Here is a 56,456-nt window from a genome sequence, read left to right on the forward strand (position 1 = left end):
TTGACCCATGCAGAAATGGTTTTCAAGTCTGCTGTATAACAAACCTACATCAATATGACGAGGTTAGAGGATCACTGTGGTTAAAGTGGTAACAACTTGTCACCATTCTAGCTTCTAATTGAGGATGCCTCTTTACCCAATGTCCTTTGTCAAGGACATTTTTTTCATTCTCTGGGCTTTTTTGGTTTGTTTTGTTACAATGACAATGTGTGTAGGCATCACATTCACTGTGAAATTATCTTTTGACTGAATGAAAAACATTCTGCCTTTATTCAAGTTTAACACGTCTTGAATGTTTTATTCTAGGATTTAGTATTTCTCAGTAATGTCTGCTCGGCTCGGATGTTGCACCTAGCCCTGGTATGTTTTTATTGGAGCCAAATTTATCAGTGACGTGATCAGAGACCTGCGATTGGCTGGCGACCAGTTCAGGGTGTACCCCGCCTCTCCCCCAGAGTCAGCTGGGATAGGCTCCAGCACACCCGTGATATTAGTGAGGATAAGCGGTACAGAAAATGGATGGATGGATGATTAGAGACCTGCTGCCAACGGGGCCAGTTGCCCTCTCCATGTTATGAAATCAGAATGCAGAGTTTAATTGCTAAAAGCGGACAAAAGTGCCTCGATGTTGGCAACAGGTTGCACAATGTAGCGACCAATATGACAAATTTGTGGGAGCTCCTTTTAAAAAGGAATAATCCCCATTCTTTTAGACAGCTGACGCCCACCTGCTCGGCAGGATCAAAGTACTTGTGTGTGCACATTAGGAAAATACAGGCGACTCATTTGAGCTGCTCCAATTGCCAAAAGGACGCTTAGCCACACATTCCCCCTGTCAGAGGCAAACAATGATGGTTTTCTGGGCGGCGAAAAGCACAGCGTTTCCACAACATGCCTCATCTGTGGTGACCAATCACAATAGTCGTTACAATCCCAGGCCCCGAAGGTAGATAGGTGAGGGTTTATGTTGTCATTGGTGGATGCTTTACAATCGGGTGTAATACACAGCGCAGATCGTGTTTATTTTCACAAGGACCACCTCATTCCTTTGGTCTGACCCGGAGAGATGTGGCGTGTAATCATAACAACATTGATAGGGACGCGTTTCAACGTCTGCACAGCGGCAGACGTTACACATCCATCCAGCATGTGCTGTGTCAACAAGCACACTGTCATCCTGTGAAAAGTCTTCATTAGGAGTATGTGCATGCAATGACACACAGACAGTGCTACCAAGAGTCCTTTCTTTAATTGTGTCTTTGTATCTTTTTTTAATGGTCGCCTCTTTTATTTATTTATTTATTTATTTATTTATTTATTTTTTACAAGATCAGTGTAGTTTTGGAGACAGAAGGTTCAGCCAAAAGAAAACATAAGTGCCAAGTTCCCGAAGACAGGGAGTGGTAGCTGCTTCCTGTCTTATTTTATTTATTTCACTTAAAAAAGCAACTAGTCATGTGAAGTCTCAAATGTTGCAATCTATTGTAAGTCACCAGTTGATTATACTTGATTTTCTCACCATCCACACATTTGGAGGGCAAATTGCATTTTCTTGTTCTGCTTATTTTCCCAAAAGAGTTTTCAACAACTTGCTTTGCACACTTGCACTTAAAATGAACGCGGACAATCTTGGTGTGTTTACATCTTTGCATATCTTTACAATGTTTTTACATATGTTTTACCAATCGGTCACTGATGGTGTAGTGGAACACTCACATGACTTCCGTGTAGGCAGTCGAGGTTCAGGTCCCACTCAGTGACGGTGGGATGGTAAATGGTAATCAATACTGTATGACAAATGATTCCATGACTAAGATGTCATCCTCCATCCCCTTTCCAAGAAAAACCGAAGTTTCCAACTTCCACCGAGATATGTGCTTCAACATACACCCACGAGCCAACATCATTAGGTTCAAGTACACTGTTTGATTACAAAAGATACATTTTCATCTTTAAAAGATGATTTTGTCATATAGCTCCTGTAAGTGAACCGCTATGCAAAATGGATGAATCGAGTAGAAAAGACTTCACTTCACTTCTGAAAAAGGGGGAACGTGCAAACATGTTTTTTATTGATGCTGCTGTGTTGTTGCGGGGAAGAGAAGAGAGAAGAATAAAGCTGATGACAGGACACTTTCATGTTACTTATCGTGATGTCCTATATCACAAGCATCTAGATGTGCCAGACAAAGTACCACCAGGTCCCGTAGCTTTAAGCAGAGCTTCATCTGTTTCATCATATCTAGCTGCCTTTACTCCTCAGAGAAGATGAGAGGTTGGTGGTCTACACTGTTGTACAATGCTCTGAACCACAGATAAGTCATACTGGATTCAATGGGGGGCATCTGCGTTGTGTAAAAAAAAAAAAAAAAAAAAAAAAACACATACACACAAATATGGAGCAGGAGAAGAAGAAGAGAGAGAACATCTCTGATAAACTACACACACACACAGTCTCACGCAGCACTTCTCAAGAGGAGATAGAGCACTTATCTCTCAAATGCTCTGAAGCTTCAAGATGAAACGTCAGGATGGAGGCAACATGAATGAAGAGGACAATCTGCAAATCCCAAATGGGACATCCTATGGAAAATAATTTTTTTTATTGCTTTAATAACAATGTCTCTGGCATGCCCGCTCACAGATCAAATGTGATATTAAACAAGCATGTAAAGCTTCTATCTCCATAGTTCATATTTCCATTCTTTACTCCAACTGTTAAAGAGGAACTAAAACCCCAAAATTATGAAGCAAGACTATATTGTATGTGCTAGAACGTGTCAAAACATGATACTCGGATTAATATTGCATTCATTGAACAGGATAATTAAGGGAAGCGCTGTGTTTGGCAAAACCGTCATCAGCTGCAGAACTGTAGTGATGACGAAGAGTCAGTAGAGGGTTACTTCCAAACACAGCAATCAATTGGTTAAACACATTTGAGTAAGCTTGTTTTGTTAAAAAATGGATCACTGTAACGCTTCAGTAGGAACTGCAACTGTGTCAGCATCAACGGCAAGTGTGCAAATTTATTTTCGCCTACTAAACTGCCTTTGAAAAGTAGTCCCCCGACTCGCCTGCCAACCGGGCACTCGCCGCTCATGACGTCCGAGCGGTCAAGAATTTCATACAATATTAGTCATGGAAATTACTAACCACTTTGGAATTCAGGCAAAATTTCCTTTGTGTTTTACACATTAAAATATTCCATTTCCAGGACAGGAGCAACAGGATATGCCGTTTTGTGGGTGTGGGCAAACCTGGCAGCAGTGATGCTCATTGTTGGACCCTCTTGGAAAAAATGGATATCATTGTAACTTTACACATAAAATTATTTGCCCAAAACTACTAGGAAGATGTGAATTCCACATCCTGGCTACCGATAAATGAAATATTAATTGAGAAGAAAATAAAATAATAAGGCACGGACCTGGAACCGACTGGTTAGCACATCTGCCTCCCAGTTCTGGGGACCAGGGTTCAAATCCCGGCCCCGCCTGTGTGGAGTATGCATATCCTCCCCGTGCCTGGGTGGGTTTTCTCCGGGCACTCCGGTTTCCATCCCGAAAACATGCGTGGTAGGTTGATTGAAGACTCTAAATAGGTGTGGATGTGAGTGTGGATGGTTGTTTGTTTCTATGTGGCCTGCGATTGGCTGGCGACCGGTTCAGGGTGTACCCCGCCACCCGCCCGAAGATTGCTGGGATAGGCTCCAGCAGCCCGCGACCCTAGTGAGAATAAGCGGTAAAAAAAAAAATGGATGGATAACATAATAAGAATCAGTGTAAACCCTAATCATTAATCCCTTAAAGACTGAATACAGGGGAAAAAAGTGGAATTCATCACAGGCTAATCCAACTTCTGTGAATTTCCCCAAGACACCTTGTAATACGGCTCACTAGTGTGTATGGCCTCCATGCAAATATATGCACTCGCACCAGTATGCTGGACATGCTGCTGACGAGACGATGGATGGTCTACTGAGGGATTTCCTTCCAGGTCCGCCACTAGCTGGTTTGACTGTCGCCTCATCCTAAGTGTAACTAGTTGTGAGCGAGGGGTACGCCGATTAGTCGACGACTCAACGAGTCCACTTTATAGTACAAGATGAGGCTGGCCAGCTCAGAAAAAAAAAACATGCTTCGTGCTCCCATTACATCGACATTCAGCGTAATGGTGAGTTGTATTTTGAATATTTTGTTTTTCATTGTTCTATGCTTTCGAAATACATACATACGTATGTCCTTATATGAAACTGGTCGTGGTTCAGAAAAGGTTGGGGTCATCTGTACTGTGCTCCAAAAAAAAAAAAGAATGATATCACTGATAAAATTGGATTGACGTCATCAATTAATTCGACTCAACCTTCATTACGTTAGGGTGGATTACAAAAATTATCTAGTTGTCCAACCTCTATTGTGTGCATGTTCCACATAAACAATAAAGAATGTGAAAACTCACCAACAGAGTCTCTCCTGTCCACATCTTCCTGACTTCAGTCGAGGGCTGTTCACTATAGCGAATATTTTTTGAATCGATTATTCGAGTGGTTAATCGAATAATCGGATACAAATTGATTTTACATTAAAGTTTATTGCAAACATTTTCCCAAATACTGTTGATTAACTGATGGTTATTGTTTGTTTGGTATTGTTTAAAGATTAAAGACAACCAAATAAACTCCAACTAAGCAATATCACACAAGAGCTGTACTCACCAAACCTTTTCAAAACGAGAGCTACTGTACTTTTAATACAAAGGGTTACTAGTTTGATATATACTTCTGAGGCTGCTTCAGGTTCAACTACATTACAGGTTATTCATACTCCGGCGTCAAATGACCATTATTTCTGTAATAGATTCAACTACCTCTTATTTTTTTCCATGAATTGATTATGATTCAGTAACTGATTTGGTCCATAACATCAGAAAATAGGGGGAAATGTTGATCATGGCTTTCCTAAGTAAAAGCAGATGTTTGCAAATGTCTCATTTTGATTACACACCAAAGTTAATCAGTCTGCTTTCATGAAGGACTACAGCAATCAGAGATTATTCACTGTTGAGAGGCTGAAATTTGTAAAAGTTTAAATTAAACATGGCCTTTAGACAATTAATCAATTATCAAAATCGTCAATTAATTTGATGATCGATTAATTGTCAATTAATGGATAAGTTGTTCCAATTCTACTTCAATCCTTGAGTAACAGACATACTATAGCTCAGTCTGGAACCTCAAGCAGGAACGGCAAACAACTGGATAAAAAACTTGCGTCAATTCGGGAAAGCGATTGCCAGCACCAACTGTTTTTTAAGCAGATTGGGGAGGAAAACTCACTCACACATTCCACACCACAGTATAATAAGTCATGATAATCTTTTAGCGAAAACGGACAATCAGGCCTGTGCTGATTGTGATCCCGAGGGAAGGGAAAAATTCGTAAATTGCTGGAGCCTATCCCAGCTGACTTTGAACGAGAGGCGAGCTACACCCTCGTATGGTCGACAGCCAATCACAGGGCACATACAGACAAACAACCATTCACACTCACATTCATACCTACAGACAATTTTGTGTCTTCAGGTAACCACAGATGCATCTTTTTTTAAATGTTGGAGCGGGAGCCCGGATTCGAACCCCCAACCTTCGAACTGTGAGACAAAGGTGCTAACCAACGGTCCACTGTGGTACCAAGTCATAATTATCGTGATATTCCTGATATGAAAGATTACATTCATTATAGTCAATCTCTTCTATTGAGCCAGCGGAGAAACCTGCTCATGGCACGTATGGATGCGCCATCTCAGGGGAGTTGCATTACCTGAGCAACTTGTGTGGGCGGCAGGTGAGTTCATTGGAGAAAGGAAAAACAGCAGGTGAAAATGATTCACAACCATCAACTGCAGGTTGATATCCCGGAGGCAAGACTGACTTGGAGAAACACTGTGATGATTATGCGTTTCCTTTATTTTATAAGCCATACATCCATCATCCTTTTGTCGAGACACAATGCGAAAGCACATATAAGCACAAAGTCAGCCGCTGAATCAAAGTCAGTTAGATTTATCTTCTTGGGGCTAAGCTATGCAGCGGACTGCAATCAGTCAACATTAACAGCTGACCAAAGTAGGGCTCGTACTAACACAACTGTTTATGTATCGTCCTCCCAGCTCAATAAATGTTGAAGGTATTTGGCAGTGACACTATGTAATTTCCTCTTTTACTGTAGCTCCTGTTCACCGCTTGTTCCTGCATGGATGCAGGTGTTGCGGTGGGAAACCCCAGCTAGCCAAGACTCAGGTCATCTGCAGAAGCGATGACAGGCTGCTGCTTTTGACACGGCAATTTAAAAAAAAAATTTGAAAAAAATGTATATCTATTTTTCCATTCTTGTAATGCCTGAGCTCGAATTCCACAAATAACTTCAATTGCAGGCTTGTCATTTTTAGCACATTCTCTGGGGGATGGGGTGGTATATGTTGAAGCATTGCACGTAAAAGTACCTGTCATCTTTGATCATGTTCCTCTGCACTGTTAAATATAGTCCTATTGTAATAGGAGCCACACAAGGACCAAAAAACACATTTTAAATGACACTAATTTTAGACTAGGTGTGAGCTGCATTATTCAAAAAGCGCACGTCTTGAGATGCTGCCACAACCACGGTCGCGATGGAATTCTTCCATGGCAGAGATAAGGACAGACTGCTCTATTTGTCAGGGCATGGGGCCCCTTAAGGCCCTGGAGAATCTGATGGCCGCACTCTCTTTTTTCTTGTGCACTCTGACATTTTCTCAGCAGTATGAGGTTACATGTGAGGAAAGGGACATCTACATCACTAAGCCTCCTTTTTCTGCAAACACACACTTGTTTCTGGTGACATCCGGGCAGACGTTCCCATCAGGCTGCCCTCAAAATTAAGTCGTTTCTAAATGAGAACGGACAGAAGCTGGTATTTTTAGATGACCTGTGAATCACTCACTATTTTTATCGGCCGCCTCTGATTGGTCTACTGACCTGTGGCCCATAGGTTCTGAGTGCATTTTGAAAGAGGGCAAAGAGCACAAAGTGTACTGAAGTACATGCAAACGTTTCAGGGTGAGCGCTTGCAACCTGCAGTGGCTGCAGGCTAGCAGGGTCACAGCCCACCCATTGGGGGAGGGTGGGCAGGGTCACAGAGGCTGAGGAGGAAGTACTTTCCAAAAATGAACAGCTCCAGAACCTTAACACTCTCTCACGGGACAGAGGGAACCGGGAAATCAATTGCTAAAGTGAAAGGATGAGTATCGCCACAAATTCAAATTGGCTCATTATTAATACCTTTAAAAGGTATATCTAATCAGCGTGGGAACGATTAGAATTGCTGAAAGCCAATGGCAATGCTCCCTCCGGAGGAAAATGTTATAGGATCTCTGAAAAGGCAGCCATTGTTCATCATCTCGGGCAAAAAAATGACTTGTAAAACAGAGCAGGAGAAAGACAAACCATTGGACCAACGTGATAGAAGCCGCTGATAGTGAAGAGCACTGATGCATGAGTCAAAAGCACCTTATGTCAAATGTCATCGTTCAAAAGCAAGCTATGTCCCATTTGACTCCCTCCTGCTTGGCTCAGGTTACTTCCTGTCTGCTCTGAGTGTGTGACAGTCAAGTTCTTTGATTTTAATTGGACTCTCAGTTTCTGTTCTTTAGAAATGTAATCCAGCATTAAAGAGATGTTGGGTGCTCTGATGTACAGTAAGTCACACATATTACCACTTAAATTCCGCAAATACGTTCACACTGTCATCATTAACTTTAGTGATGCTTTCAAGGACAGTGGTACCTTGATTTACGAGTGGCCCCAAATTTTTCAAGTTATGAGAAGCTTCAAATACGCCACTGCTCGAGTGAGGTGACAAAAAAAGAAAGACTCACAGTTGCCGATGCAGTCGTTTATTGTACAGTTCAAACAGTCAAACACACAAATAGAAAATGAGAAGACTCATCCTGAGGATCACAGACGAACTGACCATGTTCCTGACGTCACCAATTTGGCCACAACTCCTTCAAAGGCACAGGCGCAGTTGTTGCGACAGTGACCAACCACATCCAGGATCATCCCTGCACATTATGCATTTTCAACTGAACCAACCAAACAAACACGATTCAGATACTTTGGCCTTGGCAGAAGTCTGCGCATGCAGTGGATTTTTTTCCACAAATTGGGTTCAAATCTGCAGCAAAGAAATAGAAGCACTCTGCTGCCCAAATTTCCTTTTTGGATCGATTGCGAAAATACCAAATCCACAGCATATCTAAGGGAAATTTCTACATTTGTGAGCCTAATTAGGAAAATTCAAAAAAAAATTGTTAGGAATGACATTGGAACTAATTCCTCTACTGAATATTTCACTAATTGTATTCTTATATTATTATTCATCCATCCATCCATCCATCCATCCATCCATTTTCTGAGCCGCTTCTCCTCACTAGGGTCGCGGGTGTGCTGGAGCCTATCCCAGCTATCATCGGGCAGGAGGCGGGGTACACCCTGAACTGGTTGCCAGCCAATCGCAGGGCAATTATTATTCATTATTATTGTTGTTATTATTATTATTATTATTATTATTATGGGCAGCACGGTGACCTAGTGGTGTAGTGACCTAGATGGTCTACCCATGCTTCCATGTTTTTGTTGTTGTTGTTGTTGTTGCTTTGGGTACATTCTCAAGCATTTTAATTCATCCATCCATTTTCTACCGCAATGTGGGTGGCTGGAGCCAATGCCAGCTGTCCTTCCAGGTACAGTAGGGTCAGACTCTGTTTTTATTGCATAATGCAGTAGCCTATCCGGGTCGTTGTGAGGTCAAGGAGTAAACTTGTTGTTTTCCTTTTAATCGAATAGTCAGCTAACTGATTCTGGAGAGCAAACCCTTTTGATGAAGATGTGGAGGACCGTATATTTCAGCACAAATGGACAGAGGAATTCTTTGTGGAGACAGCAGGTTCTGCGGTGTGTCTAATATGCAATGATAACATTTCATCAATGAAATGGTCAAAATATAAAGAGGCACTTCGAAACATGCAAGCTCCACACAGGAAGGCCTGAGCCGAGATCCAAGTTTCACCTGTTGCCTCAATGTAAGTTAATCAGTGAAGAAACAATCAAGCATTCCTCATTGTGGAAAAGCAAAACAGTTAACAGATCCCAAAGTGTTAAACATCTCGAATATAATATGAACGTTTCTTTACAAATAATGTAATGACTCATATTGTATCCCTTTCCTTTTTTATCTGAAACAATCGCTATCAAAAGGCCATATTGATAACCCCCCGATTTGGCCATCACTTCATTACTGGATTTTAAATAGATCTACAATCCAAGCTGAGAGGCATACAAAGTGATTAATTCAGATTTGTACTGAGCCTCCCCGAGAAGATGTGTCCCTCTGACCACTCCTCAGGTCTGCTGTTGAGTTGTTGGCTCGGTGCTGAGATGTCTGCAGTGGCCCTTCTCCTGACTTCTCTCTGGACCATTACTGGCGGCCTGGAAGCATGTCCAGCTGCCCCATCATTCTGTCAGCGCCGCTGTCTCCCTCAGCCCCAGATTAAAAACGCCAAAGGGGCCGACGGGAAAAGTGGCTCACCCCTTCTTTCAGGACTTATGTCAAAAATGTTTCAGTCTGCAGGTAATTTGCTACAGTCTGGTATCCTTTCACTATTTACTTCAAAGTAGCCTGGCAAACAGAGAGAAATGAAAGGAAGGAAAAATGATATTTAGCTGTGCTTATTGACAGATCTACATTCTTGAGCATTGACACGTGATATGAGTGCGGTCCTCCTCTGCTGGTGCAAGGATGCTGACTGAGTCTCCAGCAGATCTTTAATATGACTTACTGAGTTAAAGAAGAAGAAGAAGAAGGAAAAGAAGAAGAAGAAAAGCTGTTTGTCCATGGCCAAAATGACTCCACTGCAAAAGAATGTGACGTCACGCCTGTTTAAATACACAACTGATAAAACCATTAAGTGCTCGTTTTATTGGTCATTTTGACAAATGTAATTGTAAGGGTCACATTTGACAGATGGTAGGCTATGCTTTTAATCATTCAATATTTATTGTCATTGGCAAGAAAGGTATTTTCAAGACAAAAGTATTAGACTGCAGTCTGTGCAGTTGTTCAGGTAAAGTAATTAAATCAAAAAAATTCTGGAAATTGGACACTTTTTTTTTAACTGGCAAAAAAAGGTCAGGTCTCTCTTCTGTGTAAAATAATCCTCTGCTTTTGGACTAGCTTCAAACTGTTTAAGAGCTGTGGAATGAGGAAGAGAAACCCCACCAGAACATTTTGCATTATTGAATGTAAATGTAATCATTGACGTCATAAAAACAACTCGAGCTGTTTGGGTTTTTTGTGAGATTACGGATTCATTTCATCCAATTGGTAGATTTTCAGTGAAAGTGATGTTCTTGGTGGGCTTTTGAAGAGTACAGGACTTGACTCATATCAGTAGAGGTGGCAAAAGTACTCACACTCTGAACTTATATGTACAGATACATGTGTAAAAAAAAAAAAAAAAAGACTGGTAAAAGTAGAAGCACACCTTAAACTGTATTTAAGTAAAATACAAATAAAAATCAATAAATCACTGGACACGCTATCAGAACGATATGATCCCAAAGCTTTGCTAACTTCGTGGAAGGATAAACACATTTAGCTAATGATAATCTGCAAAGGTTCAATCAAGGCAACTGGACGGATCTTGTTTGTTGAAGACTTTTTACCTTTAACGGCTTCTTCGGTTCTAAATTTTTAGGTGTGGATTCTTCCTATTTCTACCTCGATAGGTGTGTTTCTTTGGGGTGGTCAACAATCAGTTGCGTTTGTTGCCCGGTGTGGTTGGTGGAATGGCCATTTTTTGCATACTAATCCATCTCATCCAGGTCATTTCATTCAAAGGGCATTGAACTCGAACTGGACTGTTCTGTTTTTCTGTTGTCGTTGACATGTCTTGTTGCAAAACACCTCGTTAGGGCCACTCTTGTCATTAAATGAGGTGACCTTTGGAGGGAGAGAGAGAGGATTTCTCAAACCTCCCCCTCTGTTTGGAAATGGCTCTTGTAGTTTGACATAGATGGCTTCTTAAACCTCTGGCCTGGCGAAACTAAAATTGAACTGTTTGGCCATAATGAGCATCATTATGTTTGGAGAAAAATGAGGGAAGCCTGCAAGCCAGAGAATACCATCCCAACTTTGAAATACGAGGGTGGCAGCAACCTGTTGAGGGGTGTTTTTTCAACAGGAGGGACTGGTGCACTTCACAATAGCTGGCATCATGAGGAAAGAACATTATGTGGAAATACTGAAGCAACATCTCGAGTCATCAGCTAGGAAGTTAAAGCTTGGGCGCAAATGGTTCAATGACCCAAAGCAGACTGCAGACCTGGTTATAAAGTGTTTTAAGGATAACAAAGTCAATGTTTTGGAGTGGCCATCACAAAATCCTAATCTCAATCCTATTGAAAATGTATGGTCAGACTTGAAAAGGCATGTATGAGCAAGGGGGCCTACAAATTTGGCTCAATTACACCAGTTTTGTCAGGAGGAATAGAAAATGGATGCATGGATTAATTTTGGTAATGCTAACTGAACTAAAACAGGAACAATTACGTCTGATTTCATGTCTGACAATGAGGGGGGGGGGGGTCTATGTTTTTTAGTACAGTGTATGTATACATGGTTTTAGCTGTATCTGTTTGAAGTGTATAGGGAGTAAAGGCAAAACGTTGTCAGAAAGGTCAATACTCAAGCAAAGTACCGATACCCAAAGAATCTACTGAAGTGGGTACTTCTTTACTTCTCACCAGTGCAGATCAGTGTTTGCATTTGTACAATGCACAAGCCGATGGAATTCATACATCTTCAGTAGGCCGCATGACATCGCCACTGTTCCACCGCATCTCAAGTTTTCTCCCAATCAGGAATGCAGAGGCACATTCACGGCAAACAAAACGGTAATTAGAGGCAGTAACAGGATCAGCTCTAATCAGTATGTCAGGAGAAAATGCCAGGGAGTTTTCCTACCATTGTCAGGTCACTCCAAAGAGTGATCTCTTTCCCCTTTTCCCTATTAATTATGTGTGCCGTGCCTGCGGAAAGCATCCTTCACAGTGTGGGCAACCTTCTCCGCTTTCGTACGCTCCAAACATGTGATGAGGCGCAGCGGAGAGTCAAGCTGCTCAATGATGTGCAAGCCCTCTCATTTGGCTGACAAAGAACAATGGCCGCCTCATAACTAATGGGGCTCACACAGAGGAGATTCTTCTGCGCAAAGAGGGGGGGAAAATAATCATTATCCAATGTACATGTTCTGTCATGTGATTAATTCTCTTTTTTTTTCAAGTCACACCCTCTTGTCGACTGAAAGAACTATTTCATGTTTGTTCTAGAAACCTGATCATCATCAGATAAGAGTGTTAGGAGAATTCACATCGTGGTGGGAAATAAAAGGACAGAAGAATGATGATGTCTTATCACTGATGAAACTACAAAATACATATCCAGTTAAGCTGAAGTGAACACCACTTTTATTATTAATCTTACGATAAGAAGCTGTGACACAGTGTATAGTGGTTAACACATTTGTCTCACAATTCTGAGGTCGAGGGTTTGAATCCGGGCTCTGGCCTTACGAGTTTTTTCTTTGCTACTCCAGTTTGCTCCTACATTCCAAAACATGAATGGTAGGTTAATGAAAACTTTAATTTGTCCGGAGGTGTGAATGTGAGTGTGAATTGTTGTTTGTCTTCTGGTGTCCCGTGATTGGCTAGCGACCACTCCAGGCGACCACTCCTGCCCAAAGTCAGTTAGGATACCCTCCAAAATACTCGCGAACCGAGTGAGGATAAACTGTACAGAAAATGGATGGATGGATGGATGGATGGATGGATGGATGGATGGTAAGAAGCCAATGAAGGTTGAAGCTCAGCACCGCTACTGTGCAACTAAAATGTGTCAGTGCTGTCCTCTGCTGGCCCAAAGTGAAATGCCAAACAGTTTGGGCCAAGTTTTTCTTCACACATGGGGAGCGTCTAAATACAGTACATGTACAGTAGTAATTTCAGTAACCATGGTATTACATGAGGCTGTTGCTGCTGCTACTGATGATGATGATGATGATTTGGTTATCTGTCAATTCCATTTTACAAACACAAATATTTTGTCAGTAGTTACAAACTAGTCGAGCAATTTAAGGTGGTGAATTTTAGCGATTGTAAGAAATGTTTTTAATTACTGGCGCCAATCTCATTTGACTGCGGGCGAAATCTTTTGGCCGAGTTAATTTTGTCAAACAGGTTATATTAATCTATTTAAGTAATTTCTTGATTGAACAAGTCTGGAGGTAATCAGGTTTGGGTGTGGGCAGCGAAAATTAATTCAGCTTTCCAAAAAATGTGATTAGCCACAGTTAATTCATGACTTAATAGGAGGGTCCATTACTTTTTCCACACAGGGCCACCTAGCTTTGAATAGTTTTGTTCTCGCGAATAAATAAAATCACAATTTAAAAACGGTCTGTTTACTTGGGTTATATTTGTCTGATATTTACTTTTATGTGATGATCTTAAACATTAAAGTGATAAAACTTTGCAAAAATATAAGAATTTGAGAAGGGGGCCATTACTTTTCCATGAGACTGTATCTATTTATGAATGTGTATATTGGCAGCAAAACTGAAAAACTTAAGAGTCCAGTGTTTTTAAGGATTTGGGTTGTAGGCCAAAAATAACTTCAAAAATTTACCTCTCACATGTACAAAATAAATTCAAACACTCACCCATAAAAATTACAGGGGAGACTTATTGCATGTCAGAGCCAATCATCATATTTGCCTAAGTCATTTTTAACTTGCTGTCACAATAGATAATATCAATAAAACATTTTTATTTTATTTTTTTTAAAATATATATATATATATATACCAATGTCCTGGCTAAAAAAAAATGTGTGTTTGCGTAGAAGCTGATGTTAATCTGGAAAAGGTTGAATCGAGACGACTGTACTCTAGTTCGTTCGTTAAATTTGTTGTGTCTTTTCTTGTTTTATGAAAAGGTTTATTTAGACCTACATGATTTTCTATATGTAAACACAAACCAAGTCCAGACATCAGCTATGTTTAGGGCTCCACCAGTTACTTGAGTCGGCAAGAAGTGAATCGTCCTCTTTTGCCAAATGCAGAAGTTGGTTGTTTTTTGGCGAGTCCACAAGGTTTTTTGTCAGTGTGAAGTAAATTTGATTTTTGGCCCATAAAACACCTCATGAATTTTAGCGACCTTTTTAGAGTAAAACAGTTGTACATTTGCATATCTAGTTATTATTGTCAAAGTTGTTTCGCAATTTCATCGGACTGAACTTTAACCATAAGCGAGTCCTTTTAATATTTAATAGAAATACTCGTTTTGAAAACACGATAAAACCTGCTTGAGTATTGAACAATGTAACATTTTCAGAAGAGGGACACTGCAGCTTTCACATGATATCTGGAAGAGGTTTATTCACAGATAACGTATGTTATACCATTTTAATAAAAGAACAAAAACAAGTTCATCACAAGATTTATTTACAAGGGAATTACAAGACAGGTGCCATTTCATATATAGTTGTACAGTAGATTGTCCATTGCAAGCATGATAGATCGCCAGTCATCCATCACTAGAGGGCACCACACTTCAGAACCAGGGTCTCCACGTGAGTGAGGATGACCTCTGTGACTGTGTGGGGTGTGGAGGAGACCTCAGGGAGGTGACAGAGGGGTAGTGGAAGACGGTGGGACCTGCCTGGTGAGCCAGTGTGGGCGAGGAGGACGTCACGTGGGCAGGGAGCGTGGAGAAAGAGGTGTTGGCCGACGGAGGTGACAGGCTGGGCGGGAAGGAGAAGTGACAGGCGAACGAGGGGAAAGGAGGAGAGGAGGAAGCAAATGTGGAGAACCAGGGGGAGGTGGGAGGGGAGTGGAGCGGTGTGGAGCAAGCGTGAGGCTGAGGCGGTGAATGCGAGAAGAGCACAAAGTTGTGGGAGTCTTCATGACTCTCAGATGTGCAAATGGCCTCCGCCGACACCGCATCCGTGAGTCTCGCTAGGGACTTTATTAAAGATGGCGGCTGTCTGGCCTGCCGCCTCTCCGCGTGGTGCTTCAGTCCCTCCAGGAAGCCGGCTCGCTGCAGCGCCGGCATCTTGTGCATGTAGCTGGCCATTTGCGACACACACTGCTGAAAACCTGCACCCTCAAGGGTTAAGCGAGGAGGGCCGCTCGGATGGAGACTTACCACACCACTGAGAGCATCTGGTGGATACAGAGGGATTGGTGCCCTCATTAAGTGTTGCACAAGTTGACATGAACATGACTCACTAGATGATGAAGCGCATTATGTGACTAACCATTGCTTAGTTTCTTGCCATTTGTCCATTTGTGAAGATACTCCACAGTCAAGTCCAAAATTTCTGCTTTCTCAATTTTGGGATTCTGCAAACGCTGTTGGTGATAATGTTTTCAATACGATTCCCACCAATAAATGCTATCTGGGAGCATTTTATTTTAGCGTAAAGACAACTCACCGGATCAGCTGTATTAGTCAACAACAAGCTTCTGAGCTCTGCAAGGCTTTTGTTTATGCGATCTCTTCTCTTCTTTTCCACAGCCGGTTTGAGAATCTAAAAAGAGAAATCGACAGCACCACATGAGGATGTGGTGGAAGTTTCTCTTTACAAAAATGACCAAACGATGCAGCACATTATAAGCTTGCTGAAAGTCCTGATTAGCCACTACATAAGTCACCTCTACTGAACCGTTAGTACAATCTAATCAGGACCTGCCTGGACCTGCCTGAGGCATAAGCAAACTAAGCAGCTGTATCAGTCTTTACAAAGATGACACTGCACAATTTGGACTGACATTGTCTGATGTTCATGTGAAAATATTTTTATTATTGGGGTTATTGATTGCAGATAGCTGTTTCCAATATTTTTACGGTATCGGGTACCTAAAACATGGAGTTTTCACTTTTCAAACTGCTAGCAAGATTTGAATGTAGCCTTACTACACCCCCGCGTGATTCTGACCAAAGCCACACCCGTCACGAACATGAACATGCTCGAGACGTGCATGATTTCTCAAAAGATCATTTTAATAATATTCTACTGGCAGGTCATACAGACAGTTTTAATATATGACAAAAAAGTTTTTTTTGTTTTGTTTTGTTTTTTCCTTCATAGAGACACGCATCGCCACAATGATGAACTGATTTCATGCAGGTTATATAAGATCTCCTCTATTCTATTAAGATGGACCCACATGAGGAGGAGAAAATAGATTCTGAGGACCCACAGCTGAGCCCGAGAAAATTAGAAAACAACTTTTTTTTTCCCTTTAGGTTGACAACAATGTTGCCCTATTTGATTTTCATAGTCATGGGGGGGGGGGATAGTTTGAAAAACAAACAAACAGAAAAGAAAGAAAGATGATTGGCTTAAAATGTGACATGAAACAATCACTGTTTATGCTTGAAACAACTGAAAACAGAATGAAATGGGCTAAATTATCCAACAGTCAAAATGTGTATTTCTTCCAACCTGGCACTCCACTATATATTGTATATTAAAGAGTTATAGGAAACTTTCTGCAGTAAATCAGGTTCAAAGCTATAATGGAGCAAAATGATTACACGGAAATCTCACCCTTTTTCTGCTCTTGGTATCCTCCTCGAGCGTTTTTTCAAAGCTCCTGGTCATGTTGGGTCCCAACGTGAAAGCTGCTGCAGTGAAGAACATGGTGATGATGGTACGAGGGGTCCATAAATAAGCCCCTACAGGTCGCCTCTGATTGGCTACCACCTTTCCGTGACCACACCTCACACTTAATAGCATTAGTGGGACTTTTTCTTTTCTTTTCCTTCCCACAAATTCAAATATACACCTTTCAAATTGAGATCGCCTTGAGAAAACATTAAATAATATCGCACAATAATGCAAGCTTAATTCGGCTGTATAATACTAAGAAGAATAAGAAGAAAATTGAATATTTTGTTTGAATGTATGTCAATTAAATAGATTTACTTGTATTTATTTTGAAATAATTGCATGGAGATGTATTCAATTATTTATTCAATTATAACCCCCTAAAAAATGAAAACGAAAACTCGATAACATTGCCATTGAATGTAATTCAATTCAGATTTGAATGATTCATCTTATTCACCTTCCCATGCCCCCGAAGGAGTGCGAGTCTGGGAAAGGGCTTTCTCTCTCGTGGGAACAGAAATGAAGTGACAAACTGCTCAGCTTTTATGATGTGTGAGACTTCAGTAGCCTACTTTGCATGACGCGATGAACACGACCAAATGAGTGGACGTATGTGAATTTCCTTGGGTCCTGATGAAGTTTATGCATGCCTCTATATTTTTTTTTTTTTTGGGGGGGGGGGGGGGGGAGACACGCGCGTCCATAGACGTTAAGTTGATCGTGCTATTGCCATATTGTAAGGACGGTACGATATGGAGTTTGTTTCCATGGGAACAGAGGACGGGTGGGGCGGGGGGGGTTTGTCTGCTGATGAAGATGATATGAACGTGTGAGGATGATGATGACGATTACACCCGCGTGTCAAGTGTGCTGCTCGGGGTCAACTTCATACCTGGTGTTTGCACTTCACAAGCCAGACGGCCACTTGTTGCCTTCACTACACGTTCCCACACACACACACACACACACACACACACACACACACACACATGTCACTGCTTGAAACACTCCATGAGTCACAGTATTGGAAGTAAATGGTCCATTTGGTGCCCACAAAGTGCACTTTCCTTTAAAAAAAAAAAAAAAAAAAAAACTAATTAGTTCCATCACAGGCTCAAGCGAGCATATTATTGGTTTTATTTAAGGAGCGCGTTCACTTGGTTTCGACAACTACTCCCCTCAGACAGAATTATATTAAATCACGTTAATCACATAAGATTAGATTTGAATGACATTATATATGTCACAAGTACAAGGCAACGATAGATAGATAGATAGATAGATAGATAGATAGATAGATAGATAGATAGATAGATAGATAGATAGATAGATAGATAGATAGATAGATAGATAGATAGATAGATAGATAGATAGATAGATAGATAGATAGATAGATAGATAGATGGGTCGTCAGTTGGGTCGGTGCCATGGTAACCAGCCAGGTCTGCAGGCCTCCACTAATCGGCCCTCTTTGATTTCAAACGGAAGTATCAGTGCGTCTTAAAGGGCGCTTCATCTCCGCGGGATAGCAAGTGATCCGATCATCCCGGTGTTATCTCCACACTTGAGCCTATTATGCAGGATCAGGGCGCTCATAAATGCAGTGTGCACACTGAGACACGCGCGCGCGCGCGCGCGCGCAGACAAGCAAGACCTAAACGAAGTTAAAACTCCAACCAACACATGGTGATGGTACCTCCAACATGTGGACGTTGTCTGAACACGTGACACGTGTTGTGGGACACAAGTGTGCTCGTGCTACTGTTTACCAAGTACAACTTGCGAGGCAAAACAAACACCTGCAATGCGTTCGGGTGTGAAGTGAGCAATTTGGTCTGCAGCAAAAGTCTCTGTGTGTCTGCGTGGGTGTGTGGGTGAGTGGGAGTGCGTGCGTGTGTTTCCCTCTACGCTATCATGGACTGGTTTCACATGTTCACGTATTACACACACTACACAGTATATATCTAAACATTTATCATAATAATATGGATGTTATTTTCATCTCATTGTGAGATTTTCCATTTCCCAATGCGGGACAAGTAAACCCTTCATTTTGGGATATTCTGTCACTATCTTGTTTTCACACCATGAACCTTGTTGTATTTGGGTTATTTTATTTCATTTTGTTTTATTTCATTCCTCGCCTTTCCAATTGTAGGACCGATATGCGTCATCTGCGACATTGCACAGTTGCCGTGAATTGTTTTCACGTATTTTCTGCTTTGTCCTGGTTTTTCTCAATGCTGTATAGGTTAAATGTTGCAGGCTGCTGAGGTGTTTTTCTTTCATTGTCTTGATTTATTTCATTTAATTTGAACAACATTAGTCTATACTTTTATAGACAAACGACTTTTTACAGTTGCAGTTATTTTACATATGAATACAATTCCAGATGGTTTGCGTGTCACGCATGCGTCAAAGAGGATTAAATGTAAATGTGACTGGCCTTCGCTTCTGTTCTTAAATGCTTGTGGGCGCGGCAATACCTGCAGAAACGAGCTCGGTACTTGCAAACCAGGTGCAAAGCATCGGACTGTCTTCTGTTTCCATTTGTATTGACTGAACAATACACGCATACGAGCAGGAATGAAAGCGTTAACTTCACCACAGCCTCACAGGCACGGAATGAGAAGGGTAAAGTGCATGTGGATTTGGAACTAATTAATAGCAAAAAAATATATATATTTTTTTTTTAAATAAAAAACTAAAAAAGGTTGGTGATTCTAACGATGTACGATGACCTATTTCTTTTAAAAGGTGTCGAAACCTGTGATGGAGAAACGCAGACGGGAGCGGATCAACCGCAGTTTGGAGACCTTGAGAGTTTTAATGCTGGAGCAGACGCGCAATGAGGTAAACGTTTATAACAGGGTTGTAAACAATAAACGTGCAAATTGAACGAATGTACGATGATGCTTGTACGTAAATCGGAACGCGATGTAGTCCATCACTAAACTACAGTCTATTTCAGTCAAAATTTGTATGAAAAAACGCTTCTTTGTCGTGGCTCAAAACGTCATTTGTTGATAAGAAATCCCTAGGTAACCTGATGTGTACAGTATATAACAGTGGTTCCCAAACTTTTTACGCAATAAGTACCACCTTAAAACCATTTTAGAATAATAATAAATACTTGGCTCTCCAGGTACCACAGCAACACAATGCAGTAGTGTAGTAGGCCTAAGTGTTTCTCCAAAAAACGAGACCTTTTAATCCTCGAAAGCATATTTAATATTATTGGAAGCCCCTGAAACATTATGTAGTTTGAACATTACACGGCACTTAAATAAATGAAAAGAAAACAAACCTGTACTTAAATAAAGACTCAACTGAAATGTGTAGCGCATGGAAGTTACATAAATGATTATTATTTAAAAACAAAACAACAAAAAACGTTTATTAAAGGTGAAATGCAAATGTATTGAACTTAAAAGTTAAATACAACTGAATTGTACTTAGGCAGTGATTTTTTTTCCCCATGTATACCACTAAAGGGAGCCTGCGTACCATCAGTGGTACTCATGCCACAATTGCTTTGTATGATAATGTATATACCTGTAGTTATATGTGAGTCATAACACGCAAGTAGTCTTACAGTACACCAGGGGTCGGAATTAGGTCATAACTACAGTGAATATACAGTATGTATGAAAAATACTTCATAAATAAAATACACAAACAGAAATGACAGTACTGCCTTTGCACTATGATGTGCACTTTGTGGGCAAACTAATTAATTGCGCGCCTTTTGTTTCCTTGAAGCATTGTACGTCAGGACCAATGAGCCCTCGTACACGCAAATGGTTGTGACATTGACTGTTTGGTTCTCTTCCTCTTCCTTTTAGAAGTTAACAAACCCCAAAGTGGAGAAGGCCGAAATCCTTGAGAGCGTAGTGCAATTCTTGAAGTCGAACAAGAAGGAGGAGAAAGGTCAGCGTGGAAAAAAGTCGGTCTTGTCACCTAGGGAGCACGATCACGAGCACCGGGAAGGCATGAGGTCGTGTCTCCAGAGGATCAGACGTTTCATAGCCAGCGATGAACGGGCGTCTAACCAAGGGTCTCCGGAGGCCCCTTCAGTGAGTGCGTCCTCACACGTCCACACTCTGTATCCTCCGCATCTGAGCCACCATCAGCTCCGAGACAGCATCTCCCATCCTTACCCGAGCCAGGGGGCCGAGTATCAGTATTGTGACACCGGGAAACTGCTCTCCTCCCCCACAGCCTGCGCCCAGAGTCCGGACGCTGTGTGGAGGCCCTGGCCCCAGTGATGAACACTCTCGTTCAGTAGAGTGCTAGATTCTATTTTTGATACGTAGCATGCCAGTGGACGAGGGGTCACCAACCTTTTTGAAAATGAGGGCTACTTCTTGGGTACTGATTAATGCAAAGGGCTACCAGTTTAATACACCCTTCTGAAATAACACATTTGCTCATATATTACCTTTAATGATATGTTGTTATTAATAATTAATGATATTCAAATGTACTGATTTCTCATAATAATGATCAACAATGACTCAACAAGGTGGGAAATGGACAAATATCGTTATGCAACACTTTATTTCTATAAATCTCTATAGATGTTTTCAAATGATTACTATTATAACAATCTTAGGAAATCCCAATGTACCATCACTGGTGAGCTATTTTTAGAGCAATCCCACTGGCTACTCATGTGCTGACCCATGCGGTAGACTGTGTAAATATGAAATCACCTGTACAGTGTGGATGCTTTTGTATATCCTAGTTCTCAGTTGTTGTTTTTCTTTTCTTTTATTTGCATTATGGTCACTCAGCAAAACCATTTTTTATATTTTTTGATGCAAATATGGGAACTAGACACAATTTAGCAAAAAAGTATTGGCTTTCTTTTGAATTTTTTCTATTTTTCATTTTTTTTTTTTTTTTTTTTTTTTTTTTTTTCCCCCCCCCTTGGGGTGTCTCGATGCATCCGTAGTCAACTGGTCTATAAATGTGAAAAGGACATTGTAGTTCACACATACTTGGTGCACACTAGACATGTCCATTGACATGCTAATGTCGGGTTGGGTTGTTTTTCACATGTAACAGGACACATAAGAGCGGCCATTCACAAACTGTCCACCAATCCAGACTGCATCCAATCTACAAACTCTTCAACACAATTGGTTGACTCGTTTTGTTTGAAACCACAAGGCCAATTCTACTGCAAAGAGTGTCAACATGTTCATATTGTAAATCAAATAAAGTGACATGATGAACCCCAACTTAACACAAGTTTATGTGCAGAGTGCAATTCACATTATCGTGCCATAATAGTCCGGTGCATAACCGTTCCAGTCTGTTAATGGGTTAAGAAATACACCATGACTTCCAAAATTCAAAATATGAAAATAAATTCATATAAATATTGACAAACCATAGGATTTTGATGTGTATTTTTATGGGGTGTTTCTAGACCCCCTAGGGAGCCCAGGCAAGAAGGAACATGGGGGCCCGCCCAAAAAACAAAGACCAAGATGAATAAAGCAAAGATATCTTTTATTAAATAATTGACATGAACAAAGGCTGCTTAAAATAAACAAGCCTGCTAGTAGGGGGACACATAAGGGAGATTCCTGAATTTGCGAAATTGCCTGGGTTGCCTGCCCTGTTGCGGCGGGTCCTCGGTTAACGACAGAGTTCCATTGAAATGTTGACGAAGTACGGAACGAGCTGGAGTCTCCTACAGTAAGGGTGATGGGAATATCACTAACCGAAGCTAATGAGGCTAACTACTATGCTCATCCGCAACCATCTTATTTTTCTCCTCTTGGAATCGACTGTGTCACCTTTTTGGACAGATATTTCGCTGTTCGACAAAGCATGGGTGACAGCAGCAGGCGGAAAAGTAGTTGAAAGTCTCGATTAGCGATTAATCGACTTCAAGCTTTGAACGGCAATCGGGAGGAGTAAAGTCGACTAATCGGTTCAACAGGACTGTGTGGAAATCTACGCTATATAAATCATGATTAAAGTAAATATGTGTATGTAAAACACTTCTAAGGCCATAAATATAAAACAATCAAAAGAAAATCAATTATGGGATACTACAGGGGTAACTGAGTCCGTGAGTGCCTGAGCATTGTGCGCCGTTCGTAAACCCGAAACGTCGGATTTCGGTACCATCGGAACCCCTGTACGAGCAACTAATTGAACCTTACCAGGGGGTCATTTTATAAAGTTTGTGTTTTATACTGGATACACTTTTGCTATCAATTAATATATTCACATCTGTTTTGATTTTTATTTTCATTGATGTATTTGGGATTCTCAACTGGTGGGTCGGGAGCCAAAAGTGGATCGCGGAGCCATTTTGGGTGGGTAGCGGACAGGTCGTAAAAAGCATAATTCAGACAGTTAAAAGCGTTACAGTTTATTTGGTCTGCAGTACTCATTTCCTAAAACATAAGAAAAACTATTGATGTTGCACTTACCTAAAAAGAAGAGACTAGTGCCAAGATATAACATTTTGTACATACAGTTATGTCGATCCTCAGTTTATTAATAAGGTGTTCTGAAAGGCACTTTAAACATCTAAGCATATGCTTAAAGTTATGATATACATGTTTTCATAGGCTATTTTTTAACAATATGTTCTGTATTGTAAAAGTGAATGGCAATTTCGCAAAAAATGCGGGTCCCACGGTGACAACAGTTGAGAACCAATGCTTTATGCACCATTTCAATATATCTATATTTAGTTTTTAACTTATTGGATATATTTTATACTGTTTTGAAACCCACGAGTAACCAAATAGTACAGATAAGTAGCTCCTTGTCCTTTTAAGGCTAATTTTGAAAAGATTTTCAGACTATCGATGAAAGGACTGTCTTTATATTGAACAATTCAAGGACACTTGAAACTGGATGGAAATGGCACTACATGTGTTCACGGCCACTGTCGTTTTGTTTTCAAAGATGAAAGGATGGTGAGATCAACATTACAATGTGCACTTTAATGTGTCATCCATACTGACCATCCCAGGTAAGTGGAGGGTCTTCTCTCAGCGTTCGACGAGAATGGAAAGCACAAGGAGTTGCTGGGGGGGGGGGGAATAAATGCACCCACGAGCATCTCAATAAATTCTAGTATCTTCGAAAAGTTCATTTATTTAGTAATTCAATTCAACAACTGAAGGTCTATATTATACAGAGTCATCAAACACAAGGGAAAATACTTTTCAGAGGAGGAATTGCTACATAATTTCTTTTTTTGATTGTTTCCTTATAGTAATTTCTCGAGACGGATGCATTTGGGGTTTTCCTTAGCTGTCAATTTATAATCATCAAAACGCCACGAAGAAATCATTAAAGAGTTGGCTCTGTGAAAATGAGTTTCACATGTATTGAAATAAATAAATATTTAGTAGAAATAAAGCATATTTGTATGAATTATGGGTACACAGGTAATGCAATTGAAGATCAACGTTTAAATAAAAGATTTTTGATTGAAGTTAATGTGAAAACGCATGAAATAGCGTGATGTGTTTGTGTCGCAGGAAGGCTGCTAACTTGAAAAGCACAATTTCCTTGCAGTGTGCTTCTCTGAATGGAGGTGTTAGTCCCGCTGGGTTGATCGCATGGCCAGGATTCTTTTGCAGTTTACGGATTAAACCTCTCGCAGGAAAGGCGCATCAATGGTAAGAATGAGATTAGCCGTTCTTTGAGGGGCATCTGCCTCCCAAAAAAAACCAACAAAAAAAAACAGATTAAACATCATTTCTTGTCTGCGTAAGAACGCACAGGAGGATTAGTTGGCTCAGTTTGGGCGACGTCCGTTTAACAAGGGTATATCGTTAAAAACGAAAAAGATGCAATTGCTTTGTGGTTATTTGGCGCAGTTTAATCCGTTTACATTTAATCTAGCCTATAAAGTACAAATGATCCGCGCGTAATAATTTAAATCCTAAATGGCATATTGGTGAAGACGTCCGTGACATACGGTACTGTTATTTTTCAAAACATTCGGTCGGTGGCGTGTCAAATGGCAGCGTGGGATCGCTCACACCCACGCGCCAGACCGCGGAGGCTCGTGCGCACCAAGGGTCAACTTCACACTGCCGGCGTGACAACAAAACACCCCTCGTGCTTCGAGAACAATCCTCCCTTCCAGTTTACTGCGTGGCGTTATTGTGGCAGCTGCGCGTCTAAAACGTCACGTTCTCGCAGAAGAAAAGAAAGAAAGAAAAAGAAAAAAGGGTTTCTTCAATCACGTGACCCACTCTTTAGTTGTAAAAGAGCCGAATCACAGTGGATCCTGATACCAAAGTTGGTCTAAGTAAACAGAAGAACGGCTTCGCCAGACGAAATCTAAATATTTGGAATGGTCCGGCCACAACCCAAAACCTAAAAAGAAACACTTTTACAATTTGACATATTTGGAAGGCTTCTGCAATTAGCCCAATTTTGAAAGCGTGAACACCAATAACTTCTTATCCCAAAACTGATTGTCGTCATTAAAGCAAATGCGCTTTGACAAAACAACGATTTATTTTTATTTCAAACACAGACGTTTCCCTTTAGTCGATTAGAAGATGGTTCACATAAAGACAGAATAGGTCCTTAAACAGTAATAATAAATAAATTGGAGATCTGAAAATCTGGCATTTTAAACAGGGGTGAGTACTTTATCCAATCGGTCGCAATTGAACTCTTTGCACATCATCACAATATGGCACGCAGAGTTACTGGCATACTTAAGTTTGTCTTTTTACTATTTATAGCCCCCAAGTGATTTTCATGACTGTGACACGTTACGTTAATCCTCATGTACACTTTCAGGATTAATTAGATGATCCTACACTTCTACTTTTTCTGGACCATATTTTTGGGGAAGTCAAAGTAAATGTCAGCAAAATCCTTCTCGCAAAGTTGACAAAGTTGGGCGGATGGATTTGTATTCAAATAGCTACTGACAAGTGTGTAGTATGGATGTTTTATACAGTGCATGTTGTCTCGTCACCCCACACCTTTAATTGACCACTTTTTTTTCCAAATTCATTTATGTTCATCACAAGCTGGTTCCAATCCCATCCATTGCACCCTGAAAGTCACACAGTGTCGTTTTTGAAGAGTGCAGGCTCAACACTTGACCATCCTTTTGTCATACTAAATTTCTAATTCAAAATTTTCTAAGGCAGCATTGGCACTGTGGACCGCCATCACTTGACAGCAATCTAGACAAGCTGTTGAATCAGTTTCATGGGGGGGGGGGGGAGTTGGGGGAGTTTATTAGTTACAAACAGTAAGTTGCAACAGTAAAGCTGCAGATGAACGACATTTGCAGGTGGATTTCAATGGCATCTTCCACCTCTGTGAAGTGTGGGTGTGTCTATGTGTTTTGCTGCATCGATCTTCACTTGGTCAGATTTTCCCGACAGCGAGGCCTTGTGCTTTCTGAAACTCCTGCTGTAAACTGGACAAAAGCTGTCGGTGCTGGTCGGACTTCTTCTCCAAGTCTTTCAGGAGCGTGTCATACCGCTGACTGCAACAGAGACGGAGAGAGAAGAAAAAAAGACAACTTTAGCAACATGAATTCTATTCTCTTTTAGACTGCCAACAACCTTCCAACTGGAAGACCTTTCTCACTTTTCTGGTCTCACGAGAGGACAGCAGTTGACGTTTTACAAATGTTTGATTATTTGACCCAAGTCAATTAGACACTCTGACACAGCCAAAACATTAATTCGAACAGGAATGGGGGACAAAATTGTCGATGTTGTGTGAAGTCCAAAAAACCCACAGAGCCATTACGCAAAGACATTCTCCCTTTACAAAGAATGCTCATTTTTGATCGACATTAGAGATGTATTCATTTGACACCCAGTTTATTACTGTGGTTGTAGTTTATGCCAGTGTGCAGTACAACTGTAATGGATCATGCTGAGAGTCGTTTCAAATTGTTCAGTTACCATTTTTGCTGAATAAATGCAAGACATTTGAAAAAGGTATGATGCAGTGCAGTGCAGTTGTACACCACAGTATAAACAAATAACAAAAACAACTGTATAAACACTAAATCAAAGACTAACTAACTAATGTTGCATATATAATCAAAATGTTCTCATGATACAGTTCCTGTATTGGATCTCATTAGACTGAGCAGATGGAACGTTGAGATTGGAAAATCAATACAGTAAACCCTGCATATTCACAGCTTGGTATTCACAAATTTGCTGATTTTCTTCCCCCCGACCTTTCCTCCATTATTCAGTGAAAAACTGAATAGTCACTGCATTTTGGAAAGAGCTGGAGTACAGGAGGGTTGTCAAAGACTTTGTGAACTGGTGTGAGCGTAACCACCAGCTCCTGAACACCACTAAGTGTGGTGTTCAGGAGCCCCACACACACTGGTGAACATCCAGGACTCGTAAAGTGAGACAGTGGACATTAGTCCAGTTTTTGTTGAGGTGAACCTTAATTGTAAGGTTCACCTCAACAAAAACTGAACAGGACAGACAACACACATGTTCTGTACAAGAAGACCAGCGTCGCCTCCACTTGCTGAGGAGTTTGAGGTCCTTTGACATAAGCAGAGCCTTGCTCAGGACTTTTTATAACGCTTTGCTGGCCTCAACAATGTTGTGTGCCATCATGTGCTAATGAGGAGGCATCACGGGAAGAGATAAAAAGAGACTCAACCGAGTGGATAAGAACGCTAGCTCTGTCCTGGCCCACCAAATGGACTCCATTGAGGAGGTGGCGGACAGAAGGCTGACATCCATTAAGGACGAGACTTCCCACCTCCTGCACTATACTGTTAGGTCCCGCAACAGCTCCTTCAGTGCCAGACTTTTACACGCTAGGTGCAGGAACGTCATTCCTTCACACAGCAACAGGACTGTTCACTTGCACCAAATAACCATATAGCACACACACACAAAAACTTTCAAATCCCACTTATATACAATATTTTCTGTACAATAAAAACACTTATTTTGATAATACTTTATCTTTTCGTAATATTGTATTGTATTGTATTGCTTTCTGCTGAAACCGGTTAATTTCCCAGCTGTGGGATCAATAAAATCTTTGTGCTCAGGCCAAAGCAAACACAGTACTGCTTTGGCGCCATCCAGTGGCATCTTGGTGTCATGGAGTATGTTAAAGAGCGTTGAGACAGGCAGATTTTGACAGTGATTAGCCGCTATCTTGTGGCAATTACAAATCGTTTTAGGGGGGAAATGAGTGACTTGCGGATTTTTGCTTTAATAGTGGATGTTCACTCTACATGTGTTATCTGTAATACAGTAATAGCCATCATATTGCTGGCGTTGGGCGGAATCCGCATATCTCCGTAACTATGACGTTTCAGGAAACGCCCAAAACAAACAAACAAACAAACAAAACAAGAAAACGGAAAGTTTGTTGAGCCATTAACATTGCATTTTCAAATAGAGCAAATGATTTTTATTACTTTAGCATGGTCAACGTGTTGTAAAATTAACATACATGTAATAACATACATGTTGGAACTGACCAAAAGTATGGATGTGTTAAAATATGTGAAAAAAAAATGAAACTGATAAAATTTGGAATCACAATCCTCGTTATTCCCAAGTATGACAAAAACACAAGGAATTTGTCTAAGGTACATGGGGGTTTTGGCCAGACGCCAGCGATATTGACTTTTTATTATAATACCCATCCATTTTCTACACTGTTGGTCCTCATTAGGGTCACAGGTGAGCTACATCCTATCACAGCTGACTTTGGGCGAGAGCTTGGGTACACCAACTATTGATTGTCAGACACTCGTAGGGCACATTGACACAAACAGCCATTCATGCACACATTTAGACTTTGGACAATTTAGTCTTCAATTAACCTAAGATGCATGATTTTGGAATTTAGAAGTAAACCAGATCACCTGAAGAAAATCAACGCAAGCATGGCGAAGACATGCTAACAGCACAGGAAGCCTGGAGCAGAGCTTCAAAACCAAAACATCAGAATGGGAGGCGGATATTGATGCTAACCACTCGTTCACCAGGGTGTCCCATGAAGAACGAAGGGGATTTATTTAAAAAAAAAAAAAAAGAAAAAAAATGGTCAAAATTATCCACTACTTATTGGGATTCAGAACTTTCATCTTTGTTCCTTCGAAAATGGAGGCTCATGGTTTGAATTCCGCTGCGAAAAAGAAAAACAACAACAAAAAAACAGCAAAGATATGCTAGTCTGCTTCCCGCCGACTGTCGGGATCGCTTTGAGCAAGGCACTAAACCCCCACTGAGGGCGCAGCACCATTTACACACCCCTTCACTATAACATCTCTCCTTGCCTTCTTGCATGTGTTTTGTGTGTAGCAAAAATATACAGCACAGTATACAGTACATTGTGTTTCCCTTTACAATTGGTATAATACATTTACAAAAATCTAATTAAAAATCGAACCAGATAGGTTGAAAGTGTGACCTTAAGGTTAGCATGTTGGCATGACAGTTTTGAGGGATCCAACCTCGACATTTGCCTTCCCGTGTGGCACCTTTGTTCGTTATCTCCAGATACTCTGACTTCCTCCCACATTCCAAAAACATTTACGTTAAGTTAATCAAAGAGACAAAATTGTCCGTAGGTTTGAATTCTTGTTGGTCTATATGTGCGATTGACTGGTAAACTCGCGTGTACCCACCACTCTCCCAAAAGTCAGCTGGGACAGGCTCCACCTCAGCCGCAGGATAAGTGGTTCAGAAAACAAATGGATGAGTAAAAGCAAATATATACAGTATATGAGGTTGGGCAGATAAAAGGTGACGGAACTTCAACAGAGTAACTCACATCTCTCCGTTGATGTATTCCAGCCTTTTTGTCACAGTCGCTTTGGCCTCGTCCAAGTCTTGTTTTACCAAAACAGGGCCAATCAATTTGTATACCGTGTTAGCACAGTCAAGTATATCTAGCTCCTAGAAGCAGTCAAAAAATGCAGCAGAGTTATAAAACATGTGTATGGCAACGATAGACAACTAAGCATAGAGTTTGTAGGTAACATTACCTCTTTGACGATATTATTCTCTGCGAGCTGCGTCTCCAGCTTCTGTCGGGCTGCCATGCTCTTGCTGACATCTAAGACGCAAAGACAGTCGGTAGTACGTAGATTTCGTAACACGTATCAAAACAACCTTTTTAATGCATTTTGTAATCATAAACAAGAATGCACAGAATCCAGATCCCGTCGAATACGTGACTTTATCCTTATATGGGAAGCTAGCAAGTCAACATAGCCAGAAACCTTGCAGCGCCACTTAACACATACCTTTTTGCATCTGAGTATATTTTTCCAACTCGGTGTTTAGTTTCTTTTGAATGACCTCTGCCATGTTGGTCTTTTGTTTATATAACAACAAATGGTCAGTTTGTTTAGTCAATATTGCAGAGAACAAAGAAGTGGTTTGTTAATGTAGTCAGTACCGGAAAAGGTGATGGCAGGGGCCGGATGTTTTTCTTCTTCTTGGGTATTTATTGGTAGTTAGCCACTAGCTACGAGGCATGTTACCGCCATCTACCGACTTGGAGTAAGGAAAAGGAGATTATAACAAAAAATATAAATAAAAATAAATGAATCAATCGTTTTATCCCCCATTTTGTGTGTGCTGTAGTTATAATTCATTTTTAAATAATAGGTTTTTATAGAACTTTGCAAAATATTTAGCATTTATTGCCACTCTGGCCGACTGGTTAGAGCCTCACAGTTCTGAGGACCGGGGTTGAATCCCCGGCCCCGCCTGTGTGGAGTTTGCATGTTCTCCCCGTGCCTGCGTGGGTTTTCTCCGGGCACTCCGGTTTCCTCCCACATCCCCCAAAACATGCATGGTAGGTTAATTGAAGACTCTAAATTTCCCGTAAGTGTGAATGTGAATGGTTGTTTGTTTATATGTGCCCTGCGATTGGCTGGCAACCAGTTCAGGGTGTACCCCGCCTCCTGCCCGTTGATAGCTGGGATAGGCTCCAGCACTCCCGCGACCCCTGTGAGGATAAGCAGCTCAGAAAATGGATGGATGGATGGATGTGTACGGTCCCTCTAGTGGTCAGCGAAATAATCAGTCTAAGTACAATTCATTTGAAGATAAATATTTGCACTTAATCTTTAAGAACTGTTGTTAAAATGTATTTAGGTAAAATGTAACTTTTGTGTGCAATACATTTTAATTTAATCAATACTTACGATTTTTTTATTTCCACATTTCAGTGCAGTTTTAATGTTCAAACTATATTAACAATAATAATAATAATTATTATTAATTAGTCATATTTCTTTCGTTTCGTCAGTCGCGGTCCGCCTTTTTACGACATCGTTTTGCTTTACGGCACTGCACAGAGTTCACCGTTGTCCCGTAGAAAATGGCTTCGTCGTTTTGGAAAGGCGTCGTTGGCGTTGGACTTTTTGCCTTAGCACACGCAGCTTTCTCAGCGGCACAACGTGAGTTTATTTGTGTGACGTGAGTGTCCGTGCAGTTGTCACACGGGAGAGGGGCTCGAAGGGCAGCGATTCAATTAGCGACTGCTCGCTTGGCCTTGTGGGGCGACGGCTAGCTTGCAAGATGCTAACTCAGCTCAAATGAGCTCATGCAAGGATGACATCCCTACATCGTAACTTAATAAATCACAACGTAATCTTGAGTGTGCTGGTTTTTATATACAAAGTCCAGTAGACTGGGTTTAATATAATCTTCTTCCTCCATCAGATCGCTCGTACATGCGACTTACAGAGAAAGAAAACGAAAACCTGCCAATCGACGTGAGTCTCATTAATTTCTCCCACGTTTAAGTTTCTCGTCGGTGCACATCAGACGTTGTTTTGACAAGCTTTCCTTTTGTTTGTGTTGCAGATTGTGCTTCAGACCTTACTGTCGTTCGTCATGACCTGCTATGGCATTGTCCACCTTGCTGGAGAGTTCAAAGACATGGATGCCTCTTCAGAGCTCAAGAACAAGTATGTTGCATCCACATGAACAAGCAGTATGTGTCCTCTGCAACTGGACACTTTAATATACATCTGTCCATAAAGAGCTCTGTGCCGGCCCTAAATGAAGTGTTAACCATACGTTCACCCCCTGGTGGCTGGCTGACTACTTTGCGGGCACTGCTGCAAATGAAGCACTTTTCATATGCAGCAGTGCCTGCATTTTATATCATCAGCTGACCAAATCACGATTACGATTAAAATTTGATTAATTGTGCACCCCTACTATCATGCCTGTTTATGGAATGTGGGAAGAAACTTGAGCACCCGAAGAAAACCCACACAGGCACAGGGAGAACATGCAAACTCCACACAAGGCTACAGCCTGGATTTGAACTCACAACCTTAGAACTGTGAGGTGGATGTGCTAACCAGTCGGCTACCGTGCCACCGGAATTAAATATTGTATATTTAAACACCAAAATGTTCAACCAAACCATTAATTTCGTTTAAAAAATGTCTGGCAGCCTAATGCTAACATGTAATGCAAAATGCCCTAGATGTGCTAATAGAAATTAAAATGAATGTTACGGTAATTATCAACCATTTAAACAACTGCTGCTTTTTGTAGCAGCAACACACATACAGATCATAAAACAATATTCGCAGGAATATATTCTCTCTGCTCTGTGGGAACAACCACTATTACTGAGATTAGTTGGAGACCTTCTTGGTCTTAATTATGCAGCATCTAAATCCAGTAGCACTCAGCAGCCCCAATGTTGGGGCACAACTTGGTACTACACTGAAGGTGTGCGGCTCTTAAAGCCTTCTTCAGCCTTGCCTGCACAGGATGCTGTCCATCCATCCGTCCATCTTCTGCACCGTTTATCCTCACTAGGATCGCGGGTGTGTTGCAGCCTATCCAAGCTGACTCTGGGTGGGAGGTGGGGTACACCCTGGACTGGTCTTTAGTCAAGCGTGAGGTGCTCTGTTACATGCACCAGCAGTGACTGTTCCTGTTAAAATTCAATATAAATGAATGCTAGGCTTCAGATGCCACAGTGTAACATAAAAATAGACTCATTCCATTTAGAAATTCGTGAGTAGCATGGGATGGTAAGTCAAAACTACTGTACCTTGAAAAAAACAAAAGACACCTGTGAAGTTTCTCGTTTTGATGCTCACTGGTTAGAAGTCATCATGCATGATGCGGATTTTTGAGTGAGGTGCAGTTTTCCCCAAAAACTTGCTCCACTTTAAACAACTGCTGTTCCAACATGTGTATCCTTGGCAGTCTTTTCATATATAGAGGTCTTGCAAAATTTATTTTTCAAATAAATGCTTTATTTTTCCTTGTGCAGAACATTTGACACACTGAGGAATCATCCATCTTTTTACCTTTTCAACCACCGAGGACGAATGCTGTTCCGCACCGCAGAGGAAGAGCCGTCCTCTCAGCAAGCGCTTCCTAACCCGTTACGGCTCCGCAAGCTGGAGCATTTGCACTGAGACTGGCCTTTTTCCTGCCTGTGAAATTACTGTACTAATGTCAGATAGGACTTTTTGTTGCTGTTGTCGTTCGACAGAGGGGCCAGAGTCACAACTCACCATCCCCAATTTTTTTTTACCACCATGTATTTGTACATAATCATTCAGTCATGCTGTACAAACATGCACCTCTGTTCACTTAAGTAGTCACCTCCACGAGTGTGCCAACCCTTCAGTTTGTTTGTATATACAGTATGGGAATGCTTTGGAGTCTTGCATACAGAGACCCAGCCATTGTGTCTCTTCCGACACGACTTAGTTGGGATATTTCTCTCCTTTGCACTGAATATTCTCTGTATGGAGGGCTTAAAAAACTGTTTCATTTCATCCATTTGTCATTCTTCATATGTCAGGGCAGCATTTTGTTTTAACTTGTTTTTTTTTGTTTTTTTTTAGTTTTAGCTCCCTGACGCAGAAAGGTCCTGTTTGACTTAGGTCACAGAGCATGTGCGGAGAGGAAATGTTGATTCTTCCCTCAAATGTTACTCTTGACTTGGAAGTGAAATGACAGTACATGTTTTCATTGACATTTTGTTCATCTATAATTTAATAAAAGCAACTGGATTTTACACTTGTTTTAATTTCATGTGGCTTACATTTATAGTTTTGACATTACAAATAAGCTCTGCTATCCTTCTAATTGAATGCTTTTGGGGGGGGGGGGGGGGGCTGCCATAGCGCTTCATCCTTTTCCATGTGAGCCTGTCTTCTGCATCCTCCTCTCTAATGCCAGCTGCCCTCATGTCTTCCCTCACTAAATCTATCAACATTGTCTTCGGCCTTCCTCTAGCTCTCTTGCTTAGTAGTTCCATCCTCATCATTACATCAATATACTCACTGTCTCCTCTGAACATATCCAAACTGTCAAAGCATGATCTCTATTTTTTTCAAAACATATGACCTTGGCTGCCCCTCTGATGAGCTAATTTCTAATCCTATCTAACCTGGCCACTCCTAGAGAGGCAGGTACACTTAGTGGTCGCCAGCCAATCGCAGGGCACACACAAACCGTTCACGCTCACATTTAAAACATTTTTCCCAGTTAACATGCATGATTTGGGTGACTGCTTCTTGAAAGGACTTTGTGCCACAATAACACTGGGAAAAGTGTGGGTATTAAAACACCCCCCCAGTGTGGGAAGAAGCCGGAGTATCCCAAGAAAATCCATGCAAGCACGGGGAGAACATGCAAACTCCATACAGGAAGCTGAGATTTGAATCCAGAACCTCTCAACTGTGAGACAGACGTGTACGCCACATGTAACTTTGCACTGCGACCCAAAACCTTGGTCATTGTCTCTTCCCTTGTGGTGAGGAGAAGCATCTGGAACATTACTACAAGTACAGCAATTTGTGGTACAACTATTAGAAAATAAATGCAATGTTTTGAAAAATATACTGGCCTGTAATCCTTCAACATTTTACTAATCATTCCGTTTTTACCCCAACATTTTATTCCTTTAGTCCTAGGGCATTGTGGAGCTTTTCTCATGGAGGAATGCTACCACAGTTGCATGTTGACTTTGTTTGGTTTTACTGGCCTGTAATGTTTGCAGAGTGATACTCACTTAGCTAGTGAGCCATCCCTGAAAGAGCAGCCTTATCCATTTGCTTTAAAAGAAAAATGTAGAGTACAGTGCATACATTAGTTTTAAAAAAAAAACTTACTGTTGTCATACATAAGAATATTTCTTAAAACCAGAAATTGTTTTTGTAATTGCAAACCTACTTGATTTTTCTCACACATTCCAAATATGCATGTAACTTCATTGGTAGGTAGACATGTACTTCTTTGAAACAGTAGATACCATTTTAAAGGTGGTTTATTTGTTTTGTACAAAAATTCAATAAAACTCTTAAGTTTACAAAATTGACTTTCAAAATATTTGTCTTCCTCTGAAATGAACAAATTCACAAAAATAATCAGTCTTCCTTATGAACATGAAACAGTAGTGTACATTGGTCATGAAAACAAGGAGGGGGTTGTTACGTCATCATTGCAGCAGATGTAACTGCCAACAGAGGCAACACAGATGCACAAATTCCATCTATTCTCATCCATCCATTCTCAAATGCTCCTTATCCTGTTCAGGGTTGCGGGGCGCCCGAGCCTATCCCAGCTGACTTCGGGCGACCGACGGCCTACATCCTGAACTGGTCGCCAGTCAGTCGCAGGACACATAGACACGTCACTGAGCAGGAACTGAACGATGCACAAATTCCTTCAAATGAAATTGTCACACTGCCTGTCAATGGAGCCCCTGTAATGGGTGAAGAAGTGTGCGCTCATAGCTTGGCCTACTTTTAGGGACTTAAAATGAGAGATGTAATTTTCAGGTCAGTGGTTATGGTCAATTTCCTAGAAATGACTTCCAATCTTCTTATAATCTCCCATAGAGTGACATTGTAAAATGTGCGTGTTCACAAGGGACACGGACAGCTGCACGCAAGAATGAAAACATTCTGTTGCTATAAAGGAGCCGGACCTCTCTGCATTTTGTCAACATACAGTACATCCTCTAACACTGATACATTACCACTTTAGAACATTTGTGTCTCTAAGAACACTATTGCATGTCATTTGTTTTGCAGCATGTGAGTACTGATCTCAATTTCGATTAAAAACATCCCCCGGTGGAGACTTTTTAATCGCCTTAAGATGACGTGAAATTAATTTGTGAACTTTTACAGTCAGTCATGTCAGGATGGTTGACCCCCTCTGAACTTTTGAGCACTACCGTAATTGAGAAGAAACTCATAATAGAAATAATTGCAAATGAACTAATCTTGTATAATCGGCGCATAAACGGAAGTTCCTCAACATCAACATCTCAGGATGTAAAATGGAAATAAATATGAAATATAGTTTGCAGATTTTATTCATTGTCTGAAACTGATCAATAAGTTTCACAGCCTAAAAAGTAAAAAAAAAATAATAATAATAATAATTATTTGCTCATAAAATTTCCAGATAAAAAAAAACTGCTACTTTCTGATTTCATGGGTACAATATTACTTTTGCAAAACAAGTAATTGATAAGTTCAAACGGAATGAATTTGAGTTGATTTTGTTTCTCGGCAACTACACGAAACGAGAGGGTAAAATAACACCATCCTTCGTATAATATGGTGGAGAGTCTCTTGTGAGGTCAATTCTTTTGGCTTTCTCTGGCACTGAAAGCTATCAGATTACCATGGACTGCTTAGTAAGTGCGTTTTAGAAGACACCTCACGGCTAAGAAGGACTGTTTAAAACTTGCCCGACCAAAATCCCATTAAAACCTTCAGCGTGAGCTCAAATCAGCCATACCACAAAGTGTCCCTAAAATAGTCCGAATAACACATGCAGGCGCACCAGGATATTAAACAGAGTCATTGTTGAGGCATTGTCCCCAAAGGTTGCACAATAAATATTTGGATGCTGAGATGTCTTTTTCATTTTATAAAATATTCTAATTGTGCAAAATTAGTTCATTTGCATTGACTTTTAGGAAGATATGCGGACAATATAATTCAAATTTAAGGGAGCAATAATGCCAACCTCAACGGTACATATGGTATATATTGCTTTCACATCATAGAATTATAGATACACACGTCTCACTAACAGAGGTGAAAAGAGAGCAGTCGTGGGAGTACAAACGGGAGGTCACTCACGTCATCGTTTTTAAAACAGTGGTTTAAGCCTCAGAAACACGTTTCAGACCAGCTGAAGAAAGATCTGTGCTGCCATTTAAGGATGTTTTATGGCTTAATGTCTGTATGGTGGAGTGTTTGTCTACTGAATGATTGTGGATATCATCTGTCAGTATGCAGAGGATTATATTCATAAAGTCTTTCTACTTATCCCCAATGAATGTATCGTGCAGATAAGCCTCCCCTTGGCCTGTAACAGGATGTGACGTAACCGCATGTGGACCCTTCGCATAGAAGCGCCTTTGTCCTTTGCTTGTCTTATGTTTGGCCTCTCATTGTATTATACATCGCTACACACAGCTCAATTGATGTTCCTTAACTGGCAGGATCACTGGGAAGTTGTGATGGTGTACCATGCTTTTCGTCCAGCTCGGCGAGAGTAAGCTCTAACTGCTGGATCAACATCTGCTTCTTGAACCTGGAAGAGATGGTTAAGAAAGATGAAACTCAAATGGACTCAACAAAAATGGCTTGTTGCATGCATGGCAAACACTTGACCTGTACAGTATGCCAAATGCCAATGTCTTTGGAAATCTGAGCATGACTGCATACACCTTGAGACCATCAACAAACCGTTTGCGGATCAGCAGGCGGCCAACGTTAGGACTGTGACACTTTTTAAAGAAGTACATTTGAATTAGAAAATAGTATTTATTCATTTATTATAATTATTATTATCATTGTCTTTTATGGTCAATCTCTATTTTGTACAGCACTTTGTTACAGCTATGGTTTTTGTTTTTTTAAGTGCTGTAGAAATCAAGTCAAGTTGAGTTAAGTTGTGAGCTGTTCAAGTATATATTCGATATCCTTGATATCCAGCTTGAGGACCATGTATTAACACACTTTTTTTCCCCTCACTAGTTGGACAATTCATTGGACTTTTACGACCATGTCCTGCTAAAAAAGTATTTTACATTACTGTATGACATTACTGCACACCAGTAAAGCAACTACATGTTACTAGTAAGGAAAAACTGTGCACTAGTTGACAATTGCATGCTACTGGCTGGGATAGGCTCCAGCACTCCCGCGACCTTTGTGAGGATAAGCGGCTCAGAAAATGGATGGATGGATGGTACAAATACTGACATTTTTACTAGTACTACAAGTGTGCACACGCTCTTATTAACACCCAATAAAGCTCAGCTGTTCTAGTAGGATTTTGATTTTTTTTAAAGGTTTTGTGCAGACACTGACTAGTGCAGACACTGACTAGTATTTGGAAGTGTTCATAAGTCCCTCCACCTTGACTGAAGACCCAGTTCCAGCTGGCGCAAACCAGCCCGTGTTAATGATGCTGCCATCACTCATGCTTAACTGTAGGAATTGTGTTCTTTTGGTGATAAGCAGTGTTGTGTTTGCAGCAAACATACCTTTAAAAAATACGGTTAAAAAGTTCAACCTCGGTTTTATCAGACCATAACACATTTTCCCCACACGCATTTTGGAGATTTCAAATTGGAGTTTTTTTTTCTTCTTCGTAAGATAATGCTCTCCCCTCTTGGCACCCTACCCCATCAGAATCAGAATCATCTTTATTTTGCCAAGTATGTCCCAAAAAAAAACCACAAGGAATTTGTCTCCTGTAGTTGGAGCCGCTCTAGTACGACAACAGACAGTCAATTGACAGAGAACACTTTTGGGACATAAAGACATTGAGAAAAACAGTCACTGAGCAATAAAGGGTTGCTAGTTATCTGGTAATGCCGGTACAATTATTTATTTATTTTTGACAATTTTGCAAAAAGATGCAGAGTCCTCTAGCACTTAGAGCAGTTTGAATGACTAATATAGCAATAGTCCGGTGCAATGACCATTGTGCAAAGGGCACCGAGTGTATGCAGTTTAAAGTGACTAGTAGGGCGATAATCTGGGACAATGTTGATTGTGCAAATGTTGCAGATACTCCTCAGTCAGTGTGTAAGTGGTGCAGATGCTACTCTGGCATGAGTGACCAGTATTGGTCAACAACAGATATGCAGAGAGTGCAGCATGGCGAGAATATTACAGCGAGTGCACGAGTAATGTATAATTCGCCCGACAGAAATGTGACAACAAACTCAAGACAAAAAAATAGGTCAGACATGTGAATAGTACGATTGTTGTCACATGTACTAATCAGCCAGTACTTGCCAATAATTCGAGCAGCTCCTTCAATGATGCCTCTTGGCAGCCTCCCAGTGCAGTTTTTGTGTCTTTTCATCAATTTTGGAGGGACATCTGTTTCTTGCTAATGTCACGTGTTGTGCTATATTTTCTCCACTTGATAATGACTGATTTCACTGTACCCCCTGGTAAATTTAATGTTTTGCAAATGTTTTACTCTTTTCCTGAACAATGAGATCCTTGTGATGCCGTGGATGCTCTCTGCGGACCAAGGCTTGTGCTAGATGTGATTAATAACATGTCAAAAAACCTACTAGAACATCCTAACTGTATTTGGGGTTAATCAGTGGCACTTTAAATGATGGCAGGTGTGCGCTGACTTGCATTTAACAGAAGTTTGAATATGACTAGTTAATTCTGAAAACAGCCACATCCTCAGTTATAATTGAGTGTGCACACTTGTAGTACTAGTGAAGCGTCAGATGTTTAAATTTAAACAATTCTATACATTCACTAGCAGTATCAGTAGCATACAGTTGTCAGCTAGTGCACATTTTTAGTAACATGTAGTTGTTCTATTAGTGCGTGCTTGTCATTCTACAAGTGCGCAGCCATGTCATACAGTCATGGAAATTGTTTTATTAGTACTAAGACTTAATAGTGAGGTCCCGTCCAGGGTGTACCCTGCCTGTCTCACCCAAGAAAGGTGGGCTAGGCTAAGCTTCAGTTTACCTACCATTCCATCGTCACAGGACTGACACATACGTAAAAACAGGCAACCATTCATACTCTGTGACACGTATGTGCAATTATAATGAACCTCATGCTTGTTTTTGGAATGTGTAAGAGCAGAACGCATAGTGAGACCATGAAAAGCCCACATAGATTTGAACCCACAACAGTCTTTGTTGAGAGGCAGCAGTGCAAGCAGAGAGTAATGTGCTGCTCAATAGTCATTGTTTCTTACCGTGAGGCCTCTTTGATGGCGTGTTGGATAAAGTAGCGCTGGACATTGATCGGTCCTTTTACTAGCTGCAGTAGTTCTAGTATCGCCCCAAAGTCTGTTGACAGCAACAGAGACAAGAAACAAAGCTGAGTCAAACAGAAAATAATGTCTCCCAGTGACAGTCAGTAGCGACATTTAGGAAAATATGCCACCTTACTTTGTCAGAAAAGCCCAAAAATGAACAATGACCTGACAATAAGTTCAAGTGGAATATTTGTGATATTGTGAATGGGTTGGTTTTTGCAATGGATGGTTCACTGGTTCTTACTCACTTCGACCAGGTTTGCGGACCTCCTTGATCACACGCGTCCGCAGTTCTGCTTGGCTGCCATCCAGTGGCGGTATGAATATGGTCTCCAGCACAGCCGGCTCACTATCTGAGCTCTCCAACTGGCTCTGTGGACTCAGTCGCTCACAGTTGTATCTCTCCTCTAATGTATGCTCCTCGAGACCATCTTGAACCACTGGTTTCTCCTCGGCAATGTTTATGTCCTCCCCCCGATCCACTGCTTCTGGCGTGGCTTTTCCCTGCAAGCTGAGAGAAGGTTGGGTACCCACCACAGGGTCCACCTCACTGGGCCAATTCTCCCCCGACTCAGGCCCAAAAACGCCATCACCATTGCTCTCAGTGATCACCAGCCCTGAAGAGAATAGACATACAAAATGTTTATTTTCTCTTGAAATCAATGAAATAGTCTATATGAGAGATGACTTCCCAAAGCTAATCTCCCATCAAACTAAGGAACATTGACTTTTTAATGTCTTGCATGTAATTGGGTCTCTGGAGAGCCTGCCCACTCATCAAGTGTAGAAGTACACAACCAAGTAAATGTTTTGTTATCTTCCTGTTGACGAAAATGTACCTGTTAGCGAGCCATTCAGAATATTGCCTGATTGTGATGTAACAGTGTGCGTAATTTAAATAATATTGCCCCTACGCTGAGTTCCTCAACCTCTGACTTGGCATCTATCTGTTAGAACAGATTAGTAATAGCTAACATTATCACAGTTGGCTTCTGATAACCAGTACATGTTCCACAAAGTTGTCGATGTGGGAGTGGCGGTATTTCCGTTTGCTGCAAGCGCCACATGCACAGATCTGCTACACCGACTAACGTGTAATTTGGCGGCTTTGTGCTGCCTTCACCTTTGAACACACAAAATCAGCTCATCTTTTTGACACCATCAAAACTATACTTGTCTTACCTTTGTGCTGTGGGATGACTTTAAGTAGATTATGTTGCCCTTGAGCCCCAGCTGGACTCTTTCCAATCAGAATGTGGTTGGTGCTGACTAGTGCAGTCTGGGGCCGCCGTAGTAACGGTGACATGCTCCGCCTTCTCTTCAGAGTGGCACCCGCATTTGAGTCACTGGAATTTGCCCTTTTTTTGTTTTGAGGGCCCAAGACAAACTCATCAGCCTCATCGATCATCATGCCCTGGGAAATACATGGGACAAACACTTGAAATAGCTAGCAAGAATACTCAAAAGCACAGAACTACATCAGGTCTTTAATATATCAACTGCAAGGAGTGAACGTCTTCAACCAAGCATCATCTTGAACAGCTAAAATTACATCTGCTATTTTTGTTTGATTGCACTTATTCCATTCAGCTGCGACTTGGAGCCACCTGCTCACTGCTTCCTATATGGTGAAGTGGAACAGTAAGTACAAGAGTCTACTTACTCCAGCCTTTACAATAATATAAGACAATACATTTATTATTGGTGGAAAAGTTCAATGCGAATGGCTGGGAACCAATTCAGAGTGTAGCCTGCCTCTCGTCCAAAGTCAGCTGGGGTATGCTCCAGTGAGGATAAGCTGTTCGGAAGATAGATCGGCGAGATGGTTGGATGTTAGTAATGCTAACTAGAAAATACTTTTACAGTTTGGGCTGGTTATGTATGATGCAACAAGATCAAAGTGGGGTCAAAAAAACAGTAGGATTCATAATGTATTTGTTATTATTATGTTTTAGACCACTTCTTGTTTCATATTTGACCAATTCAAATGCAAAATCACATTCGACCCAACGGCGGGGTCGGGTTCGACCTAACTGCAAGATCACATTCGACCCAACGGCAGGGTCGGGTTCGACCCAACGGCAGGGTCGGGTTTGACCCAACGTCAGGGTTGCGTTCGACCAAACGGAAGATTCGCGTTCAACCCATTTTGGGGTACACAGCCCCAACCAAACACGCAGGGTCAAACCCCCTAACCCAGACGTGCAGGTCTAAAATGACTACTCATTGGGTTGGTCCAACTTTAGGAATGCATTGGGTTACCCAAATAACTCATGTTGTTTTTTACCCAGCCGTTTTTAGACTGTATAAACGGTGCTGAATGATGACTTTATGATGTTCTTTTCCTTTAAAATTTCCTTTTACTTTCTATTCTAATATCCTCTGTCATGTTTATATTTTTTATTTAAAAAATCAAGCAATCAAAACAAATTATTGACTGATAAGTGTTATAATATATGATATGATGTTTCATGTTAAATTTAAATTGGTCCCACATGTACAATCTGGAACATGTTCTGACACTATTATTATCCTTGACATGATTAATATCTGACACTGCATCCACAGAGCATTTTTTTCCCAAGTAACCATTCATTGTATTTGTATCCAGCCATCTTCTGGAGCAATTGTCCTCATTAGGGTTGCAGCGGAGTTGGAACCTATCCCAGCTGAGCTTGGACGAGAGGCGGGATACACGCTGGACTGTTGCCAGCTAGTCGTAGGCCATTAGGTTGATACATCAAAAATAAAACTTCCTTGGCTAGGCTGTATGCCTCTGATTGGTTACTACCTTCTTATCCTGCTTGAAAGGATTCCCAAAGGTGTGTAATCGTTTAGGTTGATCGGGGTCGATTTCTCTCAGAGGAGACAGCATCATCTTCAGGTACTCCTGGTAGTTTCCCATCTGAGCCACTGGGATACTATGCAGGTAATCTAACAAGGACAATACATTTTTAAATTAACCCATTAGGTTCCTTTAGATTTTTCAAACTCTTATATGGAAACTGGTTGAAAAGTGTGACACAACATACAGTACCTTCATCCTGCCCTCTGACTAGTTTTTGTGAAGTCCGCAGTAAATTAGAGCGCATTCGAGTGAGCTGATCCAGAAGATTCCATCTTGGGATGTCGTAGGCATTTCTGTAAGCTTGAGGCTTAACATCCTGTGAAACAGACATGCTTTATCATTCCAAAAACATGGCATCAGTTTTCAAGAAATGTCCTTGTTGTCCCCAACCTACTTTGTTGAGCAGGGCGATCTGAAAGCCGGAAAACTCCTTGAAGTTGATATCCACCATGCGAAGTGGACCTTCTCCTGTGATTCCATGTAGTAGCTGCTTAAAATCTTGCCGGTGGGCCAGAGACAAGGAGCTGGAGTGGTTCTTCACCCTTATGCCAGTTTCCTGGGGCGCCTTCTTCCCCACAGATACAATTAACCGCTCAGACTCTATTTTAGCCTTGATGAAAGAGAGAAATGCTTAATTTGACAGGCTCGTGTTCAGAAACCAAATATGCTCGTTCACTGATTATGAACGCTCTTTAGTGTGGAAACTCCTGCAAACATTTCCAGGCAAATGAGGATGAATGCTCTAATGAAGCAGTTCAAACAATTCAAACAACATCTTTGTGATAAATATGCCTCGGAATTTGCACAAAACTCCAAAATTCAAAGCTGGCATCACTCAAGACTTCAGCAAATCTTGCAAGACTTCAGTATATAATATAACTACATAATGGACGAAACTACAAGTCTTTTCTGGATATTCTATTTCATGCGACAGCATCACAAAAGGGCACAGAATAGGTGACTGAAATACATAAGGTGACTTAATTGAAAATTGGATCAGCTGTGACATACTCGATATAAGAAGTCTACACAGCCCCTGTTCAAAGGCAATTTTTTTCACCGTTAATGTGACTGTAACCTGTACACCTCAAAAGAAAAAATAATATCGAAGAGGAAGTAAAAATAAACAACTGATATAATGTGGTTGCACAAGTGTGCACACGCTTTTATAACTGGGGGCTTGGCTGTGTTCAAAACTAACTAATCACATTCAAACTCATGTTAAGTGGGAATCAGCACACACCTGCCACCATTTCTGATTAACCCCAAATAAAGTTAAGATGTTCTCGTAGGCTTTTCCTGCCATTTTTTATAATCACATTTTACAGCAGAAGCAAAGGTCAGCATAGCGCTTCCACAGCATCAGCGGGATCTCATTGTTCAAAGGTATCAGTCAAGAGAAGGGTACAAAATAATTTCCAAGGTATAAAAATAAGGAATAATCTACTAGGACATCTGCACTTTTATTTGGGGTTAATCAGAGGCAATTAAATTGTGGCAGGTGTGTGCTGACTCCCATCCATCCATCCATTTTCTTTTACCGCTTATCCTCACAAGGGTCGCGGGAGTGCTGGAGCCTATCCCAGCTATCATTGAGCAGGAGGCGGAGTACACCCTGAACTGGTTGCCAGCCAATCGCAGCAACACCGCTTATCCTGGTTAGGGTGCGCTGACTCCCACTTAACATGAATTTGGATGCATTTGTGAATTCTGAACACACCCACATCCCCAGTAATAAGACTAAGAGGATGCACACACTGCACGCTTTTAAGACCACATTGTCTCAGTTGTTTGTTTTTTTACATCTCCTCTCAAACAGATTTAATTTTTTTTTTCTCAATTGAATTGTACAGGTTATGGGTCACATTAATGGAGAAAAACGTTTTAAACACTTAGGTTTCTACCTTTTGAGAGGTTAAAAAAAGAGGTAAAATCCTTTCCACTTTTCATTCACTTTGCCAAAGTTAACGAGGGCGAATTATGGTAAATTTACTTTTTAATTGCTTTTATACAAAAGTTAGGCCTCTGGAGGGTGCCTGCCCACCCATTAAGTGTGAAATTATACAAGTGCTCTCCCACATATTCACTGATATACATATTTGTCTGTCTTTTTAACTTATCCTCCGTTATTGGCTGAAAAACTCGATTGTCTGTTTTTGTGCTGAGCCCAAAGCCATGTCTAACAAAAGTATTGCTATTTTGAAGTGAATTGAAGAGTTTCATGTAATGCTTTCCCATCTTCTGGCATCTACAGGCAATTATAAAGGTAGCAGAGCTAGTGTTAGCACAAATTCGTACTACTGGCTAACAGCATTGACCCTGGCACAGATTAATTAAATTTCTATTATTTGTACGAGAAAAACGGAAGATAAATTCAAACAAATTGGAGGTGGACCAGAATCCTGGAACAGATTCTGTTGGACTCTGTTTGACGAAGGGTTCCTGACGGCCTGGTATGTTTACCTGCTGGCTGAGCTTCTTCAGATAAGAGATGACACTATAACTCAGACCACAGTCCATGCTGTCGCCAATTAAATTTGGTGCCCCCATCATCCTTAGGGCCTTTTTTAAAGGCTGTAAAAAGACGTCAGAGAACATTAACAATTTTAGTTATAGGCGGGAACAATATCAACAAAATCGCATGAAAGCTGCAGGTGGGCTGACATTGACTTACCAAAAGATAGTATGGAGGCATCGTTTTAAGGTACATCTCCAAGGCTTGTCGCCACTTGAGGTTTGGTTTTAGTTTGTGCACTTTGAACAAGTCATCTGAAAAAAGACAATGAAGAGTGATGAGGAACACCAATTTACCTGCAGTTACTCATTTACAGTCCGACTGTTGCTCTTATATTAGTAGTGTCTCTCCACGACAGCAATGTTCTTCATGACTAATTTGACCGCAAATAATGGCTGCATCATGAAACTTGATCCATAAAGCTCTATGTGATTAGAAATAGTGAAGACTAACTGACCCATGAGTTTGAATGTAATTAAAAAGCCAAATAGTATGTCTCACCAAGGAGTGGAAGGAGCACTGGGTAGTTATAAGGCATGACAAAGAGGTTGACACAAGTGAGAGTGGTACTGGCTTTCAGGTAACCAAAAGGCTGGCCCAGGTCGGTTTGCTTCCCGCTGCTGCTAACAAACACCTGAGGAAAGAGAGTGAAGGAATGTGTTATTCTTTCATATGAAGTCAAGCATGATTGTGTAAGCGGATTATTCATGTGTCAAATCACAAGGGACCTAAGATGCTTTGATAGCTACCTCATTTTTTTAAAACTTCATCTGATAGCTTTGTGAGTGAATAGTTACCTGCCAGCACATGTGTGGAGACTTCCTTTCCAAAATGTATTGGGTGAGAGGCGAGGGCTCCAGTTCGTATTTGTCAAATGGAAGCTTGTCTATCACCATTGGCTCACAGTCTACACAGGAGAAACGCACCACAGGATGGGCAGTGCGAGGGGGCTGGGCGCAGGAAATTAACTTTTAGTAAAATTGTTTCTGTGGTAAGGGCAAGTACAATAAACAAAATACATTATTCATAGGCCACACAATAGTTCCACCTACACACAACGACATCTAATACAGGAGCTGTATACAAAACTGCCAATATAAAGGTAATATTGTTCCGCTTAAACTTACACTGCAGTAATAAGTAGTTATTTACCCAAAAAAATATTATTGTGCTTGTAGTTTGCATGTGCACGGTGACCAAGTGGTTAGCGTGTCTGCCTAAAAGGTCTGAGATTCTGAGTTTGAATCTAAACTCTGAACTTGCTGTGTGGAGATTGTGTTTCCTATGAGTATGTACAGTGCAGTCCACTGCAGTCTACAACCATAATAATAAACATATTATTAAATGAGCTTAAAACCATTTTAATGTCTAACTTATTTATTTTATACTATAGCTTGTGGATCTCATTAGACTGTGCACTGTAACCAATGTTGCAGCCTTTAAGAGTAGAAAAAGAAGCTTCAAGATAAAAGAGCCCACAGTGAAATTCCAGAGTTGCACATTTGATTCGACGCACCAGTTAGTTCTTGATAGATGCAAGATCAGCAGGCATATTCCAACATACTGTAAAAGAGAAAAAAGTGTTGCGAAGTGTTTTTGCTCACAAGTGTAGGAGAGTTCTGGTCCGGCCAGAAAGACTCTGGTATGGGCCAATGTCCAACTGGCACCCCCGTTTTCGGGTTGGGGCGCACATAGATGAGTTTGTGGCAACTGTGCCACAGCTGTGGACTGAAGGACGACACAGAGCGGCTTGACTCCACTGAGTTGTCTACAAAATAGAAGAGGACATTGTTTGCTCAAAATATGGTATGCTAATCAGTGGTTATGGACATTTTATATGGAGTTTTCCTGAAACAACAGTTCTTCTTTCGTTGGCATTGGTGTTATGAAAGGAAGAAAATCCCACAGTATCTTTTTGCCACTCAAACTACATTTTCAGTTGTACATCAGTACCTCATAACAGCTCTTGTTTACATAGTATGGACTCCACTGCACAAAATTAATACATTCCTATGGATATTGTTTTTTATACGTAATACAATTGAAGGAAAGTAACATCTTTAACTTTGTATGAAGTGTGTATCACACAGTAACTCACCATCCCCTATAAGAGGTGGATCTGGCCCAGTTTTCTCAAAATTAATGACAACGCCACTTTGAACTTTTTGGACAAGAGACTCAAGACACTGATTCAGCATTCTTTGTGTTCGGACGCAGTAGGATCGCCCTGAGACAAATACAGAATGTGTGTTACTAACATATACTGTATACAGAACGCATGATTGAATACTATAAAAAAAAGTTCACTGGGAATACAACAGAAGAGTAAGCGAGTATGTCAACCTCCTGTGACTTCACACATTTGGGTGATGGCGGACTCATCGGTGGGGACGCTGCCAAGCTGCTCGTTGTCTGCAGTAGCGGCTCCAGGAAGCCGAAGCACCAGCGCGAATAACCTCTGATCCCAGCGGAAGGGCTCTTTGGTCAACTCGCTCCCTGCCAGAGGTGAGTTCAGAGGCAGGTGCAGCTGCACAGGGATAAAATAAAGGTTATTACATATGCACATACCAGATCAGCTGGCAGTTTCTGTGGCGCAAAGCAGACCATAGCAACACATCTGTGTTTTATTTTTTTTTACCTCATCTGGGACCCCAGAGTTATGTGTGAGTTTGTTGCCATCAGTGATAGTGATGATTACAGATGGCTCAAGGAAGAAAGGGTTACGGCCCTGGGGAGGAAAAATCCAACAGTCATCTCCAAATTTAGACAAAGTACTCAACTATCCATCCATTTTCGATTTGTTTATCTTCTTAAGGGTCACGCTAGGGAAGCGAGAGCCTATCCCAGATGATGCGGAAAAGGCAATTTACACCCTCAAATGATCACCAGTCAAACACAAACACAGACAAACAACATTCACTTTCACACCTATGGGCAAATGAACCTAACATATGTGAGGTTTTTGAAGGAGAATGCGTAAAGAACCTACATCCCAGTTTGAACCGTCTAGTTGTGAAACAATATTTAAAACATTTATGAGCATCATGTAAACAACAAAATACTGAGTACGAAAGATGGTTGTTGTTGCTTTGTGACAGAATTCCTCTGTTGGCTGCTCGAGTGGCTCTGTGTTATGCGTGCAAGACAGAGGCCACCACGACTGCACTGTAGAGGTCAGCCTTGTCTGACTGCAACGCAGACTGGAATGCTTAAGGTGATTTTCACACTCCTGAACTGGGGTCAATACTTCAGCATAGTAATCCACCTGGGCTTTCTCAGAGGAGGAGACGTGAAAGAGGAGTGAAGAATATGAAGCCAGATGGAGTGGATTAGATTTAGATGTCTCCTAGGAATAAAGCAGAACTACAAGCTTTTACGCTCATCAAATCCTTCACTCAAGCAGGCAAAGTCCATGTGGATGTGTGACACTTTTCTTCTCAAGGTGTAAAAATTGTAATTGTAGACTCACCAGCAAGGATAGGGTACACAGTAAACCTGCAAAATCTAATGGCATCCAATTTTACAAGAGCTGCTACAGGAGTTCACTTAATAAGGTAATAATTTGGGTATTTCCTCCAATAGCGGCATCCACCCAAAGAATTACAGGATGTGTTGTGCACTTTAAATAAATAAACTCTACATCTGAAATAGACACTTCATTTTACGCCGCAAGAAAAGGAGGTGTTGCTACTAGACTGTGTTAATTACATTTACTATGCCATCTGATACCCCATGATTCACGTGGAAGGCGTTACCATAACACACACTGCCTGCACAGTACACATGGCATCTGTAAAGCTAAAGTCCACGGTAGAGTTTAAAGAAAAGGAATTGGGAATTGGAAAATAAATAAATAAATAAAATAATTATCTGATGTGTCCACTGAACGAAGAAAGCTGCAAGTGATGAGAAACAAAGTTGGCGAGGAGTTGGACAGAAAGCTTTTACAATGGATTTATTCCAAGTGGGACAAACACAACTGAGCAGTGTTTACAACAATAACAAGAAACCTGAGATCTACCCTTCCGCGAGTCAAGTAGGCTGTAATACAATATATATTATGCATCCATGTTTTTAAGAATGTATTAATCCCTCTCATGTAACTAACTGTATCCAAAATACTGTACTGTATATTTAACATAGGTTTCTGTCTGAGGCACTGAAAGTTTACACCAATGCAACACAATATTTGATTAATTATTAACTTAATTGACAAAGTCAATGAAACAGATCATAAAAAGCAACAGATCTATTGTTGTATGTTTGTGAAATGATGCAAGTGTACTTGTTGTGGCCAGTTATTGAATAATGGGCCTTAAATAAAATAATAGAGTATTTGTTTCATAAAGCACTCTCTGTAAATGAGTGATTGGACTATGCCCATCTTCCACTTTTCTCCGAAAGTAACAAATAACACTGCAGAAGAGGATGACAACATCACATACTGTACCTGTCCATAATTGTCAATGCCTGAGACGAGGCGGTTGAGGTTAAGCAGGTCAAAGGCTGTGCGGAGAGCATGGCCTAATGTCGTCAGCCCAGACGCTTGCAGGTTCTTCAGCTCACACATGAAGGTGGCATGGTTCTCCTTCCACCCTGCCTAAAATACATACAGTACAGTGTGAGGTTGAACACAGTAGTAGTACAGAATAGCTAGAATAAATGCAAACCCAGAGAAGAATTAATCCAAATGAAAGAAAATTACAAATACATTACTGCATTCTCCATAGATTGAATGACATCCAAGCACTTAGCATTTTTCATGACATGACAACAAGCATGACATGAGACGAACTCAAATAGGCGATAATACACCATCAACAGAGATACACCGACGTGTCTAATTTTCTATACAAGTGTCCCAAAATACACCTCCCACTGCTGCCTGTTCACTGTGAAAGACACATTTAGAGTCCTGCGAGAGAGGATGTTGGTGTGGACTGCTCTTGGACTTTTTCTCCAGTGAGGTCAAGTACTTCACTGCTGTAATTTCATGCTTAATCTAAGGATGACCTGCAAGATTACCACTTCCCATGTTTAAAAGGGAGGGGCTGAAGATATCTTGCATTGCCAGCACCAATGTGTTTGCTGAGAACATAGTCACAAGATTGAATAGAGAAAGAGTGGAAAACCAGGATGTAGGTGGAATCCCATTGTGGTTGCATGTATGACATTAGGTCATAAGAGCCACAAAGATGAGCTACTGAGCCAGGCATACAGCGGATACACCCTTGTGTAGGCTGGTAGACGTACAGTATAAGGCCTAGCTTGCACTCAATAATTCAGACTAGAATATTTGTATTTTCTTCCCACCTACCAGTCTCTCTCTCTCTCCTTCTCCATCAACAATTTATTGCCCGTGTAACAGCACAATTGGAGTAGTCTCATGCAGTATAAAATCGTGTCCTTCTATCACCATGCACAAATCAGGCACACACAGCATAAGGCAATCTAACAAAAATTTTAAAAAACAAGAGCAGGTGGACAAAGGGACAGACACTGTTATCTTGGATTAAGACATGAAAGACTAGATTTAAACTACACAAAAAGGTAGTAAAAAAGTGCAGATGAAAACTTCCCCTCCCAAGCATGCTGAATGCTTTTTTTCTTGCTCATAAACCACACTTATCTAAGCAAGATGTTAATTTCATTTGTACTGCTTTAAAAAGGTACACCCCTATTATACTGTACAATATATGGTAGCGAATAAGATGCCAAATGGCATATGTTAATTTATCTTCAAAACATCTTATCTGTGCACATTTCTCCTCTTTGAAATAAACTAGGAGGGTGCTCACCATTAAACAATTATCTACGGAAACTGATATGAAGTAACTAAGCTCTATTCAAAAATTATTGGTGCATCAACTGTGTGCATATGACTATTATACCAAAACAACAGAATGGTGAAATTTAGGGACTGAGAACATCATTGAATAACTGCATAACCATGCACTGAACAGATTCATTTTAACATCTTATAACATTAAGCAAAAAATATAACTTAGTAAAAATTGTAACTTTTTTTGATTCAAGGATTCTCTTCTTATCGCACCACAGGCCACTACGTAATTCATTTGCAAATTTGAAATTCAACAACGTAGGACAATATGCTTTGGCCTTAACCCTAAAGACTGATTGAAAAGCAAGATAAAAACTTTCTACTGCAGTAATAACACGAAATGACTATCACAACAGTGCCTGGTTTTGAAATGTGTGACAATAGGACATTTACAAAATGGAGAAAAGCATCTGACAATCATGGTGAAACAGCTCCATGCTGGGAAAAAAACAAAAACAAAAACTTCCCAGTTGTCCTGTTATTACTGGCAGAATAATTCATGAACAACATTGATCAGTCAGAACGTGCTAAAATTTTTATATTTCTCTTAAATTTGATGAGAAAAGAGAGCGAGGGGAGGAAGAAAATGGGGCACTGCAGCCAAATGGAAACTGTGGTGAGAATAGCCCACAGCTCAGGCACAGCAATGTGGTATGCTAAATGTAGCATGTTTACTGGCACCAATGGAAACATGTTTACAGCGAGTAGAGCCATAGAGAGGCAAGTAGGTACCATGCAGTGGAAATCGGACAGCATCCAAGCAAATCTCTCCACTGGTGTGCTGTGTTTCTTTCTTTGACATTACTCTGCATTCGCACTCAATTCATAAGGAAATTGTAATTTCTAGGAGTATGCGGCATATTTCTTCCTGACTGACCAGCATTTTTATGTCCATGAGCTTTGAGACAACACAAGTGCTTGTCTGAAAGTCTGAAAATCAATAAAAATACATTCCACAGCTCCACGTCACGTTTCTCAAGAGGCCCCAAACCACATAATTCAACATTAGAATTTCGCACTGTTTGTTTCGTACAGACTGTTATCATTCAAGTCTTGAGGATGTGACCTTGTGGCTTGCACAGTGCACCCATGCTGCAACTACAGTACTACAAATGTCACAAATTACAAGCCTACACAATTTGAGTAACTACTACAAGCCTACATCTAGAAAAAGAACCAGCTTGTATAACCAACTGTCAGATTTTTTTTTTTTTTTTTTTCACTTTTAAACTCAACCTGCATATCAACGTTAGGCTATAATGGATGGGGTATATCACTACATAATCAAATGGGATGCAGTTCCTGTATAGTGATCAAAGTTCGTGATGAAGTAAACAAACACATTCAATTCTCCATTTGTTATTGTGCGTTGAATTGGATTTGAATACCCTTTCAAAATGTTTTAATGTCTTGTCTTTTGTTGCAAATTTCTTTGAACTGGTGCTACACAAATGGGATGTAAATTCATCTGGCATGAAAAGTCAGGTGCCAGGTTATAAAACATGTCAACAGATGACGTGGGGGCTCTGGAATAATAGTAGTGGGTCACAAGTTGCATCAGTATTTGTCCATGGTGATAGTGTGTATTTTGGATGTGAGGGGGGGGGCCTTTTATTACTACATTTTTTTAATTTATTTTTTAACTGTAAACCAAGTTTAGGGAGACGGTTTAGCATTCATTTGTATGCAATATGTCCACAATGATGAGTCCCTAAGAATATCCATCACACAAGAATGCGTGAGACAGATGTGAGTGAGGGAAGGGTGGCTGTGATTGTGTGTTCAAACACAGTGCTCGCACAATGGCTATATAAAATAATCATCATATATATTGTTCCATCGCACTCACGTCCCTTGAAGGTTTATCAACTTTCAACCCACGTTTGGCCAATAGTAACACGCCATTAAGGCAAGGGGTGGGGTTAATGATGACTGACGGGCTCGGCGGCAAATGAGGACGGTGAACTGTGAGGGAGGAAAGTGACGTCACAGTCGATAATACATTTCTACGCCTCCATCTCAACGCCCGAGAGTTTTCTCTACACAAAAGCAAAATGTCCGCTGGATGGAAGGAGGCAGCGCTGCTCTGCTTCTGCGAGCAAATACATTGCCGCTCTTTTGCTACCGGGAGGGAGGCCACCGAAAGCTGGCAGCACACCAGACGGACAATAAAATCCCATGAACAGAAAAACAATTTGGACTGGCAAATGTAACAATTGTATCAGTTGCTAATTACCTTCACTCCGTATGGTGGATCATCGAATGTAACTAGCATGTACCTGTCGCCTCTACTAGCCGGGTCTCGGGCACGCAGCTGTCAAAAAAAAAAAAAAAAAAAAAGGAAAGCCAAAACAACATATATTAATTTCGACCGATTTCGACCAAGGAAGCCGACGCTCGCCAAAGGTGCACACTTGCTGGGGGGGAAAAAAAGTCGGGGTAAAAGCAGTCGTTACCTTCATAAAGACCTCAACCGCGCCTTTAGCAATGTCCAGATACGTCGTACCCAAATAAGTGCGCTGATTCATAGAGGCGGACGTGTCTAACAGGAAAACTAAAATAGGCATTTTAAATGGAAAGTCGCCGTTGTATGTTTTTTTTTCTTTTTCTTTTTTTTTTTTAAATTAACTATTATCCACATATGACCTATAGTACGGCCAAGCAGGTCACACATGTGCGTATATAGTTGTTATAATAAGCACCCCCCCCTCCCTCCAGAAGAGGGCCGTTGCCTGCGCCCTCCCTCTGTCCGCCTTGCCAGTGTTCTGGCTCGGCTCGCGCTCTTCAACTTCTGCTCCCAAGCGAAGGGAACGCCCCCTGCCTCCACTGCAACGTCATTGGCTCAGCGGGCGTGCTAGAGACACGCCCCTCCCTAGTCAACTCTATATAAACGAGCAGCAACGAGGTCGCCGACGTGGTGGTGTCGGACGCTACTTTGGCTGTGTACTACACGATGACTGTTGCGACTTGTCTTTGTTGTGAATGCGTAGCTTCACTATTGCAATGCATGTCCCATATTAACATAAGCATAATGAGTGCTTGGCCCTTTGCACCGTGACGAATTGGATAAATACGAATTTATTATGGCCTCAACGATCTTAAATAAACATGATATACTATATACATGTTATATTTAATAGAGCAGCGCTTGAGTACTGTGTGTATGTGGTTGTAAATGTAAATAAGCACACACTTGGTTGATCTCAAGTGGTTTTGTTGACGTCTTCGCACGGTCTCGGAAGCCTCTACCCAGCATGCACTACGAAGTCTGCAGCCTTTTATTGACAAAGATTAAAAAAAAAAAAAAAAAAAGCTAGGAAGCAACAACAGCACAGTGGCACACTAAATCCCGGTGTTGACATTAACGTTGTATTGAAGGTAATTCCTCGCTTTCCTTTATTTTTTGTTATGAAGTGTATGTGTTTTATTATTAAATATGGCAATAGCAGCTGGACGATTAGCATTTGGGTTAGCATTCGGGTTGTCATAGCATGCTAGTGCTTAAGCTCCAATATTATGACAATATAACACTTCGGATGAAATGTCAGCGGATTTTAAACCGTTAGGGTTAATCAGCGATTGGTTGTGGATATTTAAAACATAGGGTTCCTAAAATAATCCATTTAAATGAGCAGCTAAAACATGAACATGAAAGCTTTTTAGAAGCACGAAAAGCAACAATATCATATTCAATGCTTGACACAGACAGTGTAACTGTAACATGGCGTAATATTTTGTTTGTTAAGGTACCAGCACGGCGAAAAAGAGTAGATATATGTCTGTGTGTGTGTATTTTATTGACAATCGAGTGTTGCGACACCACCACTCGTCCTCGTGTTCAAATTCTGAATATGGAAATATGTAAACACATGACCGCGTGCCGAGTTGTCGCCATATGATAACTTCACAGACACACGTTTAACTTTTGCGTGACCCGATGCCCTCAATTTGATAACAGGAGCTAAAACCAAATGTTGGGTGCATTAATTCGACTATGGAGGACTCGCAATGCAGTGTACCAACAGTGTTGGGAAGATTACTTTGGAAATGTAGTAGGTTACAAATCATTACAAGTTACCCTGTTTAAAATGTAATAGTAGTGTAACTATTTCAATTAATTTCTCAAAGTAATATAACTAATTACATTCAAGTAGATTTTGAATCAAACCACATATTTGTTCGTTACACAAATAATAAACTGACAACAAAACATGATGAAATGTAAATACAATTAAATAAATGTGTTTGTTGCATTACATATACTGTGCATATGTATGTGTTCAGCATCAGGAAAACATTATACCGTGTTGACCTAATGGCTAATGTGCACAATTCAGACAATATCCCTTCATATATCAAACCACGTAATTGTTCCATAAAAAAAATCCAAAATTATAAAGATGAAATTGTTCAAAAGTCAATGTTCTTTTATGAGTCAACCTGAGGCAGACGCTCTAACCAGTTGGCCACCATGCCGCCCACTTTGTGGTCATATTTGGAATATGTCATATTTGAGACTACAGCCGGAACATATCCCAGCTCACTTTGGGCAAGAGGCTGGGCACACACAAACAATCATTCACACTAACATTCACATGTAAGGGCAATGTAGCGTCTTAAATGAACCTTACATACATCTTTTGGGGAAGTGATAGGAAGCCGGAGAAAAGCTACACATGCACAGGGAGAAAATGAAAACTTAAGATTTCACCCCAGAACCGCAGAACTTTTAGGCAGACTGCTAACCACTAGATCCCCGTGCTGCCCTTACTTTCCTTCCAGTAGATTTTTACTATACAGTTGCAGTTTTAAACCCTAAATTGCAAATTATATTTATTACACATTTATTGTAGTGTGCAATGGCACAATAGCTAAATATCTCAACACTACTAATATTGCAAGCAATTGTCTATGGAATGTTCTTTTTTTTTTAAGGTTTTTATTAACTAAAATGTCTAATAAATAAAATTACATGATTTTTTGCAATTGCAGTAGTATTTAAATATGTATATGTTGACTATTTTCACACAATTGCATTGTGTTAGTTAAGCACAAACCAATGCGTCAGATTATCTGATTATTTTCTGTGTTGAACAAAATGTATTTGTTTTTCATTTGAAAAAATGTAATCTAAGAATAAATATTTTTATTTTATTAGTTAAACACA

The 56,456-nt window shown here is 40.7% G+C and overlaps 5 protein-coding genes across 7 annotated transcripts; 2 read left to right on the forward strand and 3 right to left on the reverse strand.

Annotated features, from left to right (window-relative positions):
- Positions 1 to 14,710: 14,710 nt before the first annotated feature.
- On the reverse strand, positions 14,711 to 16,766 carry LOC133408186 (transcription factor HES-7-like). The gene is made up of 4 exons (XM_061686739.1): positions 16,713 to 16,766; positions 15,594 to 15,689; positions 15,417 to 15,510; positions 14,711 to 15,321 (listed from the first exon to the last, which is right to left on the reverse strand). Exons 1-4 carry the CDS (start codon positions 16,764 to 16,766, stop codon positions 14,711 to 14,713), a joined length of 855 nt encoding a protein of 284 aa, XP_061542723.1.
- Positions 16,767 to 19,361: 2,595 nt separating this feature from the next.
- Positions 19,362 to 21,043, forward strand: LOC133408093 (transcription factor HES-7.1-like). Its single transcript, XM_061686586.1, has 3 exons — positions 19,362 to 19,409; positions 19,533 to 19,628; positions 20,621 to 21,043. Exons 1-3 carry the CDS (start codon positions 19,362 to 19,364, stop codon positions 21,041 to 21,043), a joined length of 567 nt encoding a protein of 188 aa, XP_061542570.1.
- A 2,629-nt stretch (positions 21,044 to 23,672) lies between these two features.
- Positions 23,673 to 30,234, reverse strand: pfdn6 (prefoldin subunit 6). Its single transcript, XM_061685698.1, has 4 exons — positions 30,052 to 30,234; positions 29,791 to 29,861; positions 29,577 to 29,701; positions 23,673 to 26,280 (listed from the first exon to the last, which is right to left on the reverse strand). The coding sequence occupies exons 1-4, from the start codon at positions 30,113 to 30,115 to the stop codon at positions 26,160 to 26,162; spliced, it is 381 nt and encodes a 126-aa protein (XP_061541682.1). The 5' UTR covers positions 30,116 to 30,234; the 3' UTR covers positions 23,673 to 26,159.
- Positions 30,235 to 31,106: 872 nt separating this feature from the next.
- On the forward strand, positions 31,107 to 33,830 carry mmgt1 (membrane magnesium transporter 1). The gene is made up of 4 exons (XM_061686049.1): positions 31,107 to 31,215; positions 31,481 to 31,533; positions 31,625 to 31,728; positions 33,063 to 33,830. The coding sequence occupies exons 1-4, from the start codon at positions 31,137 to 31,139 to the stop codon at positions 33,208 to 33,210; spliced, it is 384 nt and encodes a 127-aa protein (XP_061542033.1). The 5' UTR covers positions 31,107 to 31,136; the 3' UTR covers positions 33,211 to 33,830.
- A 1,167-nt stretch (positions 33,831 to 34,997) lies between these two features.
- On the reverse strand, positions 34,998 to 54,037 carry ints6l (integrator complex subunit 6 like). 3 transcript variants are annotated; one of them, XM_061686271.1, is made up of 18 exons: positions 53,746 to 54,037; positions 53,526 to 53,603; positions 49,898 to 50,047; positions 48,086 to 48,175; positions 47,791 to 47,974; positions 47,546 to 47,674; positions 47,052 to 47,215; positions 46,245 to 46,397; positions 45,949 to 46,081; positions 45,607 to 45,701; positions 45,396 to 45,506; positions 43,327 to 43,542; positions 43,122 to 43,248; positions 42,876 to 43,018; positions 41,267 to 41,498; positions 40,333 to 40,701; positions 40,022 to 40,115; positions 34,999 to 37,363 (listed from the first exon to the last, which is right to left on the reverse strand). In XM_061686271.1, the coding sequence occupies exons 1-18, from the start codon at positions 53,854 to 53,856 to the stop codon at positions 37,261 to 37,263; spliced, it is 2,682 nt and encodes an 893-aa protein (XP_061542255.1). In that variant the 5' UTR covers positions 53,857 to 54,037; the 3' UTR covers positions 34,999 to 37,260. The 3 variants fall into 3 exon arrangements, with proteins under 3 accessions (XP_061542256.1, XP_061542255.1, XP_061542257.1); XM_061686272.1 differs by lacking the exon at positions 53,526 to 53,603 and having other exon boundaries at positions 34,998 to 37,363; XM_061686273.1 differs by lacking the exons at positions 34,999 to 37,363; positions 40,022 to 40,115; positions 40,333 to 40,701; ... (5 more) ...; positions 45,607 to 45,701; positions 45,949 to 46,081 and having other exon boundaries at positions 46,253 to 46,354.
- Between the last annotated feature and the right edge of the window lie 2,419 nt (positions 54,038 to 56,456).

Source organism: Phycodurus eques, chromosome 9 (assembly GCF_024500275.1).
Source record: "Phycodurus eques isolate BA_2022a chromosome 9, UOR_Pequ_1.1, whole genome shotgun sequence".
Taxonomy (NCBI): domain Eukaryota; kingdom Metazoa; phylum Chordata; class Actinopteri; order Syngnathiformes; family Syngnathidae; genus Phycodurus; species Phycodurus eques.

What these genes read in the sequence shown, in the direction of transcription:
- LOC133408186 (XM_061686739.1), bottom strand. Translation starts at nt 16,766, where the DNA reads ATGACCAGGAGCTTTGAAAAAACGCTCGAGGAGGATACCAAGAGCAGA. An exon ending in TGACTAATACAGCTGATCCG is followed by an intron (nt 15,511 to 15,593) that starts GTGAGTTGTCTT and finishes TATCACCAACAG; the next exon opens with CGTTTGCAGAATCCCAAAAT. An exon ending in TGGCAAGAAACTAAGCAATG is followed by an intron (nt 15,322 to 15,416) that starts GTTAGTCACATA and finishes TGTATCCACCAG; the next exon opens with ATGCTCTCAGTGGTGTGGTA.
- LOC133408093 (XM_061686586.1), top strand. Translation starts at nt 19,362, where the DNA reads ATGAAAGCGTTAACTTCACCACAGCCTCACAGGCACGGAATGAGAAGG. An exon ending in ACAGGCACGGAATGAGAAGG is followed by an intron (nt 19,410 to 19,532) that starts GTAAAGTGCATG and finishes TTCTTTTAAAAG; the next exon opens with GTGTCGAAACCTGTGATGGA. An exon ending in TGGAGCAGACGCGCAATGAG is followed by an intron (nt 19,629 to 20,620) that starts GTAAACGTTTAT and finishes TCTTCCTTTTAG; the next exon opens with AAGTTAACAAACCCCAAAGT.
- pfdn6 (XM_061685698.1), bottom strand. Translation starts at nt 30,115, where the DNA reads ATGGCAGAGGTCATTCAAAAGAAACTAAACACCGAGTTGGAAAAATAT. An exon ending in ATATACTCAGATGCAAAAAG is followed by an intron (nt 29,862 to 30,051) that starts GTATGTGTTAAG and finishes TTTGCGTCTTAG; the next exon opens with ATGTCAGCAAGAGCATGGCA. An exon ending in GAATACATCAACGGAGAGAT is followed by an intron (nt 26,281 to 29,576) that starts GTGAGTTACTCT and finishes TCTCTGTTGCAG; the next exon opens with TCAGCGGTATGACACGCTCC.
- mmgt1 (XM_061686049.1), top strand. Translation starts at nt 31,137, where the DNA reads ATGGCTTCGTCGTTTTGGAAAGGCGTCGTTGGCGTTGGACTTTTTGCC. An exon ending in AGCTTTCTCAGCGGCACAAC is followed by an intron (nt 31,216 to 31,480) that starts GTGAGTTTATTT and finishes TTCCTCCATCAG; the next exon opens with ATCGCTCGTACATGCGACTT. An exon ending in ACGAAAACCTGCCAATCGAC is followed by an intron (nt 31,534 to 31,624) that starts GTGAGTCTCATT and finishes TTTGTGTTGCAG; the next exon opens with ATTGTGCTTCAGACCTTACT.
- ints6l (XM_061686271.1), bottom strand. Translation starts at nt 53,856, where the DNA reads ATGCCTATTTTAGTTTTCCTGTTAGACACGTCCGCCTCTATGAATCAG. An exon ending in ACTCTGGGGTCCCAGATGAG is followed by an intron (nt 47,975 to 48,085) that starts GTAAAAAAAAAT and finishes ATCCCTGTGCAG; the next exon opens with CTGCACCTGCCTCTGAACTC. An exon ending in TCCACCTCTTATAGGGGATG is followed by an intron (nt 47,216 to 47,545) that starts GTGAGTTACTGT and finishes TCTATTTTGTAG; the next exon opens with ACAACTCAGTGGAGTCAAGC.